Below are 61,662 nucleotides of genomic sequence, written 5' to 3'. Positions count from 1 at the left end.
ATACTAAATTTTACCACCAAAAGCTGTTTGCCAGTGCTTAAATATTTTATATTTGCTCAAAAACGGCTTGTATACAGTATGCCCCTTGCTATCCTCATAATTTCGGGAAGGCTGTTGCTATATTCATAAAAGTGGTGTCTAGGTATAGTTAAGTACCCATGAGCCATTGAATGAAACCACCTACAGTGCCAACCGGTGGAAAACTGCAGAGTTAGCATTCCTATCTATAAAGCAGAACAATAGTGGGAAGGGGGAAATTATATACAATATTGTAGAGAAACATCGATTTGATACAAAAAGACACGTTGGAAACATTAATTCAAAAAGTATAACGGTTATCTTGATTTACTACACTGTGAAGTTACGAAACTTGAATGGAAGGAGAAATTATTATCTTTCGAGCACAGTAGGCATGGCATGTACAATAGACAATGACATGTGCAATAAGCAAAGCACCCATTATTTGGCGCTGGAAAATCCAAGATGCTTTACCGACGTTTGATATCAAATTCGGTTTGCTGTTAACGTTTGATACGCAATTTACAATCATTCCAATATTTTGCAATGGCACGTTAACGGATGCACGATATTTACAACTGCTACAGAAATTAATACCCACTTTTATGGAAAACCTACCTTGAATAATCTTAGGAATTTATGGTTTCAACATGACGGCGCTCTTGCTCACAAGACATTTCTAGTGAAGCAGTACTTAGTCAAGGAATACGGGAACTAAATAATTTGGTATGGCGGTTTCAAAGATTGTCCTGATGTTCGCCTGATCTGACTCCACTGGACTTCCTTGTGGAAATATCTGAAATCTATACTCATATAAAGCTCAATGTGTATGTGTGTGCGTGTTGGCGCTCTACAGGCCAAATCGTTCGACCTACAGCTACCAAATTTGGCAATGCATATCTTGGAGGTCGAGAATGTGCACCTAAGGTCTCCTTTTTATGAATTTTTAATCAGAATTTTAATTATTAATTAAAAACTAACTTTCATACAAAAAAAAAACTTTTTGTTTCCCCACCGCCAAATGAGTAAGGCTTCAGGTTTTTTTTTGTTTGTTTGCTTTTTTCCCACGCTAATGAGGATATGCTTAACTTATTTTCGGCCGATTATTTCAAACGATTCCGTTTATTTTCTTAGTGTTTAACGCATTTAAAATTAAACATTGTTAATTAATCGATCTTCCAGATTCATTCTGAAGTACTTTTGAATTAAAATAAAACAGAATAAAGGAAATTAAAAATTTCTAATCTGCGTAGCGTTACCCCAACTAGCGTAGAAAATTCACGCATTTGCGTTACCATAATTGGCGTTAAAAATTCACGCATGCGCATTATGTTCTGATTGTTGACAACTCTATTTTCAAAGGATACGGACTTGGTTTTGAAGGCTTAACATGTTTCCGACCGATTATTTCAAACTATTCTGATTATATTTTTTTTTTGAGTTTCATGCATTTAAAACTAAACATTGTTAATTAATTGATCTGTTCAATGAGAATGATGAATCTGAGAAAATTTTGTAGAAAACTTCTTGAGATATTACATAAATTAAGAAAAATATTCTTTAGTGCCCATAAGGTTTAAATGCTCAGCGACTCTGTCGTCAGTACTCATATTTAAAAAAAAAAAAAAAAAAATGCTTCGTTTTAGTAAAAAAAAAAAAAAAAAAAAAAAAAAAGTTCTCATATTAATTGCAATTTAACTAATTCCACTTTACTTTAAAGCATAAATTCTACGAGAGCTAGCAGAAAATTAGAGATACAGATTACGTTATGGCTGCAAGCCTTTAAAATATTATGAATGAATTATATGACTATCAAAATTTGAAGCTTTAAAATATTTTTATGAAGAAGCGATTAAAATAGGAGTTACATAAAATATTTAATTATTGAAATTTTAACGAGCATTAAGACTGGCGAACCGGCTGCTCTCCAAAGGCGGCTAGTAGCAGATATATGCCACCTCTCCACAAGCATCACAGGACCTTAAACGACGCATTATGGATAATATCGCCACGTGTCACCCTCTATGCTCCAACATGTGCAATGTGAAATTCAAACGAGGATCCAAATATGCATTGCAATTGAAGGTGAGAAGTTTGAACATCTCAAATCAAGGTACATTGTTACAACCAGGTTTTTTTTTTTTTTTTTTTTTTTTTTTTTTTTTTTTTCGTTTTTCCTTTAGCTTATTTTGTCCCCTCACGGTTTAGGAAATCACGAGAAAACAAACGCGCGATTTAACCATTCTATTCTTCGCATTAATGTTCACGAGATGTCTTTTCATACTAAATCGATGATGCTCTTTATCTTTGTTTGCTTTTTTTCTATCTCGTTTTGTTTTCGAGATAGGATTTCTAATTCCACAGTTTTCCACCAGGTGGCGCCGTAGATGGTTTCGTTTAGTAGCACATGGCTACTTTATTATATCCATTCTTTACTTTTATGAATGTAGCAGCAACCTTTCCGAAGTTAAAAAGTGGCAAGAGACTTTAGTGGACATACTGTATATGGGTGTATACTTAGATTATAAAGCTAGATAATATCGAAGATGCACTAAATATGAAGTTATCCAAAACAAAACGATTTCCTTAATTCAAAAAATCTTTTACACGAAGTCTTTTTAAATGAAACAGATAATAATTAATATTTAGAAAAAGCACCAAAAAAACCCCTACAATTTCTGAAGTCACAAATTCATTTAAAATAAACATCTTAATATGGAAATGAAAATATGGAATAGTAATGGATCTAATATGGAAAAGCAAGCATACACTGTAATTTTGAATACAGTAGACTCCCGATTATCCGCGGTGCTGATTATCCGCGCCTGCCGCACAGTTTTTTTTTTTTTTACTGATATTTTCAAAAAGGTGCAGTTTTACAGTTATGCTTTTGTAATTACATTATACATTACAGTATTAAAACAGTACATATGTATTAATTTTTCTGTGTATCCTTGACGCCCCTCGTAAATACAAAGCACTTTTCTGTTTTCATTAACAAAATGCATTTTAGGTTAGTTTTGAGTGACATACTAAAATATTAAGCGTTAGTTAAACATTTCCTGCTGTTTATTTTACGTTTAATTGTACATAAAACGATTTTTCAAAGTTGGAATGACTGTTTTCTTTTTTGCTATACCCATTTTTAGCTTTTTTCGGATTATCCGCGATTTTTGTTACCCGCGGCGGCCGCGTCACCCAATTCCGCGGATAATCGGGAGTGTACTGTGTCATTTAAAAGTAACGGCTCCATAACATCCTTAACTTCCAGTCGTCTTCATTGGAGATATATACGAAAAACACTTTTTTAATGAAAATAAATTTATTTCTTTTAAAAAATTATTTCGTTTATGACAAAAAGTTATTTTTAACAATATTTTGATGATAATAATTTAAAGCAAATTTTAGACGATAAAGTAAAATTCAATAACATAATTGAAACATACTATTATGGACAAATTTATCGGGAATATTAACTAAAGAATATGTCCCATCACATCCTTAGCTTTCAGCAATCTTCATCGAAATTTACACGAAAGGATCTTCAAGAGAATTTAATAGCAAAAAATTTTTTTCGACTATATTTGCTCAATATTTCAGATTCTTCATATACAAAAAAGTACTTTCTTTTCCTTTGTCAGAATTCCCGTCTTAAGGAATTATTAAGCTCTGATCAAACTATAATTTTAAGGATAACTAAAGATTTACCATCCTTACTATTCTGCTTTCACGAACCCCCAAGAATTACATTGGGATTCTTTTGGGTTTATCATAATGTGAAGCCAGCTAGTTTCTCTGGTTCACCATACAGTTATGCATTTCTACTAGCAATATGTCCCATCACATCCTTAGCTTTCAGCAATCTTCATCGAAATTTACACGAAAAGATCTTCAAGAGAATTTAACACGCATTCATTATTAAAAGTAAATTTAAATTATTTCAATTTACAGGAATTACTAACATTAATTTTTCATTAATTAATTAAAACTAAATCTTCATTTTTTTAATTTAAATTTTTTTGGGAGTGGAGAAATATATAAAAGTAATTGTTAGAAAATAAACATATAAACTCTAAGACTTTTAAAAATCAAATTTATTAATCAGTCATTTAAAACTAATCAGAACACACAATGGAGCTGCTTTTCTGCTTGGAGCAGATACTGAATCAAAAGATTTAACTTTTTAACTTTCTACTGCCATAAAAGGAATTGTAATTGTTAAAAAAAAAACATACTAACTATGCGAGAAATCATAAAACGCAACAACAAGTATCGAATAAAAAGTTTTCTAACTTTATTAAATTAAACTTTATATCTGGGCCTCGAGGTGCATTGAGTCACCATTAAGACTATCTATTTGTCAAATTTCATGGCTGCAAGTATGGTACTTGACAACACTGACAAAAATGCTTTGTTTTGTAAAAATAGAAGATTCAATTATATGAAAGAGCTCACTCGGAATAAACACAAATTCATTCTTAATTGCAATGTTCCCTTTAATATATTCACCATTAAAACTGACAGAAAATGTAGATTGCCTATTTAAGGGGAGTATCCTGGAACGCTTGAACTGAAGGTTCTGAATCTCCGGGCATTACAGGTGAATAGAATGATGGTCTAGCAATGAGATTCTTTAGTAATTGGTAGTGGAAAAAAAGTTGAACATTTACTCAAAATATAATAATTAACAATAACACATGTGAGGAAAAAATGGCGAAGAAGTTTTTACATAAACAAAATTCAGCAAAATCGGTCCAGAGATAAGCCAGTGACAAAGCTAAGGCGATGTTCTAGACATGTAGGAGAGGGCAAGGTCGCTTAGTATTTTTCGGAAGTGCTGGATCGTACATTTCAATTTCTTTAAATGCGATGTTATCGCTATTGTTGATTGTTTCAAAGAAGCGCTTTGATGGTTTTTTATGGAAGTTTTGAAATGTTGAGACATTCATATATTTTTGTATTTTATTCCTGAGAAGCCACCTCATGCAACCGTCACATTTTGAAGTCTTTCTAATGGTAATACTTGAGTTTGGTGGTGGTCAAACAGATGAAAGAAACATTTAAAAAAAAAAAAAATGAGAGGCTTGAGCATAGTCTTGTAGATGAGTAGTTTATTCTTTTGCGAAAGTTTGGATTTGGGATTAAGTGTGGAGTATAATTTAACTTTATTTATTTATTTTTTGTAATAATTTTTTTATTTCAGTTATATGTCTTTGAACGTTAAGTGCCCATCCAATATTACTCCGAGGTAAACTGTTTCGCTTCTACAAGGAAAAGGAAATGTACATGTTTATGCCGTTATTTCGAGTTTCAGTTATATAAATTTGTCAAAATCCTTTCTTCTACAAAATTAAATATCTTAAGAAAGAAATATTTTTGAAAAGTTGAATATAGCATAGTTGATCTAAAAATGATAGAAAACGCACACAAATAGAAAACAAGCAAATTACAAGTTATTATATTTACTGTTTCAGAGGAGATTTTCTGATAAATAAATGCACTGAACACATGTATTTTCCCTTTTAGATTATAGATAGTTTAAAACAATAATATTATTTCAAGTAAATAGCAAGAATTTTGAGAAATTTTAAACTTTATTTTTTACACCATTTTCAACACAAGAGGTATATTTCGAAATCCGTAAAGTATTTGCTTTTATTGATTAAAATTAGTATATTATCCTTTTTAATGCCATTAGAACTTTTACTGTAGCATCTGAATTTCAAATAATTTTTCAATTTGAAAGTAATTTGTAGAATAATTTTAGATATAATTTCTTTTCGTATATAAATTCTGCTCCTTATTTTTAGCAAAATAATTAGTAGCAAATACACTATGAATCTTTAAAAAAAAAAAAAAAAAAAAAAAAACGGCACAAAGTGATGAAAAATCCATTGCAGACATAAATTACATTTTACATTTTGTAAACATTGGCTTTCAATATATATTGGAAGAAATCGGATGAATTGATTTACTATTATTTGTAAAATTACTAATTTGTAATTTTCTTTGAATTGGAGAGTTCAATAGAATACTTATAATAGATCTTTTCAATTTTTTTAATTTAAAGAAGAAAATAAAAATTCTCTCGGATATTTATTCTAAATTCAATAATAACAGCTTAGAATTAATTAAAAGTATAATAACTGATTGATCGATCAATTTTTTTCTGGCAGAAAGGTCAATTTCGGCCAAGCTCTGCCAGTCTCGGGCTAATTTAAAGTACAAAATTCAATTTCATCTAACACAATAGAGACATTCAATGTTGAAACGATTGAGCAAAACGTATTGTGAGAAGTTAGTTATTATACATAAAATCAATGAATAAATGAATAAAATAGAACACTTTAGCATGATTAAGTCTACCAATTATACATCTCTCTCAAATAAAAATAATCTCTTCCGATGTTTCTTATACTGGGAAAGTAGTATTAAGGCATGCACTGGGCAGAGAAATTAATCCCTAACGTGAGCAGATTTGGTTGGGATCCAAATGAAAAAGATGCTTGAGAGTTGAATAAATATGGTAGAAACGAAGTTTTGTTACCTTGACATTCAGTCTGCGGTTGAAAAAGACAATTTTAAAACAAAAAATAAATGATTGGATGAAGTGCAATTTGTTATCAAGTGATAAGCTTCTAATAGATTGCCATATAATGAGCGAGTATTGCTTCGAAATTCGATCTACGTCCTGAAATGGGACAAAAGTTTCTTCATTTGAGATATCTGTTTTTACTTCAACATAGACTTGATTCATTTACAAGGAAAATAGCATATTCAGGAATCCAACGGAATAAAATGCTTAAATTACGGTTCCGTCGTTCAAAATAATTTAACTTTGCTAAGCCCCAAGTTGAAACTGGGTGATTTTTAAAAAATAAAACATTACATGTTCTACATTATGATTTATTTCTTGGCATGAAATAAATCATAATTATGAAATAGAAAAATTTCCCACAAGAAGCAAATTAATTTAATTTAACTCCTCCTGAAAAATGTCTTGGAAAAGAAAGTCTGCACATCTAAACGAATAGTCATTCGCTAGTAATTGCTGTTTAACTATCAAAAATAATGTATCATTATTTCTGATAGTTAAGATAGATATAAGATATAAGATAATTTCTGATACTTCTCTCTCAATTCTAAATATAGGTTAAGAAAGACTGACGCCTTTGCGAATTTCCTTTTTGGAGCTCGTGGGTATACCATTCTGCACATAAGGAACTATTCAAAATTTTCATATGAAGCTAAACAGCCTGATTTGTATACTTTATTTATGCTTTTATAGCTTGCTGTACACCTTTAACTAATTAACCCACTCCACCCAGCTTATATGACACCACCTTTTGTGACATTTTTATGAGGGTTGACAGAGATTTGAATTATGATATTGCACATATTATTCCTACCCTTCACACATTTTCTTCGTGACAAACTCCCGCTAACATTTTCTTTACACCCCCCCCCCTCCCCCCCACACACAAATCATAGTGCGTTAGTGGTCAACACAGTTGGGGAAAAGGGAGTTAAGTGTAAAGATGACTTCAGTTTTATGGCTCCCATCCCCAACCCCTTCTGTCAACAAGTCCTACGGAAAATCACTATGGGATATAGGGTTAAGGTTTTACATCAGTTTTTAATCATTTGTGGAGAGAAATAATGATTCTCATGAACAGAAGTTAATAAATTTGACGAAATGTTAAGATTTTTTTGATAATTTGATAGACTTGATGATAATTAAAATTAATGGATTGAAAGAAAATTTCATAGAAGTAAATTACATTATTTTACATACGTTACATAATTACATAAATTTTGAATTACATTATTTTCACGGTAATTCTTTAATTATTTAGAATTTAATAGAGGAAAACGAGACTTTTCTGATGCACCATGCAAATTATCTGAATTAAAATAGCGTTTTACATAAAAAAAGACTTTCCAGCATGATAATAAAAAAATTATTGTTAAAATCGAAGATAACGCAACAAAAATATAGTGAAATAAAATAAAACACATTTACAAATAATATGAGGAGTATGTAAAAGTTTTGCTAAAGGGACTCAGTGAACCAGCAAAATTTTCTTTTCTTCCCGATCCGTTTCTAAAAAATGTTTTCAGCAAAATACAACCGAAGGGTTTTCATTTTGCTGATCTTGTACGAAACACATGTAGAGAAAATATTGCAATTCTCCAAAACATTGTCCTGGTTTCAGATCTCACTGTAATTGAAGCAACCGTCTAAGAAATTACAAATGTGTTTATCCATCTTTGAGCAACCCAACATAATAATAATCCAAAAATGCATTCACAGATGGGTGAAATTTGGCATGGGAATTTTCTAGATCCCTATATTGTCTTGATTAAAATATTTTTACTTTATTCACATCCAATGAAAATTACATATTTTTATTTATCGCATTTATTTCTGAATGTGTTACTGCTCCTTTCAAAAGAGCATTTTAAACATTTTTACATATTGTTTATTTACACTTCCTTTGAACCTTTCTAGGAAATATTGAATATTAGCCATAACACCTGCAGCTCCGCCTATTATTAACGCTACTCTACTATTAATGCTTGAAAGGAAAATTAAAGTAGATACTATTGCATCATACTGTTTCCGAGTTCATGATTCCAACTCATTAAGAAGTTTTGGGACTTCCATCTCTTACTAGTAAAATAAGATTAATTACTATTTAAAAACTTTCGTATATATGCCATTTTTACTTGACCCATGTATAGAAATATTGCTTAGAGGTTTCCATTTAAGAACATTCAACAAAATCGACTATAATAAAAGAGTAGGGTTTCTATGTTGATATTAGCAACTTTAAAGTATTTTTTTTTACCTTCATTAAATATTATTGAGATCTGCGTTGAATGGAACAGAATGGCTCTGAAAATATGAACATCATATCACTTGAGATAAAGGAATTGTAAGGAATGTAAACACTCTCTCCTCTACTATTACCTGAAAAGAGTAGTTATACAAATTATGCTCAACATAAAATTTGAAATGAATAATTCTTCCAAAATGTCCGTGAAGATATTTCTCCTTAATTCTTTCAAAATGAATGCGGACACACGAAAATCAGATATAATCAAAATTAAATTTTACGATAGGATAAATAAAAGTATGGAGGGAAAAAATCATTTTAATTTTAGATATGACAAAATTAAAAAGAAAGCAAAAATTAGATCAGAAAAGGCAAAGCTAAAACGAATGATCGTTAACAAGTTCTATAAAGTATTTTTGAAGACAATACTATTAAACATATGTCAATGCAATAAAAGCTGATAAATTTTTAAAGAGAAATAAATCTTATTCAATAAACTGCCACCGCCTCCAAGCAAAACAAATAGTAAACATATCAATAGGGGAAAAAATCTATTGATTTCTTTTCTACAAATATGTCATCAAGGAAATTAGATAAATGAATAGTAAAATGAAACAGAATATAAAACTGCATTTATAAAAAGCAAAATGTTACACATACAGCTGTAAGTTCACATTAGAAACACACATTAAAAAAGACAAATAACACGCCTACTAGGGGCATTATAAAGAGATAAAATATGAGAATAATAAAAAATGAAAATTAATTATATCTGTAAAAGAAATTAAAACAATATTAAAAGACAACTTTTAAAAGTAAATTATGCTATAAGCATACTAAGAGCTGCGTATTATGTAACAAAAACAAAAGCGAAAATTACCAAAAGCAGCAACTTAACATCGGCAAAGCCTGCGAGTGAAAAATGAGATTAGATAGTGAAAAAAGATTTGATATTTAAATACTTGAGAGTTTTGTGAAAGAAAACTAAATATGAATCTTATATGACGTTTTCTCATCCCGAGTCACTGAAACAAAAATTTGACACAGAATTACTGTTTCAATAACAAGACCACATACCAAATTTTATATATTTAAGTCATCTTGTTTTCCAGTTGTCGCGTTACAAGCATGTAAAAGTACAGACAAACACACAGTCAATTTTTGGATCAAGATTTGAAACAGATCTACACTTATGGTAAATTTGTGTTCCGAATAGAAATCCATCTATATCTTTATATTTTTTAGTTATCGTGTTCACATCTTTTCAAACAGCAAGATAGATATATTTCCCTCGAATAGATTTCTTTCAAAATTTCATAGAAATCTATAAATTCGGTGCAAAAACTTTAGATTAAATTTCATTCATATAGCTCAAAATGCTTTTCAATTCTCTTGATCATAAATAGAAATAATTTCAAAAATGGATTTACTGATTCGTCAAAATCTGGAGTTCCAAATTTTTGACGATTATAATATATTCTCTTTGTAAACTAGAAAATAAAAAAAATATTATATATATATATATATGTTACCATTAAAGTATATAATGCAATTATTTCATAGAATACCTAGTTATTCCATGAAATAACTGATCGTGTCCGTTAAAGGGTGTAATATGTTATTAATTTGACACTTTAACTAGTTATTCTATGAAATAACTAGGTATTCTATAAATTAACTAATGAGAGACAGTTAAAGTGTAAAATAAACAATTTATCTAAAATGAAATTAAACTAATGATACACAATTAAAATGAAAAAGAAGCAATTTATCTAATTTATGCAGCGTGTAAATGGTATTTATGGAAACGTACCATAAAATCATTTGTTATAACAAGGATTACTAAAATGAAACTTGGAAAGAACATTATTTCTAAGACAAAAACATTTATTTCTGAAGCAAACAAACAAAAACATAAATGCAGTAGGGGTGGAAGGTAAATGTATTTGTCGTGCAAGATATATGATATAGATTATTTTACACTTTAACGGGCTGCATTTCTATGAAATAACTAGTTAAACCATGAAATACAAGAGAGTTTTACACTTTAACGGACACGATCAGTTATTTCATGGAATAACTAGGTATTTTATAAAATAACGAATTTCATACTTTAACGGTAACATACACACACACACACACACACACACACACACACACACACACACACACACACACACACACACACACACACACACACACACACACACACACACACACACACACATATACGGAACTACAAGAAATGTAACAACCTCGAATTAATTCATAAATGGGTCATGTAGCTCAAAGGAAATACAAATGGTGTGGGGGAAATTTTCATTTTCTTATAACTTCCTTAAGACGGGAAAATATATCAAATTAGCGGAATTAACATGTCATTAAGACGAGCAACTTTTGCAATTGCCTTCGAAGTTAGAGCTGAAAAGTGATTTTTCAAGCCCTAATTTTGATTGCTTCTAACATCTACAATTTATGGTACCAGTTTTTTTTTTTTTTTTTTTTCCCCCAAATGAAATAGAAAATTGAATACTGTCGAAATTGTTACTGTTAAAATTTTGAATATTGTCGAAAAGATTCAGTTCATATTATACTATCTGAAGAAATTACTTAACAATAGACTATTATTACTAAATATTATTAATTTACTAACCAGATGTCAGTTATCATACCGAAATTTAAAATAGGTCGTTATTCAAATTTTGGAATATATTTTGCAATATTCAATATCTGAAGAATAATTATCTATAAATTCTGCACATTTTATGCAATAAACATGGTTTATTTTATTAGTGTTTAAATGCATTTTTAAATTAATCCCGTTATTCAGGAACTTTTGTTAATTTGGCGATCCTTTGGTGCAGTGTCTGAGAGGGTTATCATACCGACATTTAGTACTTAAAATATACTGTATTTTAAAAAAAACCCCAACTATTACAGATTTTACCCAAGTATTGTTAATTGCATAACAGCAATTAATTACCAAGAAGGTTTGTCAAAGATATCATGTTAGTTTACTATGTTCATCAATAACATGTGATTAATACACAGATACCAAAATATATTGTATAAAAAAATGATGATACATTTTCGTTCTACCCTAATTAATATTTATAAGTGAAATATTCAAAAGAATAATAGATAAGATCTTAATTACAATATTAATTAGAACATAGCAGACATTTTTTCTTTCCAAAATGAAAAATCAAACGATAAATTTATACTATCTATTATAAAACGTTATTCTCTGAATTTAGTTGAAAGAAGAATAATTGCAATCGACAAATTTCTTCAAATATGTTTAAAATGCAGAGTTAAAATTTTAGTTTTTACCAACTGATACGAATTTTTGGCATTTGCTTAATAACTTTAAAGCTTTTCAACAATAAAAACCTTGTAACTGATATTTGTATATTAATTGTATAATATTTGTTATCTTAATATTATTTGTTTTGCAATAAATATTGAACTATGAAATAACAATAATATCTTTATCTCTGGTTTCTATAATAGGTAATGTTTCATTGTTTTTTTCCTAAGGATTAAGAGAAATTTGAAAGTAAGAAATATTATAAAGTATCTACCTTTGTTTTCCAGCTTGCCGAGAGGATTTTAATATTTTAAAGGCTCAACCTCACTCCTCGAGACATATCATAATTTTAGTGCGCGATTTGAAAGAATGCAACAACAAAGAGAGAGAGAGAGAGAGATTTGAGCGGAAATTTTAGTTGAATAAATTCTTTTTTCTGATATCAGATACAAATGAAAAAAATTTCAAATACGCAAAAAATAGATTATTCAATCAACAAAAAGAAAGGTATGGCATACCAAAAGTATTCTAGTAACTTAATACATTTTTACAAACTACATGGAAAAATTTAATAGAAAATGTGTTTTGCTTTTTTTTGTTGTTGTTGTTGTTTTTTAAGTTGCAGAATAATGTTTACAATTTTCAAACTGTAATTGAATTATTCCCTCAAAGAAATTAAAAGTTTCCTCTTTGGAACAATATTTGGTCGTAAACAGTCAAGAAGTAAATCTAAATACCAAATTACTACCTGTCTGAAAGCCAATTTTTTCAAAAATAAGTACAATGCAGATATCACACAGCAAAAGCCGGATTAAACTTTGAATGGACTTATGATAATACAATATTTGGATACCACTTTTCTCTTCCATGATTAAATATTTTATTGATTTTCAATTATATGTGTATAAATAAAGTTTTTTAAATAAGTTTTAGTAGAAAAAATTGACATATTAAAGTAAAAAAACAATGTTTATAATCTATTTTCTGCGGAATTGGTTTCAATATCTTTCATCTATACTTATAATAAAGCTCAATGTGTGTGTGTGTGTGTGTGGCGTGTTTCTGCTATAACTTCCGAAAATATTACCGTACAAAAAATATTTTTACATGAAGTTAAAGATCAAAAATTTATCTTTTGAATGATACCAATGTTTTAACCTTAAAATTAAATTTCTATTTTTAATGAATTTTTAAATAAATATTTTAATTATATTTTTCAACAATTTTTTTCGTACAAAATAAAAATAAAATTTAAGCCGCAAGATCACGTTTCTCATTCATGGGAAAAAAATTAGCTTTTTTCAAAGTGTTGCCATCACATTGATGAAAGCTCCAATTAAAAATAAATTAAATCTTTTTGGAAATAAAATCAGGCAAAAATATATTTTTCGGCACGTATCTGTAGGAAATGAAACAAATATGAAATATTATTTTTTCTAAAAAATAAATTCAAGAAAAATTATTTTATGATCTTTTACACTCTCTATATTATTAATCCAATAAATCAGTTTTATTTTAAGGCAAGTTTTGTTTATTATGAACAGGATATCCATTCAAATCATTGCCACACAGCTAATTTGTAAACCTTTAGTAAGACATAGATTTGCTAAAATGGTCTAAATGGAAAATGATTATATTTTATGTAACATGATTCAATAAATGCTCTAATAAATAACGAATTTTTGATTTTACATAAAGCTTTTGCTGTAGAAATCGAGAATAACAAAATGTTCTTGAAACACTAATATTTTAAATAAAAAGAGTTAACTAAATCGATCACTTAAACTGACTGATTTATGAAAATTTGAATATCACTATTCAATAAAAAAAGGATCATTTTAGATTTTCCATCGATCGTTTCAAAGAAAATACGCCAATCTGTGCGCAGGTTTCTCAAGATTAATTGGCCTAAGATTATGAAAATGTTGAGTTTTTCTAAATTTTTAACATTCAAAACTTCATAAATAAGTCTTAGTTGATCGTGGAAAATAGAAACATTCATTCATTTATTTAAAATTTGGTGTGTCCAGAATATTTCTCAGAATCTGATACCTTACTGCATTAAATTTAGACTTCATAATTTTTGAAATATATTTATAGGCCGGAACAAAATATTTTTATTGATTTCATTTCAATCCTTTTGAAAGCAAAACTAAAAACTGAATTTTATGCTGAATCTGAGAAATTTTTGTTGAATTATTGTTTGAGATATTACATAAATTATTAAAAATATTTTGTAGTTCACATAAGACTTAAATACCGAGCGATTCTGTTTGCAATACTCATATTCGATAATAATAATAATAAATAAATAACAATAAAGATGATAAATAAAATAAAACGCTTGGTTTTATTAAAAAATATCTTTATATTAATTGCAATTTCATCATTTCCACTTTAAATTAAAGTTGAAGTTTTACCGGAAATGACAACAAATTCGGAAAATATATATAGTAAATTGAACGAAACGATCTAAACAACAGTATAAGTTTGGTATGACTATTAAAATTTGAAGATTAAAAATGTTTTGTTTGAGAATCTATTAAGAGAGCAGTTACTTAAAATATTTAATTGAAATTTGTAGCGAGCGGTAATACTGGCGAACCGGCTGGTCGCCAAAGGCGGCTAGTATAAAATAATTCAAAATGTAAATTTAAAAATAATTTTACATTAAATTGTAAAAAACGACACAATTTGTAATGCAATCACAACTTTATCCAATTATAAGGCCAGGATTTTTTTAAATTATAAAACAGCATTTCTTTGAGTATAATCAAACAATATAATACAAAAAAAAAAAAAAAAAAAAAAAAAATACTTGCGCAAAAAGTTAATTAGAAAAAGTATTGTTAGAGTGAAATAGAAAAAGGTGAGATGAGATGTGAAAGTATATTTTAAAGAATGAAAGCATAAAAGGCTTTCTTTCGAATTCTATATCTATATATATATATATATAAAAAAAAAAAAACATTCAAAACTATTTAAGCTTATTCAAGCAATATGATATTTTGCAATGTAAAGAATGAAACAATGGTGGCAAACTTTCCTAATAATTAGTTAACTACTTTTGGCGACAAGTTGGCTCGCTGGAAATATCGGATATATTTAATTACAAGGAAATTGCTTATGCATTAGATCTTCTAAATAGAATACTTTTAAATGTTAATTTATGATGGACATTAAAGCAGTGATATTTTAATAGTTTAGCACCTATTTTGTTTACTTTTTATATGAATCTTTCTAACGAAGTCAAATTCAATGGCTTCATCAAGAACATAAGTCATCCGGCAAGTTATGCTATTTTTTCGGCAGATTGTACACTGCCTTTTGTAAAAACTATTTTCTAATAAAAATCCATTTTGTGCAATAATATTTCAGAGAGTTACTTTGGAAAAACACTAAAATCTTGCATAATTTTCGAACAAATTATTTTTTAAATAAACCGCTTTAAGATGCAGATTCCTACAAACTATAACTATGCCAAATTTAATAGCCCTAGGTAAAAATTTTTATCCTGTAGAGAGTCAAGACACACGCCTTCTCCGTTATTATTAATAGGAATAATCATCCTAAGACCATCGCTAATATATTATGAATATCGACTTTCCTAGCTATTAATTAATAATACGCAAATAATAATCATTTAAAATTTCTCTAATTATTATTAAATAATTTTTATTAAAAGTTAGAACTTTTTTTTTTTCAGCTTTATTTTCTATAAGAACTTTCAAAACTATACTGTTTTAGAACTTTTTAAATATTATAATTGCTGAGAAATTAAACAGAAACTTCAAATTTGTCGTTAGAGTGCAAAATACCAAATATCATCGATCAATTACATTTAGTTGCTAGTATACATTTAAGAAAGAATACATAGGTACAATGAATTATGACTATACGATGTAAATAGTATCTATCCATTATCTGTAAGAAATCTCTCAGGAAGCACTTCTCATATTTGTTTCCTCATAAAAAAAGCATATTCAGGTGAAAAAAATTAAAAATTAATTGTCAAAATATTTGGCATCCAGACTAAGATAAAGCGCCACTTTTCAATAATTCCCGGGACAATTTTTTTTAAAAAGAATTAAATATGCGCATATGTGAGCACAATTGTTCAAGAAGAAATTTGGCAAGTGCTTCTTACACAAAAATTATATATCTCCACTAGATATTATACTAAATGCATCAACAGGAAGACAACTTATTCTTAAACTGATTTTTGATTCTCAATATATTAAAATAAAATTTAAAAAAATATGCAAACAAGTGCTTCTCTTGCTTTTCTGATGAACTCCCTCGATATTTCTCAAGATACTTCTCATGGCCCTTTCTACATTATCAGGACTTATATGGAGTGACCAAACCGATTCGAAAATATTATACAAAGCTTCATTGTTGAAATATTTTAATAAAAAAACTGTTAGTAAACTTTGTTTAACAAACAAACAAAGGGGGAGAATTAGAGAATATCTAATGTATAAAATTAGAAAAATCAATGGGTTACATTCTTTCACAAAACGTGACATAACAAAATGACTCTCAATTTCATCCATTGACAGCATTCATGCTGCTTAAAAGTACCAGGCACGTGCCGGTACTTTGAAGAATTCAGAAGCTTCAGGCAACAAGATGTTAGAGGAAGGGGAAACCTCCCATGGAGATGTCAAAGTTCCCTTTAGAAACCCTGTTAGCCCTCCTCAAAAGCGAATAATTTTATCACCCATTTAACAACAGTTTCCCTTTCACCCAGCACTGCACAAATAAAACGCTTGGACTAGAATGTAGGTGAAGGTTGCTTTTATGAGACCTCCCAAGTAGAGAGCTTTGCCACGTGGAATTTAGAGGAATGGTAAAAATGTTGTCTTAAAGCTTGTTACAATATATACCTCTAAAAAATTAAAGAAATCAAGTTCCAGGAAATTGAAAAAAATTAATATGATGATATTGATGTCTCTAAACTATTGATAAGCTTTCTAGGTAAAATCTGTAAAGAAAACAGCAAAGCTTTCTAGGTAAAATCTGTAAAGAAAACAGCAAAGCTTTCTAGGTAAAATCTGTAAAGAAAACAGCAAAGCTTTCTAGGTAAAATCTGTAAAGAAAACAGCAATGATGCAAACAGCATAAAAACTAAAATTGCGCTGCTATTAAAGAAGCAAGTTTTCCTTCTGTCTCTAATTTGAAATTTCTACATGAACAAAATATAGATCATAAATATGAGTTGTTTCTTACAGTTTTAAATAAATGAATAATAATAATAATAATAACCTAACTAAAAACAATTTACGACAAAAGGATGATTATAAATATAATTTCCGGAAGAATTTTTAAAATTATTTCAGAAATTTAGACTAAAAAATAGTTTTTGAGAAAAGGTACTTAAAGCTTCCAACGATTACAGTTTGATAAAACAATAAGCGAAAAGATGAATAGTTTCGGGACTTGTATATTCAAAAGAATATACATGAAATTTCAAATTAGAGATAGAATTAAAATTTATTTTTAATTAATACGTACCTACACTTTTAATTAATGTGTATTTATTCAAATTAGGAATAACCATATATAAATTAAAAAATTTGTTGTTCTATAAAAATTAGAAAGACAGGGAAAGGAAAAACCTTTTTTAAAGATTGCAAAAAAAAAAATGTCTAATTTTAGAAAAATATTTTACACACAATAAGTCACAATTATTACTCATAAAAATTCTCGATTATTGATAAAACAGGGCTAAGTATCGAATTGTAGGTATTAGTAAAACGGATTATCGCGTAAATTGACAATATTCAATTAAATATTAATGCGAAATGAATGAATTTTTAAACCACTAAGGATGGTAAGAATCATTGCGCAGAACCAATGAGAATTTTTATGCTTATATGAATATTCAGCTTTCAATATTTTTAAAGAAGTAAAAATTAAAAGCTACTAATACAGAGAGATCACAATAATATAAACAATGAAATAAAAGGAATAAGGAACAGATAAGCAAAAGGTTATAAAATTAGGCAATAATTTTCATTCATATAGTAAATAAAATATTTTCAATAAATGCATATTTTAAAGAAAAATCCTTCTTTATTAATTATATGCTATAGTATAAATTATTTTCATTCGATTTTAACACATGCCAAGCGAATTTTTAGTTTATTTAAAGGAACTCGAGAAATTGGTTGTAAAATTAAATATTATAAAATCTGTGACTAATTTCGAAAAAATTGATTAATAGGAATTGAAAATTTAACTCATCGGATGTAAAAAAATATACTAAAAAAATTATTTGGCTTTAATCGAACAGTTCACAAATTTTTAAAAGCAAAAACTCAATTGAAAATATAATTTTTTTACGTTTATTAGTTCAGTTTTAATCTTTGCATCTTCTCCAATATTCTTTTCGACTTTGAGACATTGATCTCTTTCAATCAGTTAAAAGCGATTTAAACAAACAAAATTCCATCTCTATATCATAAACATCGAATAACCCAACATTTTTATTGAATCTTTATATCATTATATTGACTCCGCTTTAAATTAGTTGTAGTAAAAGTTTATTTCATTTTATTAGTTAATTAAAAGAAGAGGTATTTTCATGGAGTCTTACAACTCCTTGCTTTCTGAGAAGTAAAATGCCACACTCCGGTATCTTAAGGTTTTCCCATTGTATTTTAAACAAAGATAAACTATAGAGCTATTTTCAATTCTAATGATTTTTTTTATCAGTTTTAACCGCAATTTCACGGTAAGATTTTTCCTTATCGGCGAGAGCTAGACGTGTGACCAAACACCCGGGGGGGGGGGAGATTCTGCGAATCAGAGGAGAAGTGCAGTAGGGTGATTGGATAATGAAAACTCGGAGGTTGTGCCTCATTGGCTTCCTTCCAGTCCTTTAGGTGAGGGAGGCTTTACCATGCGCAGAACAGAATTCACACCCTCTTCCAAACATAAAAACTGCGACTGCTAAATTTCTGTTTTTCCACGCTAAACCCGTCTTGTGTATTCCTTTCACCAATGATCCATTCCGTGAGGCATGGTTTCAACTTATGAAATGTTTTCACCTTCTACCAGACACCAAGCCGCATATGGCTTGTCTCAAAACTATGGACATCAAACTACCTATGCTCAATATACGGACAGTATAAATTTTAATTCCTGCAATGCTCAGTCGATCATGGAAAACAGTAGCTACCCACAGAACTTTCATAATTCGTGGTCTCTGTATGCTGTATCTGCCAATAACCAGCCGCGATCCCACATGGTTCCTCTGGATGAATGGATGCCTTTGACAACAAATCCTTGCAGTTATCAGGGCCAAGGCATCGTGCAATTTCCTGCAGACAGCAATACGGCATACCACTATCAGAGAAATGGATCTGAAATGAGTCCGGCAGACTATTCTCTTCAAAGTCCAGGACACATGAGGGTACAAGAAAAAATTGAGCAAGGTGTAGTTTCAACAGAGCCGCTTGAAAATCCTAGCTCTGAATCTGTGGTTGCTGTGTCAAGCGATGGTATGAGTGGCACTGATTCACCTGTTAATATGCCCCTGCATGTTAATCAAAGTGGGAACGGTTTATTTAGGCCACAACCTGCAAGAAGTCCATTTGAATGGATAAGGAAAACATCTTACCAGCAGTCTCAACCAAATCCAGGTGAGAGCAGTATTTTGTTCCCATAAAATTTTGTGTCCGTATAATGAAACTCAAATCACACATATGTCAAGCTATATTATCATAATGTAGGAACGTCAAACTAATAACTGTAGAAACGTCAATATAATATTTCATCCTTTTCTCAAACGAATGTTTTAAATTCCGCAGCAATTTACGAAAGTCATATGTTTTGATTAATTCTATCCATAATTATTGAACTGAAGTTCTCTATAGTGTGTTCAAATGAAATTTAGATATAATTTATTAATATTGTTTAATGAATTTTATTAATATAATGATTTGAAGTAGATGTATTATTTTCTTTCCAAAATATACGATAAAATCAATTTTTGCTCTAAAATATCATAACCGAAAATGAGGATAACTAATAATTACCATATGAATTTTCTTCAATATTAAGATTCTTCTGCCATGTTCATTTCATACAATATTCTTGAAATCTGGATTTCACCTTCACTATTGGGACAAAACTTTCACCGAAAAGAATTTCCCACGCTTCACTTGACCAACAAACATGATTGATTGCAAATTACTTCAGGGCAAGGATCCAGAAGTCCTGGAGATATGAATGAAGTGTAAAGCACTAGGAGGGGGTCATCAGTAATTATCACATTCACGCTCAGTAGGAAATGAGTGGTCATCTCTAGGCGATTTAGTTCCCACGATGATGTTTTGTTCCTTGAGCAAGGGTGGGAAAAAGGTTATATTTTAGTCACTTCTACAATAACACGAAATGTAAAACATATCATTTTAGATTCATCCATACCAATTGAAGCCTATTTGAGTATAGCAATAATTTGTCCAAAATAATTTTAAAATACCGGAAACACTGTCAGACTTCAGTGAAGATTTTAGAAACTCCGGGCATAAGCATTTCTAAGAGAAAAGGCAAGTAAATATTATCTTTTAAAGTGTCAATATATTATGTCTCTATATTATGGAGTTCAATAGAGTTTTCTATATTTGGAATTCTCTGATTTCTCTATATTGCGGAGTTCGAGGAATAAGAATCATCACTGAAAGCTTTTAATTGAAGAAAAAATATTTCACCCTTGAGTTTAAATGTTACAATACACTAAACCTGTGTTAATGGGAAGTAGTTTTATTTGTTGAGCTTAGTATTGTGTTAGTGAAAACTACAGACTCTATTTGAATCCAGTTCTATATGTATATGACATTACTATTGCTCAATTGATACGTTTGCAAATGCGGATAAAATTATACTTTTTTTTACTGTGAAAAGAAAAAATGTTCTGCAAAACCACTTATTTACAAATTTGCTGAATTTTTAAATTATTTTTTATTACATTATGCTTTATTCATAGTAACTGCTTTTTATTTCTTTATTCTTCTTTAATTGTACTAAAGTATTTGCAACTATTTCTTTACATTTTACATTCCTTACTGAATTTATTCTTTAATTAAATATAAAACTATAATAAATAAATATACTATTTATAAAGTACAATTGTAACATTGGCATAATATTGTTTTTTACATTTTATTTGGCAAATATTAATCATTAATAGAAAATATAAATAAACAATTATGTTTAAAATATTTTAATAGGTTATTAATATTTTTATTATTACTAGAGTACACATAAATAAGAAATAATTGTCGATTGCAAGAAAATAAAATTTTACAAAACCACCTCCAATAATTAATCATTCAAATAACAGATATAAATATCATCAATTTTATACTTTATTTCTTATATATTAATCTTATCTAGAATTTCTAATGTTCATAGCGACACTCATAATGCATTAACATGTTTTTGAAAAATTAAATAAGTGCACATTTTTTATACATTAATCTTTCATATAAGCAAAACATTAAAAAAAAAAACGTTTTATAGATATACATTATAATATTTTATGGAGAAAAATCGGATTTGTTTTGTCTCTGTGTCTGATAAATTTCTATTTTCTATTAAATATCATTTAAGAATCATAGATACTTACATTTGTTTTGAAACTGATTTTTAGAGCCATAAAACCGGTCATTAAGCTGAAATTTAAATGTATAAGATGAATTCTATAGTTCTTAAATGACCATCACTACTACTGTTTGAATTAAAACAAACCATAAAATTGCTTAAGTTGCTATTGTTTATGTTGCTGAAACAATTTAACTTACTTTATTTCTCAAATTTAATGGACAAACAGAGAAGTTCAGTAACAATAATATTGTTCATTTTTTAAACAAGCTATAATAAGAAAACATTTTTATGAGAAATTTAGAACTAAATTCAACAATTTACAAATCAGTTTCACTGTCCTCCATTTTATATTGAGTGTTCTGGAAAACTCTATTATTAATGATTTCCTCATAATAATAAATATGTTTGGAAAAAAAATAATTGTTTATATTTTTGAAAACGAAATAAAATAATGTTATGTTTTTCACCGATTTTGATTTTGAATATTCGCGTAATTAAAAAATTTTACTTATTTAATAAAAAGTATACACTTATCTCAACTAATTAAGAAAAAGTGTAATATTAATGATAAAATATAATAATAAGTAACAATACTTTTTATACAGATTAAGATACATGTGCGAGTTATAAGATGGAAGGGGTATAAGAATTTTTTTATCTGTCTAATACTGCAATATTTTCAAATTAATCAGTGTAAACTGTTGAACTATAAATTTTCATTAAATATTATGAATGATAAAATTGTTATTTTTTTCTATTTTTCTTTATAAACATACTGCAAATTATCTACAATTTTATTATATGCATTTTTACCCAATTCCTTTCTTATATCACGTAAAGGCTTTTATCGGATTTTTAAATTTATTTAATAGTCTAGTATTTTAGTTGATAAAAGATTTAATTCTTCACATTTGCAACAAAATCATACATTCCCCCTTTAACCCAAGTTTTAAACATACAAGACAAACAGAGGTTTCCCGAAATTGTTTAAATTTTTTCAGTCTTTTAATAGTAGTTCAAATTCAGTGATTTCTAATATTTTTTCTACTGGAATGAGTTTAATATTAGCATTAAAACTTCTAAAAAATGTTGCGTATGCAAACCCTGTTAGCAAATATATTGGATTATAACTCATAAGCATTCTGCCGTTTTCGGTCAAAAATTGTAAAAACCTATAAGTGGCAATTTGCAAAAGGGTGCAGTAATATAAAACAATTTTTTTTTTTTCAACAATCAGCTTTCCGCCGAACATCAAAGAACGTATCAATACTTTCATCAATTTTTTTTATTTTATTCTCTACCCTACCGACTGACAGTTTGCGGAAAGTTAACAAAAACATCTAAGGCCATGTTTATCATTGATCCTTTCTAATAAAACACATAAAAGTCAGCTAACACTGGTTTTCCTAAAGAAGCTCGAAAAGTGCTGCTATAAAGACATCCATCTCCTGTCAGCAAACGAAATAGTAACAATCAGACTCCACCTGTTGTAAAATGGCCCATAAAATTAGACGTAAGGCGAAGTGACTTGAAGAAGTCTTTTACCTTTGTAGACCAATGCCGACCTGAGGTTTCAATTCTAAGGGAACAATGTCGGCATCACAGGTAAAGGAATATTGGAAGTTCCATTTGACTTAAGATTGTAAAACAGATAATGAAAATTCCATTTAGTTTAGAAGATTTCCTTTACTGCATTTCGCCCCCACCCCTTTAACCTCTCTCTAAAAGGAGTGGATTCGCTCCAAGCATTGCTAACATTTTTCTGAAAATATTTTTGCAGTCATTGTGTATTTTTGAAATGCCACCGCGCATATGAGTATCGGTGCCTTAAAATGTTATTACATTGCTTTAAGTATCTCGATAATTATAGAATGAGATTCGCTAGGTTATTATAAACAAAACTATTAAATAACATCGTTAAGAATCGTTCAATCGTGATATTCGCATCTCAATTCAATGATAAATTGGATTGAATGAATTGCATGATTCAAGATAGTGGTTCAATAATTATTGGTTATTCTAAAAATGACAGCTTGAAGTTTTCAAATACATCAATGAAATATATTTCGATATATCGAGCCATTTATTTTCTTTTAACTTTTAGATTAAAAAAAATGAATCGCATTTTTTCCTGTTAAAAACTTTGTGATACATATAATCGAAGTAATAACCAATATTTTACAATAAAATAAAAAATTCCTTAACGTTTTAGATTGCCAAAATTTCTTATTTTTCTCTCTCAGATTATTCAGAATGTGACAATCCTTACAGTGAGTCTAGATTTAACTTTCTTGATTAGTTAAATATATTCCGAATTTAGGGCTAATAAAATAAAAGAAAAAAGGACAGAAAGAAGTACATAAATCCAAAATCTTTTCCCAAATCCAAAAGCTTTTGTAAATAGAGCATATAGTGCTCTCCATTTGTTTTTCTTTCTTGGATAGTAAAGTTTTGAAAAAGTTATCTTTATTATTACACAGTGGAGTAAAATTGAAGTAAGTATATTATTACACAAAAATTAATCAGTGCGAAAACTAAATGAATGAAAAAGATTAAAGCTATATTTAGAAATAGAATATATCTACGGGCTAAAATTATAGTGGTTTAAATAGCATCTTCTTGTTTTTTTATAAATCACCTAAAGTACAATTGTTCAGAAATTCGGTAAAAAAATTCGGTAATGTTACAATTTTAGGCATCTTCTGGATTCAAATTAATTATAAATTTACTCTAAACTTTTATTGTTTTATCCCTCTTTTAACTCATCCATATATCAAATATCAATGGAATAAATAAGATAACTATTTTAAATTGATTATTTCACGCATTAATTGATTTAGATAGCTTTGATGATTGCAATGTAATGGTGGATTCGCGATTATACTGTGTAATGAGAGAAATTATTTCAAGGCATTAAGGAATTCTTAAGATTTTCCAAGCAAGTAAGGATCTTTAGAGAATATTTTTTCAAAGGTCCTTGTTTGATGCTGAGATAGTTACGCCGGATTGATTAAATATGCGCTAGTCTTGGAACATACCAATAACTTATAATATTCTATTAGTTAGTTTTATTTTTGTTAAAATAATAAACATATTTTGAGAAGTTGGACTTGTTTTCATACGGGCAATTTTTGTAAATTCGGATTTTAATGCTAGTTTACTAGATTTACTCTAGCTCGGATGTACTCGGTTTTGGGTTTATTTCGTCACAAACAGTTGTTTCCATCCCAATGATAGATTAAGAGATGGGAGTTGGAAGCCACTACTTCTTAAGAACCATAAAGCTTTTGCTGTCATTTTGACAGTTGTGTTTTGATGTACTATTGTTTAATTTAGGTCAACATAACCCGAAACAGAATATGCATACGTTAGAATTAGTTGTAAGGAGACCTGACAGATGGATTTTCAGATGGACAGATCTTATTTTCTTTGAGTAATTTTGGTAACTGACAAAATTGTATGCACCGGGAATTGTCTAGCATACAAATATTTCGCCGCTTTTAAGGGGGAAAAAACATAATCCCTAGAAGTACTCCATGCAAATCACTTGAATTAGAATTCCTTTTTAACAACATGTTGTAAAGGTAGTTAGTTACATAAAAATTAAGGAAGCATGGGAAATAGAGATTTATTAAATTAAACAGATAGCATTTTTTTGTCTTACAAATCTATTTTCATCTAAACTCCTGCCGAGCTGTAATTCTACCAACATGTATTCATGTTAGGTCTGCAAATTTTAACATCCTAACACTACGTTCTGAGTCAGGAATGAAAATTTAATATAAAGTTTCGCAAGGAAGTTTTTTGAAGATAAAAGTAATCGGAATAGTATGTCTTTCGGAAATTCTTTGAATTTAAATGTCTTCAGTTTTAATATTTGCCCACTACTTACTTTCAAATTTCTTATTTTTTAATAGCTTTAATTTCTTCTGCAAAGACTTGACGAAATACAGAAACAGTAATTGATTTTATGCTCTGACTCATATATTATTTCCGTATCGAATGAGAATTTAGATTCATTTGAGTAGTTTAAATTGTAACTAATTGACAGATAAAATAATAAGAAGCGAGACAGATGGACGAAAGCCGTTGCTGTCAGCATAGTATGTATGACCGTTGTGAGAGAGACTGGATAGTGGCACTTGTGCTCAGTCGTAGTTGCGTTCACTCATTAACCAGTGCAATTTACACTCACATTGTAGCCTTCTCGAGCTTAATTACCTTTGGCAGGAAAACTTGGCGTGTGTCTAGAGGGGCTACAGAGAGCGCTCGCTCTGATAAGAGATGATGGATGACAGAGAGCTCTTTCTCACAGAGCGATTGCCTTTTTTCCCACGGTAAAATTGAAAATTACTCTTTAAAAAAGAGAGAAAGGGGTTTGAAGTTCTATCTCTTGATTTGGAGCTTATTGTATTTGCTTTTATAAGATAATAAGTATTTACTTTTATTTCCCCAATTCATTAGATCCGATTTTAAATTGGAATAACAGCACTGAAATTTCCGAGACATTAAAAGTAAAGCCATCACATGTGCAAAATAGATATCAATATCGACAATATCATAATAAACTTAAGAATGCAGTTACATGGCACTGCTTTAACTAAAAATTCGAAAAATGTAAAGGGCTTTTGAAAACAAAATACAACAGTCTTTTCTGCGAAATTACCCATCCTTAAAAGCTGGCCAAAGCAAAGATCAATGTCAAGAATAATTAAAAAAATTAAAAGGAAAATTCTGGAAATTAAGAATCATTCCCAAAAATATATCGAGAAGAAATCTCTCCCCTTTTCCGAAGTGGATATAAATTTTGAAGGATATAAATGTTTACTAATTATAAATTTAAACAACATTCATGTTTTAAAAGTTTCTTTACCAAGATTGTATATAAATATTTCAATTACAAAAAAAAATGCATTCAGTACATAAATATAATCAAAATTAAATTAATTTGGAATTATTATTCTCAATGTAAAACATAACAACTTTCTTATATATATTATAGAAAGCAATGTTCAATTATCATCAATATTCAGAATTTTTAACAATCAAAATAATTACTAAATGTATTATAGAGCAGCTAAATGTATTATAGTATTTTGAATTATATATCTTTCAGATATATAATTCAAAATAACATATTTCATGCAAAATGAGAATTTATATAAATAATTAAAAATTTACAAAGAAAAAGACGAAAAGGTGGTTGTTGATAAGAAAGAGACAGAGAAGTAACATAAAAATTTATTTAACTCTTCTATCAATTAATAGGTATCTATTTTAATGAACGATATTTTTTTAAAGCAAGTTATTTCTCATAAATAAAAATAATTAATTTGTTTTTCCTTTTAACTTTCAAGTATTATAAACATATAATATTTAATATTTCAAAAATATGTTAATTGCGAAATTGTATCTCGGATGCTTCAGCCCCCTTATTTGTATATGCATTAATCTTTTCTTAATTATATACAAAAAAAAGTTAGATTCTTATTTTGGAGTAAATACTCTTAGCTTCTTTTATCATTGTATTTTCGTCAATATTTATGTTCACTATAAAATTTTGATTATTGCTTTGGTGGCGAAAGTATTTGTCCTTCAATGCTTCTAGGTCCGTCAAGCTATTTTACTGTCCAAGAATGCAATTTATATTAAATACTGAAGAAAAAAATTCCTTTAATTCCTTTTCTAACTGAAATATAAAGAGAATTTGAAATATTCTTTGAAAAGTGGAGACTACAAATTGTAGATATAGTATATTTTCAAATTACAGACATCTATCACAAGTATTGTAATTATTAAGGTATTGAAATGTTAATCTCATAACCTTTAAAACATCATTATAGCGGGAGTTAAATTGGCTTAACATTTAATTAAACCAGACAAATAACGCAAAAGAAATTAAATTAAAAAAAAATTGCGCGTAAGTCAATTACTTCGAACATGGAGTTCTGCCATATATTATTTTTAAATTATTGAAAATTAAATTTTTTTCGTACTTCAAAATTAAAAGAAAAACACTGACAAATAGAACCTCAATTATGTAGGAAGTCATACATTTTTATATCATATAAGCAACGTCAACAAGCGAACAAGTTAAATATTTTTTTTTTTTCAAAATATAATTTAATGCTCTATGAAGAAGAATCTTGTATGATTGTTGTTAAATATATTTCTAGCAACTAAATAATATATTTCTAAGATTCTTCTGCAATGCATTACTTTAAAAAATGAAGGGAAAACATTGTTTACTTCAATATATCTTAATTATGAATATTATTTCCAAAAAAAATTAATCTTAGCAATTCCATTCACATAATCAATACTGTTGTTATTCCGAGAAATGTCTTACTATCCTGTACAAAATGTAAATTTTATGAAATAAAATCGTAAAGAATTAAAGAAAATAGATGTCTGAAGAGGATATTTTCACTTATGAAATTTGAAGAGCATGTGTTCGATGCAGCACTGATTTTTTTAATCTATTACAAGACTAAGTTTTGGTGTTAAATTCTGGTTTCAGTGATAGAACTAATTACATAAACTAACAAAAAAATCGTGACTTAATTGGTTGGAAAATATAATGATTTGCGCCTTCCACAAAATTACCATACGATAAGGTTTTGTTTCCTTCACATTTTTATTGGATACCATCTTAAGAAGGAAAATAGTTTATTGCTGCGTACTTTAAAAGAAGGGCATTTAAATTGAGATTGTAGATTTTTTTTTGTAGATTATGTGCCTTTAAAAATGGAATGAACTTTCTGAGAAATCCGCTTTAAAATAGAATAAAACAACCTATTCAAATTGTGTCATTGGTCCAAATAAAGAAAATGGTTCCACTAATTGCGTTCACCAATCTCTTTAAGCTCAATAAAACAATTTTTTTTCCATTTATTTTCAAGTTTATATTAGTACATAAAGTTTGAATTCAAGCTTAAATTATATGAACTGCATCATTTCTTTCTTTTTTTTTTTTCCCTTCAAGATTCAAAACACTAAGTATTTATTCTGTTTGAACTGACATTTTGATGTCTTTAACATCCCTTTATTGTGTCCTTTCACTTTAGCTTGTTTTAATTTTAGTTTATTAGAAACGATAATAGCTATAACTGCTTTCTGGACTATATAATTGTTGCCTTAATTTGACCGTAAAATTTAGGCAATCATTCCACGTCCAATCTGAGCACTTTTGAGCAATCTCTCCCCTTCCCCCCAAAAAAATCTAACCTTATTTTTCAAGTATTTGTATACAATTATTATAGTAAACTGTAACCAAGAAAATTTCCTCTCTGAGAATATAACATGCTTTGGTACTTGCTTTCAAGCAAGTTAAGGATTACTTTTTTTTGTTAAACATATGAATAACGATATCTAAATATAAACAATTGTTATATATATTGTAATATATATTGTTTTATTGTAAATATAAACAAATCGAAATTATTAAAGCTTGTCTATTCGATTGACTTTGAAAAATGTTAAATTCTTTGTTACCAGAAAATCAATGTTAGAAATGAAAAAAGTTATCAGATGCAACTACTTTCATTTTTCATACATCTTTTTATGAATTTAAGAAAGATTAAAATCTTATATTAAATAAATTTGAGCAAGTATAATTTAAACACTGAATTAACTGAACTTCTTCTCATTAAATTACTTGATGAAAACTGTTTTGCTTTCACTAATTTTAAAACTCTTCGACCTTGTTTTGAAAGTCAAAAGTTAGTCAATCGAATAATGGTTTACTGTCCTAGCAACAAAAGTGCGTCAGTATAAAGGGGGTCAGGTACATCGCAAAAATTCCATCAAAATTGTGCGCATCTTATCAGGCGGTCCGTTTTGGCGGTGAATACGCAACTTGGCCGTCCTGTTTAAACAAGATACATGTGTTTGCCGGGCTGTAAATCTTTCAGCAGATTTGAGATCCACAGAACCTTTGTTTCTGCTTGTTTTTCGTAACATTTTTATGACATTAAGTTCTCGTACTTAGCCCACCAGAACAAAGGGATATCACTTAATTTCCCATCAGCAGGTAACTGTGAACTGATAAGAACGAAAATGGCGTGGTTATTTCGAAGGAGAAGGGAATTTCCTCAAAAGCTATAGGCTAAAATCTTACGGTTGATTTTACTTTCTCGTAAATGAAGAAAGTAATGCAAAAGAGAAAGAACTGAAAGAGAAAATATTGAAATTGCGAAAGCATTCGAACTTATTCAATAAAATCAAAAGTAAAGATTTTGGTGAATCTGTACATTTCAATTCGTTTTGAGTTTTAAAAAAAGCTTTTGGAATTTTGTCTGTATGTGAATACGATAACTCAAAGACACTAGAAATGAAATTTGGTATGTGGTCTTTACAGTAAATTTGTAAATTTCTATCAGAATTTCAACAAAGTCCACTGAGAGGAAATTTATTTGTCCTTCTACCTGAATAACCTCACGCATCTTCAAACAATATTTCCAAAAGAAAAAAGTAATATAAAGTAAATTTGATACCCAGATTTAGCATATATATTAGATAAATATCAGATGTTGAACAGAAACAGTGCAACAGAAAAAATAAATAAAATCTCGAGCTTTATACTAAATTATAATTATGTATCAAAGTTTATTTCAACTGGGTCATAAAAATATGTTCAAAATGTACATTTTATTTTCTTTACTATGTCACGGTGCGCGCAACATTCATGTGCGGTATTCAAAAATCTGAGAACTCGCGGCGTTCACGACCTTGCCAAATTTCTTAATATTTATGTTGCGATGAAAGGTGATAACATTTTGATTAGAAATATGCAAAATATATTCGAAAAATAGGGCTCACTAGTTCATTTCTTTATTTAAAAAAAAATAAAAGTTGTAATCCATGGTGGAAAATACTAGTTGTTAAAAACTATCCTTTGCAGCTTATTAATACATGTATTATTTGATGAAGAATCAAATTTCTAAACGATCACAACATTATTGTTGATTAAATTTTTATTTTGATTGGAATAAAAGCTTTCAGATTTCTTTAATGATAAAAAAAATATTAATACTGCTACTGAAAGTTTATGTTCATATTGATACTAATATGCAAGTATAATACCTATTATTTATTAAAGAGAATACTTAGCAAGAGCGTAATTATTATTATTATTATTATTATTTTAGCATTTATGTTTAACGGAGGGGGTGTGAAAAGAAGCGAGATTATATTTCTATTAAATGGATAATAATGTTATGTAGTTCTAAATCATTTATTTGCCCGATTCATAACCAAACAAAATTAGAAAAGAAAAATTTAAGTTACTTTTAAAATACATTTGCATGATAATTTTTATAACATAATGGTGGGATGAATGTAAACATGATATTTAACAATCTAAGCAAACAATTAAATGAATATATTTTGAATAATTCATTCATTTATTTATTTTAAGATAAAAAAAAATTAAAAGAAGGGGGAAAAAATACTATGACTTTGGTCTCTATTTCTTCAGAGTTAATGGTAAAAATTGATTTGGAAATAGTTCATTAAATAAACTTGTTCATTGTGAACTATTTTGTAAAAACGTCGTTTTAATGATTGTTTGCTAAATTAGAGAGTGCAAATGCAAAAATCGATATTGAAACATGATTAAATATTACAATATCAGCGAAAATATTTTCTGATTTTAACTTAATTATACAATGACTTTCCATGTTAAAGGATAGTTGAAAAATATGCAAACTCCATAGAGTGGCAAATCGGTATTGATCTGGTCTTATTTAATCAATCCTCTAAAACGCATCTATTATAATAAAAAAAAATAATGAGGTAATTAATGTGCGTCAAAGCGTCTATGTTTTTGGTTCAGAAGAGTGTAATGATCATTGGCAAGAATATTAGGCGAACAAATCAAAATATAGAAAGATTGTACATCTTGCTTTAATTATTGGCATTTTAGAATCATAATCTAAAAGAAAATATATATGTGAACATAAACCTGGGTAAGATCCATTCTAGGGATAAGCTGTGCCAAAACTAGATAAAATAAAAGTCAATTATAAATTAAGAGCAACGAATAGAAGATGAAATCAATATGACAAGCTTCATTGACAAAGCCAGACTCCTTTACATAAAGGAAAATATTAAAATGTGATTTATGCCCAATTAAAACCGTAAAGCAACAAACAAATTAAAATATTAATTGAAATGCAATGAGTCCAGAGAATAGTTAAATTCTTCTTTCACAGTGGTTTCAAGTCAGTGATGGCTGCTTAAAAAAATTTATGAATTATTCGAGAATACTCAATACGTAATCGTTTCAGAGTAACATTGCATTGACAATTAAGGCAAGAAGTTCAGTTCACAGTTCAATAAACAATTGTTTGATTGAGCAAGATAAAATTTATTCTTATTTATATTTTTACTTCATGGTAAAAATATAAATAAGAAATATATGGTTTTAAGAAACTCGAATTTTATCAGTTTCATTTTATAATCGTATATTAAAGTGACACAAATTTACTTTTCAGTCATGGATCCTTAATATAATGGCGTATGACAGTAATTCAATAGGCAGCAAAAAAAAAAAAAAAAAGTGGTGACTTTGATTATTGGTATTAAACATCACTTAATGTTCACATATTATACAAAAGAAAAGAAGAAATATGATTTTCAAGATTTTCCCGATATGCATTAACTAGCAAACTCATCTCCACGCACTTGTATGACTCTTAATAAACAACATAACATTAATAAATATATAATGTATAAAATATACATTTGCTTTAAAATAGTTTCATATTGCGAGGAAATGAATAAAAGATAAACATTAGGATATATCCAAATAAATAAAACTTCCTTTGCCAAATTTAGAAAAGTGAAAAAGAACGTTTTTAAAATTGAAATGCTTCTCAGTCTCTTTTTATCATTTATTGAAATAATTTTATTTTAATTTTGAAAGATTAACTACATACTAGTTGAATAATTGCTCAATGAAAAGAATCTAAGGGCATTTTAACTCTTTTCAAACCATTTTTAATAACATTTTGAATGTTGCGAATAATAATTATACGATAGCGAATTGTAATATTTGTAACTAGCATATCAACAAAATAAACAGATATAAAAAAAGGGGGGAATGCCTTTCAATTTAATAAGTTCTGAATCAATTTCAATTATTATCAATGATAGTTATGACGATCCCAAGCGTGGAACATCAATTAAATTATTTCAAGGAACTTTATAAACAGCTTGAAAGATAATTTTAACACATTTCCCCTTTTTATCTATGAAAAAAATATTCTTCAGATATTCATGAGAAATTTTAAATTCCTTGACAATTTCTTTTTTCTTTAGCTCAATTTGACCGATGATAATCACTATTTCATATAGTATTTTATTTTCCACAAATCAAGAGGCATAGAATAGCAAATCATATGCCATTTATCCGTTTCAGAATACTATTTATCTTCAAGAATAATCGCTGAAGCTTTTCCTTTTCTCTATCTTGTATCTCATCTTCATGTTACATTTGTTCCTCCCATCTCAAAACGATTTTTGGAAAGAACAAACACAGGATTATTTACTGACCTCCTTCGTCTCCACACTTCCCGTCTTATTTACGCAAACATCCGACTGACTGAACCGGAAGAATATTGCTGTTATTTTCCATGTAATATTTTCTCAGAATTTTTAACAAATTAACTTGTAATAAGTAATTTTTTAATTTTTTTAATTAAAGCTTTTAACTATTGAATTTTATATATTGTGCATAAAATTCAATTCAGAGCATTTATGATTTTAATATAACTATCGATTCTAAAAATTCGATGCAATAATAACTAGTTGATGTCATTTATATGAAAAAACATTTCTGCTAATTTAATCCATTTTTCTTTAGTGTTCTGATAACTTAATGATAGATGTGGTGAAGGGAAATATTTTTTTCCCCTTAAATTTTTACAATTCCATTTAAAACTTGCCGAGATTTTTTTTAAAAAAACGAATATAATATTCTGTTTAAAAAAAAAAATCCATAGAAATGTGTTATCAGAACAAAAAATGATTGAATTACAAAAATTTTTTTTAATTCGATTTTTTTATAAAAAAATTATTTAATTTATTTTTAATTTTTCGACTTTTTTATTATTATTTCTGATTATTTTTTAAATTTTACATTTTCAATTATAATAAGAATTTATTAAAAAGATTATAAAGTAAACGGCGCTCCTTTCCTTTTTTTTTTTTTTTTTTTTTTCCCAATTTTTAGATATTTCTCCAGTCTAGGAATCACCTCTTTCCAAAAAAGTAAACATAAATAAAAGCGCCATATAAAGTTATCTTCAAAAATGATGATGAAGGTCAAAGGAACCTGAAAGGGTCGTTGAAATGGAACCCCCTAAGCAGCTAGAATTCCGGTAATGCGACACTTGCGTTGGACCTGCTTCCGTTTTCAACCCTTTGTAAGATGTTACTCTAAATGTCAGATTACATGTAATAGAGATAATGGCGATAATATTGAAGCAAATGATGCAAAGAAAAAAAAATTAATCATTTTATAGGATTATGCTTTATTAAATAAATCCATGCTTAACAGCTCTTAGGGTAACAAAAAAATGTTCGTTCTTTTTTTTTTTTTTCAGCTGTTTTATTTGCTTTGTTTTAATTGCTGTAAAGGTTCGTTAAAGTAATAGCATAAACCTCTTCTATGTTTAATAAGAAGCGTTTTTAATATATATTTCCATGAATTTGTAACTTTCATTTAATTTTAGCGAAAAACCTTTCTCGGAAAATAAAATCTAATAATAACTTTTATTTAAAAACTGGATTTCAATTTTTTTTTTCTTAGATTTTCTATTAAATTTTTTTTAATTTCATTTTATATAAATGAGGGCATAAACACAAGTGGTGCTTTTTGTTTTTTGAGAAACTTAACCAATTTAGTTTATAATATAAAAGCATTGACTTGGAAGTTTAAACCCTCCTATTTTTCGGCAGTTGATTTTATCTAATATTTTTAATTTTTTAAATCTAAACTCAAAGATATTTTTATAAACTGTTCTAGAAGAAAGTGGTCTTCAAAGATATAAATAACAACAAATTCATATGAACTTGAGCATGAACTTCATATGAACTTATTTCTGAGTATGAACCTGCTGTTAAAAAAAAATGCATGAATTATGCAAACACAGATAAATTCAAAATTTTTATATTTTTCGTTTGTAACTCATATTATAATTTACTGAAAGTGAAATATTACGATAATATATTAACTTTAAACAATATACAATTGCTTTTCAGCTTTTGAAATATACTATAAATTGTTGAAAGTGATGCAAATAATAAGTTTTAAAATTAGCAACTCCAAGCACAATTTCTAGAACTAAAGAAATAATAATTGTTTATCATCTAATTATTGAGGTCTTCTTTAATTATTCTTGATTCACGTACAATATTGCTTTTCTATTTAACATATCTTACCAATTATGAACTTTTACAATAACGTTTGACTTTTAAGACAAAAAATGATATATATTTTTAAAAAAAATATTAGTATTAAATTCGGAAAAATAGAAAACTAGTTTAAGAGCAGATTTTTTAATACAATGTATGCTTCAAAATGCATTTTGGAGAAACTAAAATCAATTGTTCGTAATAGATAGAAAGATTTAAACTGAATATTAATTTCTACTATTTTCTTCTTTATCGTCCTATTTTTATTTTCAAACGATTTGAGATAATTATAATTATGTGAGTACTGTATAATTTCAAATTATATAAGATACTAAAAATGGATTGAACCTACACTAATATGTTATAGAAAATGTACTTCATAGATCCAGTATTTTATTGTTATTAGTAGTCCAGAATTTTATTGAATTAAAACTGTGGATTTAAATCAGTGCAGATGTCTCATTATAAAAACAGATAGATAAAGAGAGAGAAACAAGATATTTATTAAACATTCTTATGCTCAAAACTGAAATTCAGACAAAAAAAGAAGTTTTTTTTAAAAATGCAAAATATTATTTTCAAATCAAATCAGTAGCAATGATGCCTTTTATTTAATTTACCTATGAAATGTAACTTCAAATTTAAATATAAGTATTTTCGAAATTTCATTAAGTTTATAGAAGTTTATTTTCTATAGCTCACTGAGCTTAGATAGAAATATTTTCTTTAACATAAATGAGCTGGCTTAAAAAAAAATTTTTTAAAAAAAAAAAGCTTAGGGAATGAAATGTGGTTTTCTAAAAATGACTAAGTAACATATAACTTGAACCGGATTTTTATATCTAGCTAACTGCAATGAAATTATGAGAAAAATTGAATCTATCACTATAATATTTTTAAAAATATTCTTTCGAAGCTTACTTCTTTAGCTCAAGTCTCCTGGCGGGAACCGATTCTACACTTTTTCAGTACTTAATCCGACCCAGCATCTATCCATGGAAGAGTTTTTTTAATACTTCTTTCTTATTAAAATCGCTTACAGATCCATAAGTGATTCTTATCTGCCTTATACCCATATTTAAAAAAATAATTGGCACGAAGCATGAAAAGAATCTTAACTTTGACGTCTACAAAAGTTTTGCGCTTCGACACAAATTGAATAAACATGTTATCCTAGTAGTGAATTTTTGAACTTTCACAAAATTATCATGCTTTTAAATAAAACAATTAAATTTCCTATTTTATATCTACATAGACTGCTTAAACAGTTAAGTTCCATTACTTTAACATTAATTTAAAATATTTGGATACTTATTCAATTGCTATTAGTTTTTCAATCAAATTTTTACTTATTATTATTGATGAATGAATGATAAGTTGGTAAAAAAAAAGGTGTAATATTTATTTGAATGGTAAAAACTAGTGCTGTTATTTTTAATTAAATGTACATTATTAAAGAGAGATAGAATTTAATAGCCATGTGTGGCTATTTCTGGATAACAATCCCCTATCTCATTCCATTCTTCGGAAAGGTTTCACTTTCGGTCTCTACGACATTACGACCTATGACATAACAGCCCTTTTGTCAAGGCGCGTCTCTGTCGGTATCGTAAAATATACTCCATGGGTGGTAGCCTTCCACAAACAGTGATCGAGGGGTGCCCTTATGGCGTGAAATTGGACAAAAGGATCAATGTAAAAGACACTCCCCTCTTTTTCACTTCGCTACTGCTTTTGTTAGTTTCTTCTCTCACGTATATGGATGTCTCTTTCCTATCTTAAAAGTGGTATGGGTTTTACCTAAAATAATTCTGTTCGAAAACTGACAGAAATGTTTTTCACTTCCGACGAAGGGTTGCTTTTTTTTTTCACTTAAGTACGCACCCCTTAGAATTAGTGACCTTTCCAACATTATATTAAACATATAAAAATACAATTAACTGATCCATACATTTATATTGAAAGTATTAATTGAACATCACAGCAAAATCATTTTTGAGCTTATGTTTGTTATAAATATTGAAACTTAAGAAACTTAGACCAGAATTTGATGAGCTTTGCATTTTAATCTCGGCTTTTAAAATATACAATATATTTTAACATTCCAGAAATAAAATTAATTTCGATATTTTACATTGTTTTTTTAGTCACTGAAAAAAACCCTTTTTAAAATACGGTTAAAGAAAAAATTGTTTTTTTTTTTTTTTTTTTTTTGGTAAATTTTGGTTGGAATCAAAAGATTAAATGCTCTTAATTTTATAATATTTCGGCGTTTTTTAAAATGAAGATACAGTTAGATTTTGAGAAGTATGATAAACTTCCACATAAAAGTTCTATTCAAAAAATAGTTTTGACTTTGGAAGAATTGTCCAAATTTAAATGTTAGTTAAGAATAAACATACGTTCATCTCGTATTTAAAAGAAGGCATAAAAAAAGTATGGAATCAGGCTTTTGATTCCAAATAATACACATATTCCTTTTTCACATATAATAATTATTTTTCTAATACATAAATGTATAAAATCAGATTAATTGATAATTAAATTAAATTAATTATTTCTTTTTACTCCGAAAGTTAGTAGAGGTAATTTCTTGAAAGCGCTGCTGCATTTTCTTTTGAATCATGATATACAGTATCTCTCTCATCCAGTTATCTCCTCAGCACTTACCAAAGAGTTAAGTTGTACTTTCATCCTTTGAATGAATTCTGGAATTTTATTTAAAATCAGGTCAAATAAAAATAGTTTGTATAAATAAATAGTAAGATATGTTTGAAATAGTAAGATATATATTGATATATAAGATAATAGTAAGATATATATTGAAAAATAAATAGTAAGATATGTTTGTAAATAAGAAAAGATCCATTCTGTTTGCAATTAACAGAAACATAAATCCATTTGGGATTTTTTGGGTTAGTGTATTTATCAACAGAAATAGCTTTGAATTTAATTTTTTTCGTTTCCTGGCGAATTTTTTTTAATATGAGAAAAAATGATATTAAATTTGAAGGAATAAAAGTTATTTCCCTATTCCGATTCGGTCAAAATAGCTGAAGTCGGAATCGAAACTTTGACATTTTTCCATATTTTATACATTTTTCAATCCGATCGTCCACTTATAAACATGATAACTGAAAAAAAGCATTGAGCAAGATAAATGAAATTCAGTATCCGCTCTTTAGGAAAAAATTGTAAATTTCTAGCAAATTTTGTAAGAAATATATTCAAAAAAATTTCTGTTTATCTGCCCGAATGCAAATGAATATGATAGCCTCTAAAAGTAAAAAGTTAAATGGGTAAAATTGGAAACACAATTTTATTATCTAAAAAGCAGATCTATATTTAATTTAAATCCGTCAAAGAGTTGATCGCCTGTCTGCTTGTATACTAATGTACATATCAGTACAATAACCGCAATACCTTACATAAATGAAATTTGAGATGTAATCTTTTTGCTGAAATTGTAGTTTTCTGTCAAATTTTGATTTCAGTCAGTCAAAAAAAGTTTACTAACTGCATACTCGGTTTTCTTCATTATAATAAAATGCACAAAACGTTCATGAAAATAAAAATTTGCGCGCTCGTGATCTTCTCGGTTTTTCTCAAGAACTTCAATATTTATGCGGGTAGGGAATAACATCTTTTTAGGGAGTATGCAGAACAGTTTTGAAGGAATAAGTATAGCTGTTTTTTTTTCCTCCCATTCAAGATGTGTAGTGGATTCCATAATTATCAGTGAATGAATTCCACTTGAGTATGAATTGACTACATTACAGTTCTTAGATTACAAATAATGTAATACGTACGTTTGCTTTTTTTGCTTCCCTTCTAAAATTATTATTATTTCATCGATATATTGATAACAGAATCTTCATTTTGGTTTGAATAGACTTTAGTTTTTTAGGATGGGAAAAAAAAATCCTATCTTCACTCTGTACATACTTAAGAGAGTACGCTCAATAGTAATTTTAACTTTTGGAACTGAATTTGCTGGAATTTGGGTAAAAATTAAAATTAATATTTTTTTTCTATTATTAGATTTTTAGCGCGAAATCAATATAAAAAAATGGACCAACTAAATAAAACTTCTCTAAGAAATACAATACAATAATCTTTTATTGCCTATTTCAGTCTTTCTGTACAGAGCATTTTGAATTAAATTCCCACTAAGTTAAAGTGGGAAACTCAAACTTTCTAAAAACTGATAGATTTCTTTTATCTCTTTGACCATCGACAACGGCTGCTTGTGTATCCTTTGTTTGATGTAGCAGGAAGCAAGTCCCCTTCAACCTTGGAGGTCTGTTTCTCGGGAAAAAATTTTCTCCCACAACTTTTCGAAATTGCTCCAGGGAACTAGTGTTACAAAGGAAAAGAGGACGAACTACTTCCTTTTCTGAAGTCAAGTGCTTAGAAACACAAGTACATGTTTGTAAAAGTACATGCAAAACTTGGATATTGTAAACTTTAAGAAGTGGGTTTTAAAGCGCTTTCCATTTCATTTTTATTTTTAAAAAAATTATACATAAATTAAAAATTTGCCGACATAAAAAAATAGATATGAAAACGAATATAACAAGAAATATTTCAATAGCAAAATATATCAAACTTTCACCTCTTCCAAACGGAATAGAAAATTAGTTCTCAAAATTCGAACTTAATTTTCTATTATAGTTTTACTTTCTTCCCACTCTTTTCTTTTTATAATTACTTTAAACCCAAAACGCATGTTCAGTGTGTATCAGACTAACCTTTAGTGATAAAATATTTGAGAAGTTATTAGCGGTTGAAACACACTGGTAGCAAACGAGTAATAAACATATAGCTTCTATTTTATCCTGATTTTTCAGAGAGCTCTGAGGGCTATATTAATCAGAAGTGTCGTTAATGCCTTATACGACACTTCTGTGCCCCAGGAATTACATATACAATATCCAACTACTTCAAGCTGCTTATCACCTATCCGGCATTTTGTGTCACTTAAGGCTTCAGTTGCATGCATGTGCAAACCGTACCTGAGGGATTGATCACTGACCTTTTTTAATTTCATCATCCTTAGGTTTTATTTTTGTAAAATAGATTTTCTAGTGTTTAATAGTTCTAGAAAGAAAAAATTATCTTTACTTTTTGAAAATCAATTATCTGCTAACTATATGGTATAAATGTAATAATATTTCCATTTTAAAAATTCATAAGAATTTATTTAGTGGATCTATTTGAAATTGTAATTCATTATTAAAAGAATAATATTAGCAATAAAACGCATGAGGGAAGTCATTTGGCCAAAATCACACATTATCGTTAAATGCTGAATTACAAGCCATGATTATAGACATATAGAACAAAGAGATGGTATAATGTTTAGTATAATGGATTGCGAAATCAGCATATAATCATCATCTATTAATTGTCACTTACTGTTAATGTAAAATGTTTACGGGCTAAACTATTGGTTTTATTTCGAAAAAATTTTTAAGTAAAGCGCGGAGCGTTAATAGTTTAAGTGGACATGTTATTCCAACTGGCCAACTTCAGGCCGTATTGGATTCTAAAATAAATTAACAATATTTGCCATCATCGTGATATCAAAATTACATTTTAAAACTGAATGAAATTGTGGCCACTGCAAGGTGTGTTGGTGGAATAGAAAGGTTGTATCAGAAATTACCTTATAGAATGCGCCATAAATTAATGCAAATTTCAAAAGGGAAAGTGACCTATAATGATTGCTGAATGTCGTGAGGACGGTTGAACCCACTTTTCATTACATTATGATGTCAATACAAAACAGTTATATCTGAGAGATGTCAAACCTCGTGATTATCTGACCAAGCCATCACATTGCTCAAGTGACTATTTAGTATAGTTTCACTGCATCTTTCATTTCTTTTTTGAAAAACGCTGTCCTGTAACCAGCTGGAAAACCTGTATAGTCATTGCAAAATTCTCTTGCGTCACCACGTTTTGCCTACATTGCAGGAAAAACATGCATTACCTGTCGTTATCTACAAGCTGCCTGCTGGACTAGGAAAGTGAGACATTCCTGTTGGAAGTTTTATTGGAGGCACGTGATAATTTGAGGTTATGAGTTTAAATTGATCTCATGATTACCAAATTTGACCTCGGAAGTACTAAAGGATGCCATTCAATGACATCCATACCAACAGACTTTACTCAGCGTTGGTGAAGTGCTTCACTTATCTCATGGTATGAGGTGGTGGTCATGTTGAGCATCTATTACTTTAAAATAAATGCACAGTGTCATATTATTGTGATCTGTTTCATTGTCTGCGTTTGCTTAATTTGTATTAAACATCTCAACATGAAGTGTGAATGCCCTTTTTCGGTTACTTTTGGAATTACTTTTTCTTTAACATACGAGAGAAAATATAATGTCCCTCTAATCATATTCGCGGACACCGAAAATTTTTCCGAGCATTATTTCTTTTATTATAAATTTTTAAAATTGTTTCCATGAAACATCTTATATTTTATCTTCTGCCTAATTAGAACGACATCTTTTATTTTGGAATTTTTCGTCATTTTGATTCAATGAGAATCCACAGAATATTTCCGATACTTATGCATACCCCACAATTTTCTCATTAAATTATGTGGGATGCTAAATAAGTATTATACAAATCGATACGCATTGTACGATGGTTCTGCAGTTGCAAAGATATCATTAGGAGATTTTTGATAAATAAGATAATTTATGGTATGTTTATCTGTACTTGTCCTCTATCATTTCACAACCGGCTTCTAATTTTTCAGCTATTCCCATAAAAAGGTTTTCCAAAAAATAAAATTTTACTTCCTCCCGATATTTAATTAACAATTGATTTTAAATGTAATTAACTATCATCGTATATCTATAAAATGTGCAAATCGCGAAGACAAACAATAATCGGGGGGGGGGGGAAATGGCCATTTTAAATTAAAAAATTGATTAGTAATTGACGAAAAAGGGGAAAAAAATATATGAGCAAAGATATTTCAGGCGCGGGAAACAGAATAATCAATGCCAGTAAAAATAAATAAAGATGAAAGATCGAGCTTAAAAAAAAATGACTTTAGTTCCCTTTAATCATACTAATGTTTTCATCTCTTTAGTTATCGTCTTCGGTCGTCTCTTTTCTTCGTTCTCATAGAATGGTAGAAACGCACATCAATCACTATCAGGGACCCCATAGAGAACATGTACGCGACTGGTCGCAAATTGTCTAAAATTCAACTATTTACCCGGAAACGCTTCTGTCACCTTTCTGTCGAGGAGGATGGTTTAGGGAGAGTCGGTTCTCATAGGGTTAAAAAGAACATGAGAAAAGGTTGAAGAAATCATTCCCACTGGTATTAATGAAATAAAATAATCTACCGCTAATTTTACACCAAACAAGCAGTGTTTTTCCATATAAAATTCACTTTATATTAATGGTGGAGATAAGAAACGATGAGACGTTTTTATTTATTTATTTAACAGAATGATAATCATCCTTATACTTTTAGGTTTTTTCCTTATACTTTTAGTATATATTAATGGAGAAATAATTGCAAGATAAAAAAAATTTTTAAGTATGAAAAAGCGATGAATTGCAGATATTACTTATTACCAGTTGTTTTCGCGATCCACTGATTTTTCCATTTATAATTCTTTCTGCCATCCATTGGAGGAAAAATGAGATAGTATATAGTACTCCTCATGTTAATAATCCAGTCGAATTGCACTTCTACATGGAAGATAATGCATAAAAGTGTTATTTATTTATTTTGTTGAGGTGACTGTCCAAAACAGGTTCCTAAGTTTGAACCAAGATATCTTACTTTATAAGAAATAAAAAGCTGAGAAACCGATTACTTATATTTAAACTACTAGAAGAATTTATTAATCGAAGACGAAAAGTTTAAGCTAAACAGTTGTAGGCGTTAAAAAGACCCTATAAAATGAATTGTTGAAAGTTGTGTCAGCTTAATAAAGTTAAAAGTAAAATTTTGACCTTGTTATTTTTTAAAAAATAGGTTTGTCGGAAAATAACTACAAGAATTTTTCTATTAATCAGAAGTCTATTTTGAAAGAGTTTTTCTTCAATTTCAGGCCGCGCTTAATTAGAAATGCTATGAATCATTTGTGGGAGGAAAAAATAATGTGACGTAACACTACACTGTAAGACCACACATATTCGGTATGTGGTCTCAGGTCACGTGAATCGATTCTACTTTATAACTGACATCCTAATACGTACTTCACACTGAAATAGAAATAAATAAAATAAAAAAAAATTATGATTCATTATATAGATTGTTTCCTAGCCATTTGAAAACAATATAACTAACCATGAGAAAATCTGCAGAATATACTATCTAGACATGAGTACAGTGAAATTGTTATTAAGAGTAGGGCTGGGTGATGTACGAAGCTTACTGTCTTGATAAATCAACATTTATTTAAAATAACATTAAAATCTCTTTAACTGAGTGCGGAAAGAGTTGTTTTGCTTAGCAATATCATATAAGTTTCGCAATATACCATAACATTTCATTTCTTTAACAATAAAGTATTTTTAAAACTTTAACAACTTTACTGCCGATTTTTTTAATGTCAATTTCTTTCATCCTTAACAAAAGAAAACAATAACAATATAATAATACTTTTATCACACTAAATTAAGTTTTTCCTATTAAATCCCGTATTTGAGATCCAAAATTTATCATGAAAAATTAATTCAGCTTATAAATAAGATAAATCTTTCTTTTGATTTCAAATGTGTTAAGGAGGAAATTTGATTTGATTATACAATTAGAAATTTAATTTAATTTGTAGATTAGATTATTACTATTAAATAGACTTGAATATAATTTAAAAAATAGTAATTTCGAAATGTGTAAAATATGAATAACAATTCCAGCGGAGGGTAAATGCATTTATGGGAGATCGAATCGAAGCAAAATGCTAACACAATTCCCAGTTATTCTATCAATATTTAGGTATATTGTGAAATTCGAAATATCAAACTGAAAATTAATGTATTAAAAATCATATAAAATACATTTATAGATTGAAACACTAAAAATAATCTTTTATCTTAAAAACAAAATAAGATAACTTAGCAAAAATATTAGGGATTTAAAATGTGCTTTTTTTTTAAAGAAATAATTTTGAAGATTGCATATTTAAATAAAAAGAAAAGCATATGATAAAAAAGGGAGGGAAATGTACTAAACATTTTTTCCCACAATAATGTAAAAACGCAATACATGTTGCAATATAACTTGAAATGAATCCAAGCGATAAACATCTTCATTCCGCCAAAATTTATTCTTATCAATATAGCCAATTTAATCACCACGAAACCGATTTCCTTGTCATGTTTTCGAATCAAATCTGGAACTAATACCAAGATTTACCGTAAATTGTCATGAAGGTTCTAACAGCATCAAAAGTTAGATCAAATTCGATCAGCGGTTCGATTCGATTAGATGGTTATCAGTGACAGGTGAACCTATCTACTATTTAAAATGATTTTCATCTTGCATTGAAATAAACAATTTATTTTGAAATCGAAATGAAGTTTTATAAAGGTATGTAACTTGAAAAATTATATATACTTGAAAATGTAAGAGAACATACTTTACAAATATATAGAATTTGGAAAGAGAGAAGGAAAGAGAAACACGTCGCAATCTGCTATATTCTACTTAAACACAATCTGAAATAAACCCGAATAATAGATTATTATTATTTAATCAACAATTATTTCCCTTCCCGAAAAATTGCCCCGATTGATTCTCAGTGGTTATTCAATCAAGTCTAATGAGCATAAAATTTATATAGTTATCAAATCATGCGAGAACCCTCTAACCTACTAAATAAAAATAATCTTTAAATATAATTACAAAAATTAGGATTAAAATTACTGGGTTAAATTTCGATGGTCATGAAAATGTAATCAGCATTGAAAGTTCGATCGAGCCCATTTAGCATAAAAATGTAAATATTAAGTAATGGGGAACTGATCTACCACAAAAAATAAATTTAGCCTAATTACAAACAAAATAAGTTAGTAAAAAATTGAATATTAACACAATTTCCTGTTCGGTGGATGTTAAAGTTTGGTCAAGTACGAGGAACATTAAAATTTAGAAATGAACAAAGGACGAGTGAATTTATAAATTTCAAGCATAATTTATTATTTATTATTTTTAGTTGGCACTGTGATTAGAAAGCCAAGGCAAGGTCCGTACCATATTGGATGGAAAAATCGGTTTTTAAATATCTTTAGGCTAAAAAAAGTTACAATTAAAACGTTTATCAATTATTGTTAGACTTGCACAAGGCATATTCAATATGCTGTCCATCAAGTTGAAACCGATAAATAATATGGTCCACAACAGACCGGAGTGTCTCAGGGGCCACGTTATGAAAGTGTTGCGTAATCCATGTCTTCTATTCAACTAAATTTGCAAATAGGTCACTAAGCACAGTATTTTTTAAGATAACCTCACAGCCAGGAGTCTCAAAGACTGGGGTCCGGTGATCTAGAAGACCAAGAAATGACGGTTGACAATTCTGTCATTTACAAAATGCCTGTTGAACAGTTGCATCACTAATTTTGCAATGTGCGGAGGAGCTTGTCTATATTTCCTACGCTGAATCTAATCTGTACCGAACCCAAGATGTTGCTTGCCTTCTGAAACTATAAGGTTCAAAATGCTTTCCCACGCTTCTATTTTAATAATTTCTGAATACTGTGCTGGCTACGCTGGTGTTTGTACATGATTGGAAGAGATAACCTTTTAAATTCATCCTAAAATCTTCTTTTCCCGTAAAATCCATGAACAAATAAAAGACTACTATTTAAAGATTTCCAAACATATTTCCTCTTTAAGGAAAAACCAAAACAAAAAATGTTCTTGTTTTACATATGTACATATATGCAAAGGAAACAATAATATGAAAATAAAATAAATTGATAATAATAACAATGCAAAATAAAACGAAGTAAAATACCGATAGTTTAATAGTAACAGAATAAAGAAAAAGAATGCGAATAGTGCCAAATGAGAAATATAAAACAAATATATGAATAAAAAGGAGAAAATCTACATATTGACAATTTTCTATCATTAGTGTCTCTATTATCTATTAGTGTCTCTATTATTATCCATCTCTATCTATAATGTTGCGTAGAGTTAAAAATGCCCCCTTCATTTTGGTTTGCATTATTATCGGATGCGAAATCCTAACGTTCAGACTGGAGCCTGGCAACTAAAACAGTTTTTTTAAGTACTTAAATTGACTGATTTATTAATGTGCGAATAAAGTGCAGCAAGAATAAAAATAAAAAAAAGTAATGGTATCATAAACTTTCCATTCTACTTATTTCTTTATGCTATTTCTAGCGATAAGTTTTTATTATTTTATATTAACTCTGATTCACAACCAGTTAGATAGGTTATTGCTAAAATTTATTTCCAAATTAAAAAAAAAAAAGTATTTGGCAATGCATTTTTTTCTGTTATTTGGACATCCCTTGATTTACTTCGATTTTAATAATAATAATAATAATAGTTTTCATTTGAGGGTTTATGCATAGGGACTTCTGCACGACGAAGGGGCAGACAAAGCCAAAGAAGGAAAAAATTAAGTTTCGTTCCAGCTATCTCATTTTGAAATAAAAGGACAGAAAAAAACACACACTCTTAAATTCAATTTTTCTTTATCACCTGCATCAGAAACTAAATTCCTGTACAGCTTTCTTCACGCAGTAGGAAAATGATCACTGTACCATTATCGAAGTAAAATTCATTTATGAACATCAATAGTAGTGAATCGTCAAACTTCATTTCTATTCCTCCAGAATGCATATATAATTGGTAGTCTTTGCAAGCCATCTTTGTCAGAGGGGAGTCGTGGATATAAAAAGTATTCAAGATAGAAATGATGTATGAATATTTGCACTCTTTTTTAAGATTAAATTCGAGCTTGTATGTCAATATATTAGCTTAACGTTTCTTTGGACTCGAAAGTTGGGGGTAGGGCTATACAAAGATCCTTGTGAAATACAAAAGCAAAACTGGAGACCAATATTTTTGCATTCTAATACTGTCAAAACTGATTTGCACACTAAATCTGAAGCATTTCAGCATAATTTATGTCAAATGTTATGTTATATTAGTTTAGAATATTTACAATATATTAGTTTACATTGGTATAAAGTTTACAATAACCACAGTATACTTCAAAAATTTGTCGTGAGGAAAATAATTTTTGTATATTGCAAATAAATAAAGAATGATCCTTAAAGTTTTTGTTTTGCAGCTAGTTTATTACATTAAATTTAAAAAAAATTACCATTGAGGTACTTTCTCGGCAAACTAATTGGAGTATACTGAGTTTCTTAAAAATTCAGTCAATTTGTAATTGTATATACTAAATTGATTTTAATATACATTTTTCATTAAATTTTTGTGCTTTAGATGAAATTCAAAATGAAGTACTGATATATACTAAGTTTTTTTAATATGCATTTTTCATTAAATTTTTGTACTTTAGGTGAAACTCAAAATGAAGTAAATGATTGCAATTATACCCGTTCAGGTTAGTCCTAATTCTTATTTAGTGATTTTTTTTATAATGCACGTGTACTTTCATCCCTTTAAACTGACCCATAATGGCTTTGTTTTAAACGTGAAAAGGTTCATCCTTTCTCATTCAGGTGAACAAATGCCAAGATAATCGAAAAATCACTTTAAATGATTAATATCACAAACATGAACACTTTATGAAAAGAGAACGATATGATTTTAGCATAGGTAAGTGTTTACCGTATATTTTTTTAACTGTATAAAATTAGATTATTTTATTTTTCTTCTATGAAAATTTATTTTTCCTATATGAAATCATAAACATGTATTAAAATGTTTAAGTAATTTATTGATTTGATTATTAATTATAAGTTTTCTTGAAATACTAATAGCATATTCTTTTATCTTTGGAAAATTATTGTTTGTTTGTGTGTGTTTTGTGTGTGTGTTTTTCAAAGCTGGAATATAAACAATCTTTTTTAATATCAGTTACTAGATGTTAAATAAGATATGTGATTCTAATCAAGAGAGATATTATTAAATGCATTTTATATAAATTATATACAAATCTAAAATTACCAAATGTAAATTATTTAATATTAAGGAAGCATTAAATGAAAATAGACATGCTTCTTTATTCTTTATTAAAATAAGAAATATTTTATCGAATACTGTTCTTGAGTTTATTGTAATCATTCCACTAAATATTTCTTATTCTGATGAATATTTCTTAAGTACAACAATTCATACGTTGAATAGATAGATATCATACTACTCTTTTTCTTTCAAGTAAAATAAATTTTTTTTCTTTATTTTAGAATAAAATCAGTAATCGTAAGGTTCTTAAAACATTAGTATGCAAACTTTCATTTCAGAAAGAAGAAACACATATAAGAGAGTAGAGTATTTCATCATGCACTGTTCAAATAATTTTTTTAGCTTCATATTCGTAATAATGTAAATCATTAAAGCAATTAAATTTTTGCTAAACTTATAATCATGAGCATATGCTTTTAGTTATATTAATGTTCGCCATTTTAACTACAGAAGTCTTTTTTTAGTGATATCATGAATTTCTATGAATTAAAGAATAAAAGTTTCACCAATAAGTCATCAACTGCTAAAATAATTTAAAAAGCCTCAATACTAAACATAGTATAAATATTGCAAAGTATTTTAACTAATTTCATTATTCTTTATCTTATTAGAACTATTACAAGAATATTATATTTTATAAAAAATTACTACTCTAATTTGTAATTGTTGAAATTTAATATGTACAAAATGTATTTGAAACTAGTGAACATTTTATTTTCTTCATAACCCTTAGATATTATTTATGAAGTATGCAGTTTTTTAAAACAGAGCCAGTATGTAAAGCAGAAATGCAGTTTTTTAAAGCAGAGCCAGTTTGTAAAGCCGAATTGCAGCTTGTTAAAGCAGAGCCAGTTTGTAAAGCAGAATTGCAGTTTTTTTAAAGCAGAATTGTGTATTTTTGACATATGCATTTTAAAAAAATGAATGTATGATAATTTCTTCAATATTCATTTAATGCTATTATTTCAACTATATTTTTTCCACATTGATACTGCTATCGGTAATGTCTATTTTGCTTAAGTTTTTATTTTGTTGTTGTTCAGTTTTTAATTGAATTCTTAAAGTATTCCTGCTTTTAAAAACCTAAGGGCGAGTGTGTAGTTTGTAGCAGAAAAGTTTGGTTTTGCTTTAAATTTTCTTAAATAGGAAAACAAAATTATTTTTCTTCACAAATGTTCTAAAACACAACATTGAATCTCGGAGAGATCCATGGCAATCTTATATCACCAGCTTTTACTATATGCTTCGATTACTTTTGTATTACAACAGAATCAATTCGCGTGCTGTTCGCAGTCATATATTAAATAATATATGTCATACAACTACAACTTATCTTATGTCACATTTCAAAGTTATGTTCTTACTTCGTATGAAGTTGCGCAATTCAATCCAAAATCAAATTGACCTAAAATATTTGAAATGCCTCACTTGATTATGAATCACTCAATTAAGTTGTTCTTATTTATTTATAGGTATTCAATATGATTTTCCTTTTATGTCTGAGTTTCAAATAAACCAGTTTTATCTTAACAAATTTCTCTCAATTCTTGGTGTTCTTGCTTATTGTTCTTTTCTTTGTCTAGCTCATTATTCTTTAGGACAGAATTATTAAGAATATTTCATATAATACTAATTGTCGCTGTATTCAGCAATAATTATAATTAATCGTAGTAACAAGTAAGTAAAATATTCATCATAACAAGATGCTTTTAAATGCCTGGTTTTAAGCTGTTTTATTGTTAAATGTATTTTGCTCTTATAAGAAATTATCGGAACAAAATTAATGATAAAAGATAATATGTTCAAAAGTTGAAATATGCTATGATTTTCACTACAGAAATTCAATGAATCGAATTTCAATAGAAACTAAAACTATTCAACACCAAATTTACTTGAATGAAAAACTATTCTTAATTTCCTATTTGATGTAACCTGCCTTTCGGGTTATAAATTTTAATTGTCAATCACAACATAAAATAGCAGAAGAAGGATACTTGTGATAATTCAGGATATTTTGAGATTTTATAGGTATACATGTACAAATACAAGGCCTTATCCTTTGATGCATTTTCTAAAAAAAAGTGAAAGGGTAATATTTGAAACCACTGTAGTAAAAAATTGCAAGAGCGTCCATTAAATATGGATAGAGTCCGATGGAACGGCAAGTATTAATAAAAAGCATTCTGATGGTAATATAAAATAATCTTATAATTAATCAAATCGTATAAAACTTATAAAATATCTCATTCTTCGGTTAACTATATATTCTTTACAATTAACTAATTTTTTCTGAATAAGTAATTTTATTAAAGTTTTAAATTAAGTAAATTCGATTTTTTCTTGCTTAATCATTTAGAAAGAAAGGAAAGTGTAAGAATGAAATATTTTTATTAATTCACCGCTTCCATTTTTTTACTCAAAGTGTTTGAGCATCTAACTAAATATCAAAGACTGTTTTAAAAAAATGATAGGATAAAATGATGGCCTTATTTATTTATATTGTAAATAAAATATTAAAAATAATGGAATTATCGAATTTTAATGAAGTATGTAAAACATTTTAAAGATGTCAGAATTTTAGTTCTTAATTGCTGTACATGTGTACAGTCTCTTTCCCCGGATATTGCAGCATGAAAATATGTAATAATACGCCTTCGGTAATAAACAAATCGATTTCACTGCCGATTTTCTTAAATGATCGAATTAATATCTCACTTTGTAATACATAAAAAGTTATATATACATCAGTACAAATCAACGAATTTCGTAAATAAATAAAAACAACTAAGCGGACTGAGTAAACAGAAAGAGATTCCTTTCATTGGTATTCCGATCGTCAGACATTATTCTTGAAAATAAATAAGCGGTACTGAACTGCAAATTACGGAATAAAACATGTTGCTTTGCAATTTTTATAATACGTTTCAAAGAGATTTTCAAGGAATCTTAGTCTCTTTAATTATTTTATGAATGTATATGGCAACTATCTATTATATCCAGAACCTATTTGATCGAATTTCGTCCTTTATTTGTAAATTTTCTAAAATATTCAATTTCATGAATTGAAAATTTTCTGAAATTTCTTCACCATATGAATATTTTATTAACATTCTAAATACTTTCTTATTAAAAATATTGACACATTTCTTTTTTATGGAGCCTAGTAGAATATTGAACAAATAATTAGTGTTTAAAACGAACAATTAGTGATTATAAATATAGATTTGTTGCACAACCATAAAACAGACAAGTGCATAAACTATAAATAGTGAATAAGTACAATTGCATTAAATCTTGAATAATAACAAGAAATAAAGGGGGGGGGGAAGCAGACTCCTTGAAAATTTAATTAAATACCATTCTATGTATAAAAATATCAAAAATGCAACCTTCTTTCAATAAAATTAATATGAATACCTCACATCCTAAAGAGAAATAAAAAAACTTCTCAATACTAAAAACTAAATATACAACAAAGAGAAGCTTGGAATATTTCAATGAAATAGCAACATAGAACCAAAACGTTGTTTTCAGACCAATAAAAAACTTGTTTCATTGCTTAAATAAATATTTTTATAAGCAATAAATATTTATAACGTCAGACGGAAAATCCTTGTATTAAAAACCATCAAGCTTGTCCATTTTTAAAACTTTCAGCATACTTACGAATTAAATTCTTTTGAATAACCCTATATGCTTATAAAATTAAGTACAAACAGTTACAAGATAAATATGTGTTTTAAAAACTTCAAACTAAATATTTATACCACTTAATACGAAATAAAATTTACACGTTCATTTCGGTATCCGATTCCTAAAATATACAGAATCACTTTCAGCAGAAGCTTTCCAGAATCGTTGAACTTGAATAACAACATCTCTGAAAGAAAAATAATGAAGACAAGGCGAATAGAGGTGCCACAAAAAGAAAAAGAAAAAAAGTTCAATTCTCCGGATGGGGCAACACGTATTCCCGTGCCACTTACAAACCATAACAGAAATCCTCGCTTACGCATTTCTGGGCCAACCGAAGGGAATATACCGGTCCATGATGAACGACCGCGGGGACGGCCGCACGGTCGTTCGACTCGCCGTGAAACGAATGGGAGGGCCGCGGGGACTCGTTACACCATTCCGGCGATAATCGACCATTCAGCGGGAAATCGTTCTTAATAATACATTTTCCATTCGGTCCGGAATGGTCTTTTAAATGAGAGCTCTTTTATTTATTCATTTTTTTCCCCTCATTCACTTGTTATGTTGAGAAGATTTGAATATCGTACCCACATGTCGTGGTTGTTTGGGGAAAATAAGTGCCGTTATATTTCGAATTGACAGTTTAAATGGGTTTACAGAAAATAATTGCGAACCGGGCAGTGTTTAAAAAGTATTTTTTGAGTGTGTTAAATAGGAGTTCTCGATTAAATGCGCTGAAAGAAAAATGAGTTTGGAATTAGGATTGAACAGAGGTATATTTAATAAAAGTACATTTAATTTTCTGATATCATATTTTGGGCGCTATTTTCTACTGGATTATCAACATTAAATTTTACAAAAATCTTCCGAAATAATTTCTTTTACCAGAAAAAGTAATGTAATTTAGCAAATAAATTAAGTCGAAGTAAGTAAAAAGTTATTTGTGATGCTGGTCATCATGTAAACTGTATGCTTTCTAATTATTTTCTGCTCTATTTTCTTACAACTGGCTTAAATTCTCACAAAAATTTAAATGTCCAGATTCCACTAACATCTTAAATCTTAGGAATTGTATTTTGAATCTTAAATACCTGGCACGTTAAAATGCAATATGTATTTTATTAAAAGAAAAAAAAATCTAGCATTGAAATTAATAATTTGATCTACTTTCGAAAACTAAGCAATCTCGAACAGCTGAGTTTTATTGAAAAATTATGTAGTCTAGACAAATAAAATCTAAAACGATATTCATTTCCTCCAACGAACCAAACGAAATGTCTTAGAACTCTACAATTCTAATTCGTAAGGCGCTCCTCAAATTAATTATATATTTGATTGATAAAAAACAATGAACTAATTTTAACTCGCTTTTTAATTTGACTTTTTTTTTGCATAACTACCTATACATTGTTTTAGCAAACGATTAATTTGTATTTTACTCCGTTGCATTTTTTTTTTTTTTTTCTTTTTACAAAATATACAAAATAGAAATTTGAGCAGAAATCAAGGAATGATTTCATTTAAGAGCAGCTTCATCTCAAATTAAATTTAAGAAGAGTTTATTATATGAAAATATTTCATACTAGAGAGTAATCACATTGATCCATTGTCTGATGCCAAAGCTTTAAATTTATTAGAATTAAATTTCTGTTGAATGTAAGAGCACCAAAGAATTTTATCAAAATAAGATTCCCATCCACATCGGTTATAATAAAAATAAAAAAAATATTATAGAAGTGATCACAAGTACAAATAAATAAATAAATAATTGCATTTTATTGGAGCAGATAAAACCCAAATCCATGCTCTAAAACTCACAATTATTCAACAATGTATTAACAATTATTCAACAATGTGTAATAAATAGATGAATTCATTTCTATTACATTCACTTAAAAAATAATTGAAGCAAATGCAATTAAAATATCTAGAATTACTGTTTAAAGCATATGCAAACAGCGAAGAAGTTACATATTTTTTTAAATATATAAAAATGACAGGTTGTTTTAGAACTCTAAATGAGACCCAACTTTATAAGAAATAAAATTCTTACCTTTTGCAGTCTTGCAAATTTATAAGTTACCAAATCGCTGTGAATTACATTAAATATTCTTGAAATGAAGAATCATGGTACCGCGTATTCATATCATTCATCTTTCTCACAAATTATTCGCAATAAATCTGAAAAGAAATAGTTATAAAAAACTGTTCGTTTTTTTATTTTTTTCCCCCTAACTATATGGAGATAAAAGAATTCGAAATTTCTGCAGACGAGTTGAGTAGAAATGCAGCTGATGTATTAAAATAAATTAATAAAACAAGAGAAAACGATATTTTTATGAATTCATAATTCGTTTGCTTCTCTTATTTCTTAGCAGACAGAATCTAAAAATTTATACTAATATAGTAAATTACTTTTACTTAATTAATTAGTTCCAAATTTACTTAATGTGTTTTTTTTTTTTTACTAAACTGAGAACACCGAGATAAAAAACACGCTAAAAAAAGTGTTTGAAGAACATTTTTCTTCACTTTGATTTCGCAATAAAACATTTAAAACATTTTTTTCGCTGTCTATACAAGTCAACAGAAATGTAAAACGAAAATAATGTTGTTAAATATTTATATATTCATACATTTACTCATCTTTGCTAGTCTTAAAACATAATTATTGTAACTAAAATATCATTACTAAAGCCAAGCGGGTTTGATTATTAATCAAAGATAGAAAGTTAAATCGAAAGTTTACAAACTATAAATGCCTTTGTGTATAATATTAATAACATTATCTTAACTATTAAATGACGATTATTGTGGCAATTTAACATGTTTATATAACTTTTGAATTTTGAAAAATAATACTCGAAATCGAATCCATTTTAATTATAACTCATATTTTAATTTTCACGAATTAATATATTGATAGTATTAACCTTGTAAAATAAATCAACTTTTATATTACTTATATCTAAATAAAAAAAAATTTCTGTTTGTCTTGAAACCATTTTATTCTATCAAAATCGTTATTGGTTTTTTTGTTTTTGTTTATATATATATATATATATGAAAACACTAGTGTTTCCTACCCAAGCTTCACCAGCAATATCCCACAAAGAATACATTTTTTTGGTTACATCTTTAGATGTAAAGCAAAAAATCTTATACAATGCAAGTCCCTCTAGCCTTCGGCATTCGATTACCACTTAATTTGTTGAGGCAAATTGTGCGAAGAAAGTCCTCGAATGCAAATTATTAAAGGTCGATGATCAACTGCATTTGAATTTTTTTCTTTTTATGCTGGAGCATGATCGAGTTGCTAAAGGAAATTATTATGAAACAAGCAATATACAGATGAGGAGAGAAATATTCCATCAAACATCCACTTTTAAACATTTGCCCTTAATTATGTTTACATTTATACCAAATACTAATTGGCGATTGCAGCAGCTGGAATTGAAGTCATACTCTGGGATTAGATGAATTTTTCAGAATAAAAATAATGTCTCTTTGGTCAATGCCCACAATTTTCTTTATTATAATTCAAATGTTTAAAAATATAAGTTTGGAAATTTCTGCCATATTAAAATAATATTCGATTAGGAAAACAACTAATATTTATTAGGGTGATAAAATTAAGAATAGGCATTTGAATACGTAGTTACAGGAGTGTGGAGAGTCATTATTAAAGAATGACCTCCAAACTTGGTAAACATTTGCCAAGTTTCAAATATCTGTTCATCACGATTAAGAGATTTCATGAGAAATGATTAATCAATGCATTTGATAAAAATATATGCAGCAACTAGACGGAAAAATATTCAACATAATCGGATGGACTCCAAATATAGTTACCTTGAGTTTAATTTTTATTCACTCTTAGAGAGTGGATGATTGTTTGCCTTGTTCAAGAACCTTCTTTGACAAAGAATCCTGAGCAAGATCTTGTAGTTGCAGATTCTGAGATAAGCCTTTAATTAGGACTACTTTTAGTACATTGTGTCTCTTGTACTCATACATTAAAATTTTGAATTTCAAGGCTAAAGTGAAAACTATTTAAGATTCAGTAGCTGAGTTTAAATATGCTTATGAAAACAATAGAACTTGTTTGGATCACATATGTTTTGAAATCAAATAAGTATTTTAAAGAAATGTTATTTAAAAATACAATAAGATCAGTAAATCATTAAAAGAAAATTTTTAAAAAAATGTGATACTGTAAGAGCGATGGAAAAATTTTTAAGCATCTGTTTAACAAAAAGGAAGGAAATGTTTGGGCATGCAGAGCCTACAAAAAGCCATCAAAAATCTATAATCCATTTCCTTCATTACCTCAATTTTCATATCGCAGAATTCGAATTGTTGAAATTGGATTTGCCTTTTGTTTATCTATCGTATAAATTAAACCGATAATTAGAAGAATTCAAGTTTTGAAATACCTCAAGGACTAGAATGTTTCGAATTTTGACAAAATCCAGAGGAGTTCTCTCCTTCTTCAAATTTCACACCATAGTAGCGGTATTTATTCTCAATTGATTAAGCATTCTCTTAGCCAATAGCCTTAGATGAATGGTCGATCTTATGACATCAAATTTTGCAGCTCTGCATATATAAAATGATGATAAAATTTGGTTTTAAAAATAAAAAATATATACCTTTTTGATGAGATAAAGATACATATTTCTTCTATGTAACGTTGTGTTGCATTTATTATACAAAATAAAAATTTTGATTATATTTAAACTTTAATCTTAATGTAATGTATTGCCATGAATATTTTTTGATGTAATTTTTAATGTCATCTGACTTATATGCAAAAGGATAACATTATTTTTAATTCAAGAATTTAAAAAAAAAGAAAGAAACTTTACGAGTAAAAAAGTATTATGTATAAAAAGTTTGAAAAAGAAGCAAATGAACAGTTGAGTAGACTATTTTTATAAATTTCCTATCCTGCTATTTTCCAACACCAAACTTAAAACAGATTTTAAAATCTTAATATCTGAATATACCTTTATTGCAAAAGGATTAATAGTTTTAATTCATTATGCTTGTTTATTTTTTATAATACTGCAGCAAACGCAATTAAAAAAAACTTGATATTATTGTGTGTGAAAATTCATTAAAAACCCCATTATTCAACTTTTTGGGTGAATTTGAATAATTAATTTGTATTACTGATTTGAATACTAAATATGAATGGTTAGGTACATTGGTTAATAGTTAGGCACATTGGTTAGTTGGTTAATATTTAATAAGACGTATTTTCTTTGAAATCACCGGACTGCTTTTCGCAGCCTGAAGAAAAATACTTTGCCTCTTTTTTTAACATTGAACGTATAATTAAATAATTTCATGATTATAAATGGAGACTTAAAATCACTAAATAAAATAATTGGCACTTTACAATATAAAGCGTACAAGATTCTGATTTAACGGATCGAGTTACCAACTGCAGGCAGGATCTAGAGAAAACGCATTATCTGCGGCGGCACATAACACGCCATCCATGTTGTCGGCGTCAATTGTCAACTCCTCAAACAGGAGAGGGTACACTGATAGGGAGCACGATATCAGGTTCTCGGCTGCTTTTGAAGCTGTTCTCACACCAACGGCAAACAAAAGAGCCGCCTCGCGATCCACGGTAGCTAAGGTCTAGGCGTCATCATTTCCTCATTTCTAATCACCGCAGGCGTGGATGTGAAGATATATTATTAATAATTGAAAATTTGTAATCTAAAATATAGAAAGAAGTAGAAAAGAATTTTTCTTTCAGCATCAAACATAGTCAAGACCAAGATTTTCAACCTAAAATACCATATATAACTATTTTACATACCCTAAATATCCGGCGCAGGTCTTTGTAGATCTTTGCAATAGTGGAAATATCGTATTGAGTGTCTGGAGAATGCAGGGACATGAATATTTAAATAATATTTGAAATGTTTGTTTCATCTCTTTACCTACAGAGCTAGTTTACTTATTTCAATAATTCTGTTAATAAAATTTCGAGAAAGTATTTGTTTTAAATACATTTACAAGACTAACTCGCAAGTACATTTTTTGAAGAATGAATATTTTACTATGATTAGTTCAGGAAAAACTTGGTATCTTAAAAACAATTTAATAAAGTTTAACGAAATTTGATATGCATGTGTCAAAAACTTTGAGAGCGTAATAGACTGCAGATTCTAAGATAGCTTCATTTATAGTCTGTGCATTTTCTTCCTCGTTATTGGTTATCTGGTACCAGTAACGAGGTAAAAAATGTGACCTTGAACCCCCTACAGAAAATACACAGACTATTACGATCATTACAAGATCTTTTATTTTTAATTGTTATCTTTTACAGTTATTTCATTTATTTAGAATTAAGATTTTTTATGCATAATTTTTTTTTCACCAAATTTAGTTCTATACTTGAAATAGATTGTAATAAAAGGAATTTTTTAAAAAAATTAATAGCAGTAAGTACCATTAGAAAAGGTAATAAATGTCAAAAAAAGGCTTAAATAAAAAATTTTCGTTCTTTTGTAAAATTTGCAATTTGGCTTTTACTGCGTTTTTATTTTCAGTCTTTATTTAGTTAATTAGACCTTTTAATTAAAAGCTCGTTCAACAACTTATCTACAGAAGAGTATCCTGCATTTTAAAACTGATATGATTTCGCATTTAAAGCGTAGTTTAAAATGAATTAAATTTAATGAAACCTACAAATCGAATTCAAGTAGAAGAGAAACTAGAAGGTAGATTGAAATTAGGTATTTTATTCACATCTAAATAATGAAATCTGATGAAGATAAAGTTCCTCGGTCAATTTTTTGTAGATATTATAAAAGAAACTTGCCATCCGAATTAACTGTGCTAATGAATTTTTTTGCATTCAAATATAGAAATGCAGAGAAATAAATAAAAAGTTAAATAAAATAATAATAAAAAGTAAAATAATAAGTTCATAAAAATAACTATTGCCAAAAATTATAAAAAATCTAGATACAACAAATAATTACAGACAATCCTTTTCCTTAATTTGAGTGCTTTTTCTTAATCCAGTTTGAATAAACATTTCTTTTTTACCATCCAATAATTTTCATAAAAGAGGAGTATACAATTTCTCAGCAGTGTTAAATAGTTATGCGATATATATTGTCAGACGTTTTATAAATTTCTCCCAATAATAAGTGTAAAAAATATCTTCATGAAGTCACTACCAGAACTTACGAACTATTTCCAGATATCATCGATGTTTGTCTTACAAAATTACATATTCTGCAAGTTACGAATAATGGATAACAGGGAAATACTATTGATTGAAAGCAATACTGTCATTGTAGTAAGCAATTTCAATTTTTTAAAAATAAATTATTGTAACAAGTTATTTGATTCATACAATAAAATATACAGCTCGTTTCTCGGATTAAGTAATCAGCATTAATATGATATATAGGCAAAATAATTAGGTCATGCGCCAGGCACCATTTGCTGGTGCTAAAACAAATTGACAATAGGAGACGAAATAATCATACAATGGTCGTGGTGCTACTTGTCTTCACATTGCCACTGAGCGAATGACTATGTTATATCAAATAAAATGGGTTTATCAACAAAATTTATACATATTTTGCAAAAACATAAAATGAAATAATTAGCAACAGAAATAAATTGATTGATTATGCTCCGTCTTTAAAAGGAACCAAATGTGTTTCAAACAGATGTTCTGTTTCTTGTATGAGAGGCTCCTTATTAGACTAACCGATACCTGAAACTTTACCATTCTTCCCATCTATCATGCATATTTTGGATACAATAAATTTGCTTATGTTACAATTTTGAGAACAAAAATAAATGTGTAGAAAAAAAATTAAAAAAAAAAAAAAGTGGAAGGGCAGAGGACTGATTTCTTTTTTTCCCCTATATGGCAGATGACTTCAATGAATTCTAAATATTATTGCAGCCGTCGAAATTTTTTCACATTTAGTATAACACCTACAGCGATAAATAAAAAAAATCAGTACATAAGTTCCTTTCTTCTTTTTTTACAGTCTACTTGGCTTAAGCTAAGGCGTATTATTTTATTTTGTTTGTGATGAATAATTTGAAGGAATGAAAATTTTGCATGGATTTATTTACTAATAAATTTTTGTTAATATCCATTTGGAAATATTTTGATCTTTGTGATGCAGTTTTCTCACCATTAATCTGCAGACTAAACATATAAATTATAAGAACACATTCTTAAGATTTTTCTCCTTCTTTTTTCTTTTGCAGGCAGGACAAGAACCAAAGATAAGTACAGAATAGTTTACACAGATCACCAACGATTGGAACTAGAAAAAGAATTCCACTACAGTAGGTACATCACCATAAGAAGAAAAGTAGAATTAGCGTCCTCATTGAATTTATCAGAGAGGCAAATCAAAATCTGGTTCCAAAACCGCAGGGCGAAAGATAGGAGGCAGGCGAAAAAGAGGGAAGAGTTGATGTTGAAAAACAAGGATACTCCAGTTGTGTACCAGCAGTCAAATATAAGTTTAGGAAATTTGAGTATTTATTGATTTTGGTGGCATGGCAGTGACACGAATCTTATACGAACAAGATCTCACAAGAAAATACGAAAGTTGCATCATAATTCTAGTTGATGTTCTTTAGCAAAATAGAATTATAATTCTAGTTCAGCATCTTTTGCAAACAAAAATAAAACATGTCCCATACAAAAAAGGATTCTTTTTTTTACTGTTATGATTCAATTACCAACTTCAGATTTCTGTAAACAGAAGTATTTCTTCTATGAGTTAATTACCATTTAAATACAATCTTTTGAAGAATAAATAAGCATGCGTTAATTTTAAAGACCAATAATCAAAAAATGCTTTGGATCAATTGCTGTGGACATTATAAAACAAGACAGTCAGTCGGAAACTAGGAATCAATGCTAGCACATGATTCTCATTTTAATTAAGCGATTTTAAATTCACATGAAATGTGTCAAATACGTCGATTTAGTTTTGTAATTCACTATATACAACTTGGAGTTCAAAAGTGGTATGACATTATGCAAGACAATGTGCAGTTAGCAATTGTCTTGCTAACTGCACATTGTCTTGTGATATTTAACGATAGGTATATGAAATGACAATGTCATTTCCTATACCTATCGTTAAATATTCACATGCCTTCAAAGGCGAGGCAAGTGGCGCAATTGCGTTATCCGTTCAACATATGAGCTAAATAGCATAATCGAAATAACGAGTGTGTGTGTCATCTTCATATGAGCTAGAGGTCAGAATTCTGCCCTCGGGAGCTCAGGGGCCTTTACCCTCAGAATCTACTGCTCAAAAACTCGGCTTAAAATCGGTGACTTCGTCAGCGGACTTGTCTATGACAGTTACCATAAGCAACAACATTTTTGATCGAAGAATAATCTTAAAAAAAAAAAAGATCAGAACTAAATGCGTCTTTTTTCATTTATATAAACAAGAAACAAGATTTAATGTTTATTTAAGGAAGTAAAATTAACAGAAATTGTTAAAAATATTTTATAATTTATAAGAAAAAATTAATATCGCTTGTGTGGTCGGTGATTTCTTC

The 61,662-nt window shown here is 28.3% G+C and overlaps 1 protein-coding gene across 2 annotated transcripts; it reads left to right on the top strand.

Annotated features, from left to right (window-relative positions):
* The first annotated feature begins 19,069 nt into the window (after positions 1-19,069).
* Positions 19,070-60,778, top strand: LOC129965885 (homeobox protein CDX-1-like). Of its 2 annotated transcripts, XM_056080143.1 has the most exons (3): positions 19,070-19,817; positions 47,753-47,797; positions 60,343-60,778. In XM_056080143.1, the coding sequence occupies exons 1-3, from the start codon at positions 19,196-19,198 to the stop codon at positions 60,627-60,629; spliced, it is 954 nt and encodes a 317-aa protein (XP_055936118.1). In that variant the 5' UTR covers positions 19,070-19,195; the 3' UTR covers positions 60,630-60,778. The 2 variants fall into 2 exon arrangements, with proteins under 2 accessions (XP_055936118.1, XP_055936119.1); XM_056080144.1 differs by lacking the exon at positions 47,753-47,797.
* The last annotated feature ends 884 nt before the right edge of the window (positions 60,779-61,662 follow it).

The sequence above is a fragment of the Argiope bruennichi genome, chromosome 4 (genome assembly GCF_947563725.1).
Source record: "Argiope bruennichi chromosome 4, qqArgBrue1.1, whole genome shotgun sequence".
NCBI classification, from domain to species: Eukaryota; Metazoa; Arthropoda; class Arachnida; order Araneae; family Araneidae; genus Argiope; species Argiope bruennichi.
Note: the sequence above shows the minus strand (reverse complement) of the source record. Positions and strands in the feature narration are given on the sequence as shown.

What these genes read in the sequence shown, in the direction of transcription:
- LOC129965885 (XM_056080143.1), top strand. Translation starts at nt 19,196, where the DNA reads ATGGTTTCAACTTATGAAATGTTTTCACCTTCTACCAGACACCAAGCC. An exon ending in GCAGTCTCAACCAAATCCAG is followed by an intron (nt 19,818 to 47,752) that starts GTGAGAGCAGTA and finishes TTTGTACTTTAG; the next exon opens with GTGAAACTCAAAATGAAGTA. An exon ending in TTGCAATTATACCCGTTCAG is followed by an intron (nt 47,798 to 60,342) that starts GTTAGTCCTAAT and finishes TTTCTTTTGCAG; the next exon opens with GCAGGACAAGAACCAAAGAT.